This window comes from Podarcis filfolensis (genome assembly GCF_964270895.1).
Source record: "Podarcis filfolensis genome assembly, chromosome: 17".
Taxonomy (NCBI): Eukaryota; Metazoa; Chordata; class Lepidosauria; order Squamata; family Lacertidae; genus Podarcis; species Podarcis filfolensis.
The window spans coordinates 13,802,795-13,874,883 of NC_139621.1; the positions used below are offsets into that span (position 1 = coordinate 13,802,795).

General features: G+C 42.5%; 2 long non-coding RNA genes across 2 annotated transcripts; both read right to left on the minus strand.

The window, feature by feature from the left end:
- Positions 1–6,273: 6,273 nt before the first annotated feature.
- On the minus strand, positions 6,274–51,604 carry LOC310753071. The gene is made up of 2 exons (XR_014543149.1): positions 51,479–51,604; positions 6,274–6,551 (listed from the first exon to the last, which is right to left on the minus strand). It is a non-coding gene; the product is annotated as an uncharacterized lncRNA (long non-coding RNA).
- Positions 33,000–35,205, minus strand: LOC310753104. The gene is made up of 2 exons (XR_014543185.1): positions 34,381–35,205; positions 33,000–33,350 (listed from the first exon to the last, which is right to left on the minus strand). It is a non-coding gene; the product is annotated as an uncharacterized lncRNA (long non-coding RNA).
- Positions 51,605–72,089: the final 20,485 nt, after the last annotated feature.

A 72,089-nucleotide genomic window follows, 5' to 3' on the forward strand; every position in this document is an offset into this window, starting at 1 on the left:
ATGATCCTGTGCATATTGCTTTGAAGTAAGTTCCATTGTCTCCTTTTCAGGTAGGTTTGCCAGGTGCAACAGCTGGGGATTAAGATCCCTTGGACATGGCAGAACCTATGGTTGGAATCTGTACACACCACACTTAACCCAGAACTGCAATACCTCAAGGAGAGCCTCTTCCCATGTGAACCTACCCGGACCCAGAGATCTTCTGAGGCCCTCCTTCGTGTGCCTCCTCCTCGAGAGGTTCGGAAGGTCTGGCAACATGAGAACAGGGCCTTCTCTGTGGTGGCTCCCCGTTTGTGGGATGCTCTCCCCAGGAAAGTTTGCCTGGCACCTTCATTATACACCTTTAGGCACCAGGCAAAAACATTCCTTTTTAACCAGGCCTTTGGTTGATCTTATCGACATCCAACACCTTTTAAGAATGTGCTTCTTTTTTTGTTTGTTTTTAATTGGATTAATGTTTTTGGTTTGATTTTATATGTTGTGGTCTTGTTTGTGAACCGCCCTGAGACCTCCGGGTATAGGGCAGAATATAAATTGAATAAATACTACTAATACTACTATTAATAATTACTTTGAACAATTAAAGACAGGAGGACTGAGTAAACGCACATAGGTTTAAGCTAAGAGGAAACTCATCTCAGTAAAATCTAGGTGCTTTATTTATACCAGGGGAGAATGTGGCAAAAGAGAGATTCTATCTGAGCTAATACGGGAGAGGGCATATCTTAAACAGTGCCAATGTGACGTTGAGCTTAGAGTGGGCGCTTTGAATGTGGTTCTACAGGTATTTATCACCACTTTATTTTTATTGTACTTTTGTGATTTCAACTGTGTCCCCGTCCCGTCCCTCTCCCCCCCTCCCCGTTTTGTATTCTTGCTTCATTGATGATTGGCCATCCTCTGCTCCAGAATGGAGGATGGGAAGAATAGGATAATAATGAATTATGTACAGTGGTACCTTGGTTCTCAAACGCCTTGGTACTCAAACAACTTGGAATACAAACACTGCAAACCCGGAAGTAAGTGTTCTGGTTTGCAAACATTTTTCAGAAGCCGAACGTTCTCCATTTTGAATGCCATGCTTCTGTTTTGACTTACGCTGAGGTCTGCCTGCTTTTGCTATTTATTTTGCGTTTTTGTTTTTGCGGCTCTTTTTTGTTTTGTTTTTGTGATTGTGTGGAACCCAGTTCAGCTACTGACTGATTGATTGTGTGACTGCAGTACATTGCTTATTGATTTCATTTTATGGATCAATGGTCTCGTTAGAGAGTAAAGTTCATTTTAAATTGCTGTTTCAGGGGTGTTTTTAAAAATCAGGAACGGATTAATTCATTTTGCATTACTTTCTATGGGAAAGTGCGCCTTGGTTTTGGAATGCTTTGGTTTTGGAACAGACTTCCGGAACGGATTAAGTTTGAGAACTGTAAATAAATATGGACGGAATGGAAGAGGTGCACTAAGAGAACCACCAGGCAAGAAACTTAATCTATTTTTTGGGTGAATATTCAGAAATTATCTTAGGTAGATAATTGAGATTAACTAAGAATAACATAGGGACGTGGGTGGCACTGTGGCCTAAACCACAGAGCCTAGGGCTTGCCAACCAGAAGGTCGGTGGTTCGAATCCCCACGACGGGGTGAGCTCCCGTTGTTTGGTTCCAGCTCCTGCCCACCTAGCAGTTCGAAAGCACGTCAAAGTGCAAGTAGATAAATAGGTACAGCTCTGGCGGGAATGTAAACGGCGTTTCCGTGCGCTGCTCTGGTTCGCCAGAAGAGGTTTAGTCATGCTGGCCACATGACCCAGAAGCTGTACGCCGGCTCCCTCAGCCAATAAAGCGAGATGAGCGCCACAACCCCAGAGTCGGTCACGACTGGACCTAATGGTCAGGGGTCCCTTTACCTTTAAGAATAACATACATGTGATGTAAAAATCATGCTATGGGCATACTGGCATTCTGGTCATAATATAGATTAGTTCTTCAGCAAATGCCTATAAGGAACTTCAATCTCAGCTTTCAGAATTGTGGTTGCTCAATTTTCCCCCCCACAGTTGCATTTTATAGCTTTACTCAGCACTTTGTCACAACCTAGATTTCTCATGAGCTGCAAATTGGCAGTTAAAACTACTGAGGCAGCAGAATTTGCTCAGATGATGACTGTATAGTCTCAGATAGTTTGTTATGAGATTAACAGAGATAATCTTTTTCTTTAATTTTTTTTGGTAGATTTATAATATCACAAGCCCCGTAAAGAGAAGACATATGCTTTGTACTTGGAACCTGAGTGCAAAATCAGAATAATTAAAAAAACCACCACATGCTAAATGTTAGAATACATATATATTATAGAAAACGAGAGAGAAAACTACAAATTATTCCTAGATCTGGCAAACATTGTATAGCATTCCAGTTTTTGTAAATGATATCTGTGAAATCCATTCAGTGCCATGAACACATTTCCAACGTTAATTATTATTGTAGATTGTAATTTGTAAAGTCTGTTCTCTGGCGAATGTGCTGGGAAGTTAAAGGATCACATAAAGGATCTGTGAGGGGAGAGACTTCACCAGGCAAGGGGTGCCTTGCCCCACCCTCCAGTTTCTGCTTCTCAATTTGTATTATATTATTTTTATGCACTGTGGATTGCCGTTGTTTTATTGATTGTAGTTTAGAAATTATTTATTGTAATTGCTAAGAGTGGGTTTCTGTTTAATTTTTATATGCTGATATTATTACCATAGATTCTGGAGTATTAGGCGACTCGGCGTATTAGATGACCCCCCAAATTGGCACCTGCTGTCAATAAGCTGTCGTCTTATACACTTTGGTAGCTTCGCTGGGCAGCGGCAGTGGGTGGCGGGCTCTGTGCCGGAAGACGCCCAGCGAAACTGGCTTAGCATCACTGGGCAGCTTCGCCGGGCCCGCTTCCTTCTGGAGCGGAGCGGAGCCCGCCGCCCACTGCAGCCATACCCGGCGTATAAGACGACCCCCGACTTTTTAACCTCTTTTCCAGGGTTAAAAAGTCACCTTATACACCAGAATCTACGGTATTCTATACAGTGGTACCTCAGGTTACATACGCTTCAGGTTACATTCGCTTCAGGTTACAGACTCCGCTAACCCAGAAATAGTGCTTCAGGTTAAGAACTTTGCTTCAGGATGAGAACAGAAATCGTGCTCCGGCAGCGCAGCAGCAGCAGGAGGCCCCATTAGCTAAAGTGGTGCTTCAGGTTAAGAACAGTTTCAGGTTAAGTACGGACCTCCGGAATGAATTAAGTACTTAACCCGAGGTACCACTGTATACTATTCTAATGGTTGTCGAATGTTACCTTATTTGATGTAGGTTGCTTATTTTAAAGCTATGTTGTATTATCACGTTTTTGTATTGCATTAGATTGTTGCGAGGTGTACGTTCTTTGTTTCTTCAGCTTGTAAACCTCCTTGGGTATTGTAAGATAGAAAGATAGTATACAAATTAAAAGTGATGATGATGAAGAAGAAAATGTCTTATTGGATATTTGCCATTCAGGACATTAGGGGTGGTATTCAACTAGATATTTGTATGAATGCAAGAATTCGCACCAGCACAGCAAGACTTTCAGTCTCTCTCCTTCTTGCATGTATTCCAATCTGTCCCCAATTCTGCTCTGGAGGGTTTGGGGGAAACCCATAGAAAATATTTAGGGGGCATTCAGGGGGAGGAGGGAAAAACATTCTGTTCCAGAACGTTCTCCCCAATGCTTAGTTGAATACAACTAACACAGACCCTCCAAGTGTCCCTATCTTCCAGGGACAGTCCCAGATTTACAGAAGCCATCTTGGTTTCTGATTTGATCCCAGAATGCCCTGCTTTTCCTTAGCATGTCCCTATTTTCATCAGTCATGGAGTTATGCATTCCTTGAGCCAAGGAGATACAACCTTTAGAAGACATCTGAAGACAGCCCTGTACAGGGAAGTCTTTGAATGATGGAGTTGTTACACCCCCAAGTTAAGGAGATAAGTAACTATGCAACCTTTATAAGATATCTTAAAGGCAGCTCTGTACAGGGAGCTTAAAACAAAAAAAAAAGAGTTGAATGTTTTATTAAATTATTTATTAGTGTTTTATTCTACCAGATAGGCAGGGTATAAATAATAAGATTAGTATTATGGAATGGGATGTCCCTATTTCCATTGGAGAAATATTGGAGAGAATGCTCATAGAATTGTAACTGGATTTAAAGCGTCAGGTAGGTAGCCGTGTTGGTCTGACGCAGTCAAAATAAATAAATAAAAAATAAAGACTTGTCCAGTAGCACCTTAGAGACCAACCAAGTTTGTTCTGGGTATAAGCTTTCGTGTGCATAGTATCTGAAGAAGTGTGCATGCACACGAAAGCTTATACAGTGGTACCTTGGGTTACATACGCTTCAGGTTATAGACTCCGCTAACCCAGAAATAGTGCTTCAGGTTAAGAACTTTGCTTCAGGATGAGAACAGAAATTGTGCTCCGGCGGCGTGGCGGCAGCGGGAGGCCCCCATTAGCTAAAGTGGTGCTTCAGGTTAAGAACAGTTTCAGGTTAAGAACAAACCTCCGGAACGAATTAAGTACTTAACCTGAGGTACCACTGTACCTAGAACAAACTTAGTTGGTCTCTAAGGTGCTACTGGACAATTTAATTTATTTTGATTTAAAGCAGTAATTGGAAGCCTCTGTCCCTCCAGCTATTTGCTGGACTACAGCTTCCATCACCCCTGGAAATTGGCCATGCCAGCTTGGGCTGATGGGAGTTGGAGTCCGACAACATCTGCTTGCCTGCTCCTCATTCACAACTGTAGCCTGTTGCCCACAGGTGTAGTGGAGTTCATTGTCTTGTCATGTAAGAGACAGCAGCCAGTGGGGCTGGATACTATACGTGAAATCTAGAGGCGGGTAGCAGTCAGCAGCAAAATGCCTTGGACTGCTCCTGGTTCCTCTTGCTATTGAGGAGACGCATCCATCTCCTTCCCAGTCTCTGCACTAGGTTTGCACAACTTCTGCTCCACCAAGGCAAATGTGACCCATTCATGGCAACATGCAGTCACTGTCTTATTTTGGGGAGACTGCCAGAACTGAGTGGTTGTCAAGTCTCGCAGGCAAGACACAAAAGATGGCTGCTGAGCTGTGCTTGGCTTAGTAGATGTCAAGTGCTGGATGGTGGGGGTCACCCTTCCCTTCTCCTGAACCTTCCTGAGAACAGGAGGACAGTATAGATTTGGAACAGTGGTTTGCAGAAGGGCATAGTTCAGAGGCTGCAGAGGGGAGAAGCTGGGAAATATTGGAAAAGGAACAGCAGGTAGATGAAGCACCAGAGGAGGGACAGCTGAAAGACTCAGTGTCTTTGGAAAACATTCCTGACCCCCCCCTCTCCCAGGACCAGGCGAACATTGAGGGTAGTAAAACAGAAAGCTCAGAGGCAGAAAGCCCAGATTAGCCAACACAGGGGCGACGTAGAATAGGAGAGACATAGGGGGTGGGATTTTATTTGGAGCAACACCATTGTCTTTGGGACACCGCATTCCTTCCTCTCTCTTTCTGTGAACATTGAATAAGTCACTTGGTAAGAACTCTGCTTTTTCCCCTCTGCTTCTTGGTTGCCACCGTGGGAGGAATAGGATTCCCTTAAAGCCTTGACAATAGGTCACAACTTCTGTGATCTTGCATAGACCATGGAAGGCTTCCCAGAAGCAGATTCTAGTAGAGATTCTAAGGCAGCCTCCCCCAACCTGGTGCCCTCTGGATGTTGTTGCCTTGCTACTCCCATGATGCCTGATGCTGTCTGGAGCTGATGAAAGTTGGAGCCCAAAATGCTTGGAGGGCAGTAATCTGGAGTAAAGCGGCTCTAGAATACCCATGGCTATGAAACCAGGCTCTACCTTGGCCTCCAGAAAGTATCAGCACAAGAATACTGGCTGAAGAACATCTCCAAGAACTCCCAGAGGCCCTCATCCTCCAGCTGATGCTGATTCTTGTTGACGCGACGGCTGCAAGCAAATCCCTCCCGGTCCCGTCTCCCTCACTTTTCTCATCCATAAAGCAATGAGGATAATAACAGCGTGTTCCTAGATTTCAAAAGCATGTGGATTACCCAGTCAGATGTTCCTCAGACTCTTTGAAGATGAAAAGAGCCAGATATATTATTATTAATATTATTATTATTTATTGTCATAACCAAATCAAAAGATAGTGGGGAGATGTAATTGTACTGAGCATCACGGTGGAATGCTTGCATGAGGGTTAGTTCAAAGCAAGAATGAACACATTAAATTTTTTATTTTATGAGAGGTGAGGAGAGACAAACCAAAGCCACAATGACTTTAACATTTGTTCTTGCCGCTTCCAGCTTCACCGGCTCCCCTGCGTAGTGGCTATTGAAAAATTCTTTCTGCTCTCTACTTAAATTAATACAAGTATTTCTATAGCTCCAGTTCTTTGGTTGGTTGGCGCCTGTCCATCTTGGGAGAAAATGGAGGAGTGCGTCTTTGGGATTGAAGTCAACCTTCCGTTCATACAAAGTAACATGGCAGTATATCTGCAATAAAATATAATAATAATAAAAACAATTCAAAGGACTAGGGCAATCAAAAAAGGTAAAGAGTTGCAGAAGTCTGTGTACGTAGAAAGTACTTTACGAAGATGTCTGGAAGTCAAAAGAGAAGATGCATCCCAAATCTCTGCTGGAAGAGTTTGTTCGTTTACTTTATTGCATTTTTAAAACAATTACAAAAAAGAAACATCCAGATAACAAAATAAAGGTTTGCCCTTAACAAACCTCCTTGTATTCCCCCCCCCTTTCCTTAATAAAGAAACTAACTGCATGTTCGCCTTGCATCTCTCTCTGACCTGTGAATGGCCTGTTCGTCCTGACAGACCCTTGACACATGCCTAGAGACCACAGGCCCAAGTGGTTTTCCACTTGTCGCATGCCTTCTAGGCACAGGGCTGAGCAGTTTTGCCTTTGCCCGGCTACTTTCCTCGGGAAAACCAGCTCTTTAGTGTTAATCAGAACAAACGGCAATCCAAGGAAGACCTGGCTGCCATTTGTTTCGGTTCAGTTTTAAACCATGGGGCACTGGGGGAAAGAGATTGGGGGATCCGCAGATTGGGATTTGGATAAACCTATATGCCTGGAGGCTAGCTAAATCTCTATAAACACAGGGGATGTAGGAAGCTAACCGTTATATACACTGAAGACCAGGTCAAGCAGTTGGTCTTGGCTTGTTGAAGACAATCTATTGAAGATAATCTATTGAAAACAAGGCAGTTCAGGGAAGCTACTGGGTGAGATTAAAAGCATCATCCTATTAATTGCTTTGACTCCTTGTTTTCTTACATGATTTTTTATTAAATTTTCTGTTTTACAATTTAAAACACTCATTTAAACAACCTTAAAATATCAGTCACTTCCCTTCTTCTCTTTCCGTGGTTCATTTTACATAATAGAAATCCCTGCATATTTTATATAAACTAGACCATTCAGTATTCCATTATTACACCCACCAAAACTTATTTACACTGTTGAATTTATCTTAATGCTGCCAGCATCTTCAGCTGTACACAGTTATTTCACATATATTCAATAAATGTTTTCCAACCTTCTCTAAACGTATGTTCCTCATGTTCTTTTATTCTACATGTTAAGTCTGCAAGCTGCACATATTCTATCAACTTAAGTTGCCACTCTTCTTTGGTTGGGACCTCACTAGTTTTCCATTTTGGGGCTAACAAAACACGGGCCGCAGTAGTAACATACATAAATAATCTTTTTTGACACCTAGGAATTTCCATTTGAATTAATTCCCAACAGAAAGGGCTCTGGGTTGTGTTGTTGTTGTTCATGTGATGATTTTAGCTTTTGAATTTTATTGTTTAATGTCTTGATCTGTATATTGGGGTACTTTTATAGCTCTGTTTAGAGTACGTAATGTTTTGATAATAGAAATGTTTTAAATCTTTTGTATCAATCCAGTATATTTTCTTTTAATTGTTGAATGATTCTGTGTACATTGTGGCAGCCTTTGGCGATGTACAATAAAACTGACTGGACTGGTGTTGTTGTTGAAAAGTGCATTTAAACATTGCTTTGATTCCAACAGTGGTCCTAAATGCACATTCTAATAAATCAGCATAGGATCCATAACTATTTTGCTAGAAAAAGAGGTACTGGAATTCACCATGAACTTCTCCCTTGATCTCTTAGAATGGCAACGGCGCCCACTTGAGAGGAGCTGGAGAGGAGCTCTGGTGAGCTCTGGCTGGAAAAAAGCCCTGACAAGATCGTATAAGCAACAACCTTACAATAGTCCCCTGATTATTTTTAATCTTATTTCTACAAGCAAGGAACTGATGGATGTGTCTAATTCAACCAGCCATGATTGGAGCACAAAGATTCATAACACCATCAGTTCAACCAAAGTGCTTATCATACGAGACAAGGAAGAATAAATTGCTCAGGGTCTGGCAGCAGATCCATAGGTTTGCTGGCATTTGTTCCAGCAGATATTGGCTATGTTTATTTATTTTGTTTAGCAAAATCTATATATTGCTCAATAAAACTTCTCTCTCTCTCTTTAAGCGGTTTACATAAAATGGTGCAAAAATTCTACTTGAAGTTGCAATAAATAGACTTCAAGATGCATAGACATAATGAATTATCAAAATATAGATAAAATCAAGCATTTTTTTTAAAAAAAAATAACGTGCATAATAAAAATTTCACGTTTCGGCTTGCCTAAACCAAAAAGATTTCAGCAGGCATCAAAAGCAGTACAAAGAAGGCGCCTGTCTAATAGTAGCACGCAGGAAGTCGCAGAGAATAGATGCTGCCACACTAAAAGATCAGTTTCTCTCAAGTGCAGAGTGTATATTATTTGGCCCTTGTAATAGTGCCAGTCCTTAATGCCGCAAACATAAAAGTATTGTTTCTGAATCGTATGATCCTTTTTGTTCGTTGAATAGGCTAAAAGCCAGCCAGCAAGCCAAGCACCACCTTGAGCAAAGAACGAGGCGAAAAAGAGAAAAATCATTATCTCCTCCAGAGGAACCCTGCAAGGCAGTTTAATAAACCCAACGCCAACCGGCTGAGTCATGACTTTCTCCCTGGCTTTGAGGTTCATCGCGCTTACGTGCTGTCTCAGTCCTGCTGGCCAGAAGCAGGTAGGAGATTTGAAGCCAAGATCCCACGCTGCCATTGCCCCTGCCTGCCTGCCCTGCTCTGGCCAGGAAACAAATCCAGCCTCGTGTAGGGCTGGAAGGGAGAATCTAACTTTCCTATGCGAGGACCAAACTCAACTTGCGATCTTCCTTTGTGACTAGCGATGGATGAATGCGTCAATTTCTGCTTCTCTCAGTTTCTCGTTTTGCCAGGATTTACATATAAGCTAAACAAGCTCTAGCTTAGGGCCCCACTCTCTTGGAGGCCCCCCAAAAAATTAAAGGGGAAAAACCCTGGATGTACATTTCCAAAATATAAGATAAAAAACAAATAAAATAAAACCTACATACAGCAACAGTGTTTTGTGTTGTGTCGGCTCCTATGATGTAAGTCATGGGCCCTGACTGCTCGCCTGCTCCCTAAAATATCACTGGTTTGCCCCTTTCTATATATAGGGTGCCTACATTCTGCATGGACTGGTTGCAGGGCAACATGCGCAAATGGCTTGAGATACGTATGAGGTCCATAAATTACCATATAGCATATATTCAACACCAAAACAGCGACAATTTGTTGTTGACAAAGGACAGCTGAACATAGAAAGGGCCCCATTACCTTCAGTAGCTTAGGGCCTCATCAAACCTAAATCCGGCCCTTCTCTTCACGTTCGGTTTTCTACAGTAAAGGTGTGGAACCCATTCTTTGGGTGGAACGCTATCTTATTTCTACATGAGGTCCAGATCAGGGATTCTGCTGAACAACTATAGCATGAGATGCACTGGGACCTCAGCTGGAGTGACTGACCTCACAAGACAGCAATCATCCAATGTCCTCCAGCCCATGTTCTAGCCCCTAGCTGTGGCAGAGATCTGGACAAGACCGTGGCCCTGCCACCCCATAATGCCCCATCCATAGTGAAAGTGGATTTCATGCTCTTTATTAAGCTCATAGTGGTGAGGAGGAATGGAAGTTCCCCCAGAATGCCTGCTTTATACACATTATTTACACAATGGGCCCCACGTGATTAGCTAATTCTGGGATTTTCCTGTAGGCCAATCAGGTTGCGGATTCCCTTCCACCTGGACCTGGATTGGGTGACTCCTGTGGACCAATCAGACTGCTGCATTCTGGATCCTATTGTTCTAGGACCAATCAGACTGCTGCATTCTGAATCCTATTGTTTTAGGACCAATCAGACTGCTGCATTCTGAATCCTATTCAACTCAGTACATAACACATAGGTAGGTTTGGATGAGCTCCTAACCGTTGGGCTAACACTCCTCTATCTAGTTTATTCTACTTTTAGTATTCAGAGAAACATAGTATACATACATTTTTCAAAGCAAACACTAGGTTGTATACAGTGCTAGCCCTTACTCAGAGTAGACCCATTGAAATTAATGGACATCCACCTGTATTCCCTTTGCAATGCATTTCTGTGCCGTATGGTTTGCAACACATTCTCAGAGAAAGCACACCTCTTTGCAAGCCTGTAACAGGCTGCAAGTAGGAAGCAGCAGCCGAAAATACAGAGAGGAACTAAAAAAAGAAACATTTATTTTTTGCCAGAGACAATGCAAAGACCTTGTGAGCATAAAGAGAGGTTGCTCTCTGTCCTCTTTATTCAAACCATCCTTAATCTCCCCTCCTGCAGTGGGCTTTTCTCACAGGCTAGCTTTCTGCAGGTATTTAGGTCAGCCACTGAGTACAGAAATTGACCAAAAAAGCCCATTGACTCATCGGGATTGTTAAAAAAAGTACCTGAAATGAAGAAGAAGTTTTGGTAGGGATACAAAACAGTCATGACTGAACTGAGCTGTTGGGCAGCCATAAACAGGTCAGAGGAAGATCATGTCCCAATTTTCAGCTGTAACTCCAAGTTGTTACCCTTTACTTTTTGGAAAGAGTTTTCAAACTAATACTTCTTTCCCTTTCCAAACTAATATTCTTTCCTTTTCCTTTCCCCCAGTCTTCGGTTGTGGGCCAGCAGCTGCAGCTTGTTCTGTATACACTAAACAAATAAATTACTGTGAAAATCCCTGAAACGAGAAGTAATCGACCAGAAATATTATCTTGTGGAAATAAATTAAATAATAAGAAAAAGCTTAAGGAAAAAAATAGGAAAACCTAAAATTGAACAAAGCCTTCCCGTTAATTTCTTTTCTAATTTTTTCCTTAAGCTTTTTGATTTTTCTTATTATTTAGTTTATTTCCACAAGATAATATTTCTAGTCGATTACTTCTCGTTTCAGGGATTTTCACTGTATTTCATTTGTTTTGTGCAATTTCTCAGTTCCGTGACTGTCTTTTTTCTATGGTTCTGTGTACATTAGCAGCTGATGGTAATGTTTGTGTCCATGTAGAGGCGCCAGGTTGCTCCCGATATATATTTTTTGGGTGGGGAGGGGGGCAATGAACGTTGGTGCACACATGTCTCTCGTCATGCCAGGCCCCTCAACAGCCTGCTTTCCTAAATGTTGCTATTCCTGACATAATATGCAGAATAAAACTCTGATTTGCATTTTGTCCTTGGGTGTCCCAGTTCTAAAGTTTGTACACAGCATTAACAACAACAACGAACAACAACAGCGCAATCCTATATATGTTGATTCAGAAGCAAGCCCCGCTGCCTTTGGTGGGACTTTATACTAGCTATGTGTGTACAGGATCACAGCCTGAATTCTTTCAACCTCTGCTGATTTGGCCCAGTTTGTCTTTTTTAAAATTAATTCTTTTTAGTTTTTTAACGTATCATTTTCAACAATAATTAAACATACTTTTACATCTTATACGATTTTTTTGACTTCCATCAATCACGTCTGAAAATTTTCCAATCTAATCACTTAATTCTTACTTTCACTATTACATTTAAATCTCATAACTAATATCTCTAATCTTTCTCTGTTTTGCAATGTTTCATATATTTTTCCTTACAAAACGTCTTGTAGTCCTGCTAGCGTAATTTGTTGATTACAGTTGCTCTTTGAATAATTCATATATTTCTTCCAATCTTCTGTGAATCTCTGGTCCCGCAGGTTTAGAATCCTTCTTGTCATTTTATCTAATTCTGTGTAGTCCATTAATTTTGTCTGCCATTCTTCTTTTGTTGGAATTTCTTCTTGCTTCCATTTCTGGGCTAACAATACGATTTGGCCCAGTTTCTCAAATCGAGCCATGCAGGATGAAGAAGATTCAGGGACAACCAAGAAGTTGCCAAGCCTGGCTTCTGTTTAAAACATTTTATTCTTTATCTCAATATTATATCAGGGAGCTCAAAGTGACCTATATGGTTCTCCCTGACCCCCTTTCACAACAGGGTAGGTGAGGCTGAGAAACTGGTTCCAGGTCACCCAGTGAACTCCACTGCTGACTGGGGATTTCAACTCTGATCTCCCAGGTCTTAGTCCGACACTCTAACTACAACAGCATCCAGCACACAAATGAAAATTGGCGGCACAAGCACCAGTTCAATGGTGCAAAGTCAGCATTTAAAGGAGGAAAAGTTTCCACCAATAAAGGAATATGGGCAGTGCAAAACTTCAGTCACGAGAAAGGTCCAAGCTTTTGCACAACTGAGCAGTGACTTAATATGGTTTGAAATACTGTGCAATCCTCTCCTTGTATGCTCAGCAATAAAATCATGCTGTGTTTAATGGGACGTACTTCTTTGGAAAACGCCTTCGGTATTGCAGCCTAAATATTCATGGCAGATGACGTGCAATACTAGATACCTTGATCTGCATTTCCTGTCTTTTGTTACTATTGTATCGTCGGCTTCACGTTATGTAATCCAATCTTTGCTTTGGCAAATTGTTTGCCTTTGTAAAAAAAACTGGGCAGATTGGTGCACTGAGACGTTCAGGTGTACCTGAAGAATTCTTCCCTCTGGCAGCTCTTTCAACAAATCGGTTTACCTAATCTGGCCTGATCCATACCTTTTGTTACACATGCAAGAGAGCTACTTTCTGTCTCTCTGGGCTTTAGATGTGGAATTGATACCTTGTTTAGAAATGGGGGTCTGTAGCTAAGTGGAAGCAACAATAGATCAAAGCAAATGGAATGTGTTGCAGTAGCAAATTTAGGTAAAATGTGTGACTCTGTGTGTGTGTGTGTGTGTGTGTGTGTGTGTAGAAATAACCATAAGAAAAAGATCTGCACCGGTTTGCGAACTGCGGGGTGGGGGAACTTGGGGCAGTGGTAATGGTGAAAACTTGCATCACCTGCTAGAGCTTTTTATTTTGTATAGCAGTGTGATAAAAGTGTCTCTAACTGGGATACAATTTAGAAAGCATTTATTTATTTCATTTGTGGCACTTTTATGCACACAGGGCACCAAGGAGCTCAGGGTGGCATATATCACAAAAGAGAGCCGAGTGTGGTACAGTGAGACCTGAACTAAGAAACCTGGGTTCAAATGCCGACTCAGCCTATTTATAGAAAGAATCTTAGAGGGTTGTTAGTGACCTAAGCTTTGGAACACAGCTCAGAAGCTTTGTCTGCAGCTTAAAGCTACCTCTTCAGCTTCTACATGCTGCCAAGTTATTGTTACGAAACACAAAAAATGTTTCGGTGTTAAATTCTTTTTAAAGGTGAACGTTTCAATGCTTAGAGGCGATCCATTGAAATTAGTGAGATTTCAGCCCATGATTAACTTGAGTTCTATTGATTTCAGTGAGTCTACTCCAGTGCTATTTTTATAGAAAAAGAGGTCTGGTTGTTATTCTGACTGGCATGTAATTGGAATTTGTAAGTTATTAGAATGCAGAGTTAATTATCAAATCATCAATTTTAGCATTCCGGGGGCCATCAAAATTATATAATTTGGCATCTGAACAATTGACATTATTAATTGTACTATAATTTGGTATGATAATTTGGTATCGACAATGAGGCTTTTATTGGGTTATTGTAACTGAAAAGTAATAAAAAATATTACACAAAAAAGAAAAATAGGTGGTGGAACTCACCACAAATGCATCCTTTGTTCTCTTATACTGGCAATGGCACCCACCTGAGTGAACTCTGGTGAGTTCTGGCTGAAAAAACGCCCTGGTCTACTCTAAGCAGGAAACAGACATGAATACCCAACCTGATATTTTTGCATGTTTCATACAGGCTTTGCCTGCCATGATGACTTTTTGGTGCTTTTTTCTTGCAGATTTTTGAACATGGTCTTGTTAAGAAACATGCCTTATAAAATGAACTTCAAGCAATTCAGTGAACTGACAGAGTTTGTACTGACCGAGGTTAGCTTTTTAGACTGAAAGATTGTATCGTGCTAATGCCACCTTCCCCAAACTGGTGCTGTCCTAGAAGATTTGGACTCCACCTCCCATCTTCCACAGAGAGTAGGTCTAATGATCAGGTATGTTGGGAGATGTAGTTCAAAAACATCTGGAAGGTACCAGGTTGGGAGGGCTGAACTAGTAAAGACAAGCTGAGTATTCTGGTCACCAGCAAACGCTTCCAGCCAGCTACAATAATGAAAATCTGAATTCAGACTGAAAATCTGCATGCAAACTTGCACACACTTGCAAAACATACAAAGGCACAGGGGAAGGCAGTGGAGTTAGTCAGGACAGGCTCCGTGAGCACCTGTAAGCTTTTATAAGTGGAAGAAGAAGAAGAAGAAGAAGAAGAAGAAGAAGAAGAAGAAGAAGAAGAAGAAGGGTAGTAGTAGTAGTAGTTTGGATTTGATATCCCGCTTTATCACTACCCTAAGGAGTCTCAAAGGGGCTAACATTTTCCTTTCCCTTCCTCCCCCACAACAAACACTCTGTGAGGTGAGTGGGGCTGAGAGACTTCAGAGAAGTGTGACTAGCCCAAGGTCACCCAGCAGCTGCATGTGGAGGAGCGGGGAAGCGAACCCGGTTCACCAGATTACAAGTCTACAGCTCTCAACCACTTCACCAAACTGGCAATCTTGAGTCATGTGCCTACAAAGGTTCGTCTCTTTGGGGGCTAAACACTGGGATGCTCATGCACCCCTGGTTCTTAGAACTTCTATGGAAAACAACTTCACTTGTTCAGATGCCTGGGACTATCTATACTGTTGGGAAAACCAACATGGTACCCTCTATCATCTCTGACCATTGGCCTCACTACTTGGGCCAATAATATCTGAAAAATCACAAGTTCCCCAGTCATGCCTTTTTGCCCTCCAGATGTTTTGGGGCTACAACTCCCATCATCCCTAGCTAACAGGACCAGTGGTCAGGGATGATGGGAGTTGTAGTCCCAAAACATCTGGAGGACCAAGTTTGGCTATGCCTACCTTAGACGCACAACGAAGCCCTCTAAAGATTTATGCTGAATAGTCCCTTTTTAAAGAAAAGTGCAGGATGGGTGCATCTCCAGGAGAAAACAAGGAAACAGCAACAGGGAGACAGGAGAGCTTGGGAGACAAGGGAAAAAAATCTGATGCTGCTGTCTCCACCTGTCCCTCGGGGAAACTGAAAATTAAAATTTCAGCACCTGGAGTGACGTATTTCCTAAAATAGATAGACAATTTTCAGATGCAATTTGGCTTCTCCAAAATGGCCTCAGGTGACCCAAAGAAGAATATGCAAAACCATGCGCTTCAGAAGCAGTTTAGGAAGGAAAACAGACAGCAAAGCCTTTCCAGAAAGGATTACAAAACGAAAAGACAACACACCTCCACAAATGCCATTCGTTACAGTGGGGCTTGCAGGACAGCCTGCCAAAATCAGTGACTATCTGACAAAGGCCTGGTACCAGTTCCTATCCTTATCCGCCCCTGCGCAAAGTATGAAACAGTTTCATTAATGGGAACCTTCATGCTTTTGCACTCCATAGCATCCATCTCCAAGACCAAGCAATGGTCCCCTTCAACCTGCAAGTATCCTTTCCAATCAAAACCATTAAATGACCCCCGGACGGTTAAGTCCAGTCAAAGGCCACTATGGGGTGTGGCGCTCATCTAGCTTTCAGGCCGAGGGAGCAGGCGTTTGTCGACATAGTTAGAAGCTAGAAGCAAGAATGTAGACTGGGCAGTTGGGAGACAAAGCCACAACTGATTTCCGCTCAAATCCAAGACTGTAGCTATGGGAGAAGCAGGACTCTCTTGGGGTGTTAATGCTGTGAACCCCTCCATCATAGGCTCAGGTTGCATATATGTGTAAATCATATATCATCAAGATACCAATGCCTCTGCTGTACCTCATTCAAAAGGAAGCATGAACTCTGGGTTCTGGAATCATGCATGGCTTGGAGATTAGGGTGTCTTTATGACATATGGCTCACCAATAAATGCACCTATTTGCCCCCTATATGCACCCATTTGCCCTCTGGCACCAAGCCATTTCCTTTATTACCTAAATAGCCCATTACCTTATCAGGAAGCTATTACCGGAATTGAATCCACTTTGGATGCAGGAATTAGAAGGGGGCTCAAGAGCCAGCAGTCATGAAATTAAGATACCTGCTTCTTGGGAGAAAAGCAATGGCAAACCTAGACAGCATCTTAAAAAGCAGAGACATCACCTTGCCAACAAAGGTCCGTATAGTGAAAGTTATGGTTTTCCCAGCAGTGATGTATGGTAGTGAGAGCTGGACCATAAAGAAGGCTGATCACCGAAGAATGGATGCTTTTGAATTATGGTGCTGGAGGAGACTCTTGAGAGCCCCATGGACTGCAAGAAGAACAAAGCTATCCATTCTGAAGGAAATCAGCCCTGAGTGCTCACTGGAAGGACAGATCTGAACCTGAAGCTCCAAGACTTTGGCCACCTCATGAGAAGAGAAGACTCCCTGGAAAAGACCCTGATGTTGGGATGAGATGGTTGGACAGTGTTCTTGAAGCTACCAGCATGAGTTTGACCAAGCTGCTGGAGGCAGTGGAAGACAGGAGTGCCTGGCGTGCTCTGGCCCATGGGGTCATGAAGAGTCGGACACAACTAAACGACTAAACAACAACAACAAGAGCTAGCCTACCTCCCCCAGACTCGTAACACTCCACCCCCTCCCACAGAAGAAGACATCTGTCCCCAGGTGTACAAACAAACAGCAGAACACAGCTTCTCTGCAGAAAAATAACAAACACGATAGCAAAGGCTTCAAAAAAAGACAATAAAACACAATTACACTTTTAAGCCAACAGCAACAGCTTATTCCTTTCAGGCAAGCTTCCAGTCCATTTTTAGGAACACTTTTGCCTCACACATGCACATTATTTGGTTTTTGGTTTTTGTTTGGTGTGCATTATTTGGTTCCAGAACTGCATTACAAAATTCAGAGAAGTGGGACTATTGAAAGAGTGTTGTGCTTTGGTTACTAATAATAATAAGAAATTTTTATTTATACCCCACCCTTCCTGGTTCAAAAACCGGGCTCAGGGTGGCTAACAACAAATTTAAAACACTTAATTATAAAAGCAGCATAAAATACAGTATAAAAACATGAATAACAGTAAAATTCAAAAATCTATTTAGTGGAAATAAGCATTAAATAATCTCCAGGGCTAGCTGGCTGAATTGGTCCTACTTGGGCCAGTGAGGAGGCCTGGGGGGAATTAGCTGTGGGGTCTCAGAGCGGCTGATCTTCATAAAAGGGGAGGGGGAGGGAAGGGAAGAGAAGGGAAGGGAATAAAAGATCAGGCTGAATTCAAATTAAAGGCCAGGCGGAATAGCTCTGTCTTACAGACCCGACAGAAAGCGGTTAAATCCTGAAGGGCCCTAGTCTCATGGGACAGAGCATTCCTCCATGTCAGAGCCACCACTGAAAAGGCCCTGGCCCTGGTGGAGGATAATCTGACTTCCTTAGGGCCTGGGACCTCTAAACTATGGTTGTTCATGGACCTTAAGGTCCTCTGTGGGGCATATCAGTAGAGGCGGTCCCATAGATACGAGGGCCCTAAGCCACATGTATTGTTTCAGAAAGCATGAATCAGGTAGATCCATGTGAAAAGTCAGACCAAACAGAATTTCTCCCTAGTGTGGGCTCATTGAGATTGGGTTAGGGCCAGGTGTGTATGATCTCCCAGCCCATCAATGTGCCCTGTATGTTGGGGGTAGCTTCTGAATAGGGCTATTGGCTTCATAGAAAAGGAGAATTCTGCATTTAGGAAAACGACTTTCCCCAACATACTGTCTCCTGTGATCATACATTCCAGTCCATCTCTGTAGCATGGAAAGCCATCGTGAAAATCCTTGTGTGTGGTGATGATGATAAAGCTATTCAGGAATCTACTAGAACCCAGTCAGCATAAACCAAACAATTGTAGCTGCAGCATTTTGTGCCGGGAGAGATTTGTTATTTTATATTACATGTTTTGATTTATAGGTGGTGTTCAGCTTTACCTAAATATCTAGTTATTCAGCAGCTGGTATGAGTCAGCCGGATAGGGGATTAGTGTTGAGGGTTTTTTTAAAAAAATATGTGGTAAAATATGCTTTAATCATGAGCTACAATAGGAGAACAAGTTTGGTCACATCAAGTAATTTTGGTTCTCTGAATACTGCTTAGAAGTGCATCATCGCTCCTAGATTCCCAAAGTGCAATGGTCTGACACAATTCAGCATAGAAACACTGATTGCAGAAGGCTGAAATGGGCCTTGACAGATGAGACATAGAATCATTAGTGGTTTGAAAATGCATGTTCCATCATTCATCTTCATTTGCTTTGGATGCCTATCTTGAGCCACCGGCCTCCCTCCTTTTCTTGACTGGCAGGCTAACATCATTTTCTCTTTAACTGCTAGGTCAGTGGCTCACACATTTCTTAATCTCTTGGGAATGTTCTCCATATTGCAACCTTCAACAACCTGGTGCCCTCCAGATGTTTCAGGACCAGGGCCGGATTTAGGTTTGATGAGGCCCTCAGCTCCTGAAGGTAATGGGGCCCTTTCTATGTCCAGCTGTCCTTTGCCAACAACAAATTGTCACTGTTTTTTGTGTTGAATATATGCTATATGGTAATTTATGGACCTCATAGGTATCTCAAGCCATTTGCCCATGTTGCTGTGCAACCAGTCTATGCAGAATGTAGGCACCCCATATAAAGAAAGGAGCAAACCAGTGATATTTGAGGGAGCAGGCTAGCAGGCGGGGCCCATGACTTACATCAGAGGAGCCTACACAACACAAAACACTGCTGCTGTATGTAGGTTTTGTTTTATTTCTATGGGAAAGCGCACCTTGGTTTTGGAATGCTTTGGTTTTGGGACAGGCTTCCAGAATGGATTAAGTTTGAGAACCAACGTACCACTGTATATAGAAATGAGCAAACCAGTGATATTTTAGGGAGCAAGCTAGCAGGCGGGTCCCATTACTTACATCAGGCATAGGCAAACTCAGCCCTCCAGATGTTTTGGGACTACAACTCCCATCATCCCTCTCCACTGGTCCTGTTAGCTAGGGATGATGGGAGTTGTAGTCCCAAAACACCTGGAGGGCTGAGTCTGCCTATGCCTGCCTTACATCATAGGAGCCTACACAACACAAAACACTGTTCCTGGATGTAGGTTTTCTTTTATCTGTTTTTTATCTTATATTTTGGAAATGTACATCCAGGTATTTTCCTTTAACATTTTTGGGGCCCCCAAGAGAGTGGGGCCCTAAGCTAGAGCTTGTTTAGCTTATACGTAAATCCGGCACTGTTCAGGACTACAACTCCTGGCCAGGAATCCTGCACATCTGTTGTGTAATCCTTTAGAAGACACCATGCTTCATTGTTCAGCACCCCTCAGTTGCCTGGGCTTCTGACCTTGCCTTTAAAGCCTCATCATCATTATTTTTTAAACTGAGAGGGTGTTCATTACAGACTTTCCAAGAGTCCCTGTTTTCCAGGGACAGTCCTGGATTTACAGAAGCCATCCCGGTTTCTGATTTGATCCCAGAATGTCCCACTTTTCCTTAGGACGTCCCTATTTTCATCAGATAAATGTTTCATCAGATAAATGTATGCAGTTATGCCACCCCCAAGTTAAGGAGATAAGTAACTATACAACCTGTAGAAGACATCTGAAGGCAGCCCTGTACAGAGAACTTTTTTTTTTTTTAAAAAAGGAAGTTTAATGTTTTATCATGCCTTTATATATGCTTCCCAGAGTGGCTGGGGCAACCCAATCAGATGGGCAGGGAATGATGATGATGATGATGATAATAATGGAATAGAACACCCCAATTTTCATCAGAGAAATGTTGGAGGGTGTGTCATTTGGGTTATAACTTTTGACTTTTTTTAAAAAAAAATTCTTGTATCATAAAGGGATGAACTTTTACTTAGAAACACTGAAAAAGGGACCAATTCTTCTCAATTGTGAAAGAAGTTTACCCTCAAAGGAAAAGTTGGAATCACCGTATACGTAACGTTACTACTCATAAGTCTTAGCACTTTTTAAAACTTTATGGAACTGTTCAGAAGTTTTACAGCTGTCTGGAACTTCCTTAAACTGCTTAGAATGTTTTTAGAAGAATCCAAATATTGGTATATAGAAAGAACATGCAATCAAAGTGATGTGGGAACTTAATGGTGTTTGCAGCAGAAACAAAGGCAAACCGCAAACTCAATTTATTCTAAGCAATAAGAAGTGATGTACAGTGTACAAAACATTGTACAAGTATTATAAAATATACAAGCTTACTTTTTCCTGTATTTTAATACATGCTGTGCATATTACATCATACATTATCCAGTTGCATATACAGAAATTGATTTATTGATTTCGGGGTGACTTTTCCCCCAAAAGATTTTGAAATGGCCATTCATTCCTTTGTTTGGAGGGAAATGTTCATCTAATTAAACTACAGGAACATAAGGTTGTAAAAAATAGTTATAACCCTAATGTTCATCTTTGAGGTGCCATATGATTTATTTATTTTTAGTTCTAAAATTGTTTTCTTGGTCACCCCTGAAAACTGTTATTTTTGTTACAAATCTAAATAATTCAGGAAATTTAATTAGAAATAATTCCTAAATGAAATAGTAATGGTTTTAAAAATTACAAACAGATTGATATAAAACAAACAAATGTTCCAAAGATTATGATGAGAAAAGAAAAGAAAAAGACCTAAGTGAACAGTGTGTCCTTATTAGACATTTTGGAAAGAAAAGATATTTAAATGTCAAACAGATTGGATTGATTACAGCAGCAGACCTGGAAAGTTAACAACGATCTTCTTTAAACCTTGAAGACAGTCAGTGATATGAAATAAAGAAAATCCAGAGCTAAAGTTTATAATAGCATGCCTCTGTCTCAATCTCTCTAGCTTCTTTTGGTGAGAATTTAATGAAAGAGATTAAAGGATCCCAGTTATCAAAAAATTAAATGATGATTTTTAATACAGTGCACCATCACAGCATATATGAATTCTACCACACTGAGAAATAAACGTGTCTCAGTCTGTTGGAAAGTTACAATCAGAGAAATCAGACCAGAGAAAAGAAATGAGGAAAAAGTAGTAACTGGGATACAAAGCGAATGGAAAATTTTAAAAAATATTTTTTTTACTCATACAGTTTGGGATTAATCTTGAAAACATCACATTATGGAATCTTTTTTTAAAAAATAAAACAAAAAACAAAAAACGAGAGAGTTCACAAATCCTTGTTCAGCCTTTTTTTTTAAAAAAAGTCAACTGTTGTGAATCAGTTCGACTAGTATTATATTTATATTATAATATTATTATTTTTGCAGTTAGGCTGCTGTACAATCCAGTTCTAAGCATGTTTGCTCAAAGGTCCATGGACAGGTGAACCTCTAAGGAAGTAAAGTGCTTCAAATTGCTGCCTTAGGATATTATCTTATGTCCCATTCACTTCAATGGGACTTTACAGTAGGGATGTATAGGATCGCACTCTCAGTTCCATTGACTTGATTGGGACTTTAGCATCCCAGCTGTATACAGCTTAGCAGTCTATCTATGCTATTGGTCTTTAACTCACCGGTCTATAAAATAAAAGAGATTGTTCTGACTCCCCTTACCTGGAGTAAGCCCCATTGCATTCAACAAGACTTCCTTCTGAGTAGACATGGTTAGGATTGTGCAGCGAATATATCAAAGCAGGAAGTATTTAAAAAGTTTGCACATCTCCCATAGATTCTAAACACAAATGTGAAAATAGGTTCCAGTAATATCAGAGACTTGCATGCATCTGTTACATCGAGACTGACTTCAGTCCTACGTTCGCCTAGCTGGTAATAAGTCCTACTGTACTTCTTTCTTTCTTTTGAATGCTTTATTGGTTTTAAAACTGCAATAGAAATAGTCAATAGATGTCAAAGACAAAATAAAAATAAACAATCATCCATTCCTTAATTGATACTTGTTTTGTACATAATTTTGTAATTAAATTTAACCTGACCTCTGATCTTCCCACTATGTTCCTGAATTAGATTCCTTGAATACACACTTAACTTTATTTTCTCCACGTTGTTTAACTTACCGTATTTTTTGCTCTGTAAGACGCACTTTTTCCCTCCTAAAAAGTAAGGGGAAATGTGTGTGTGTCTTATGGAGCGAATGCAGGCTGTGCAGCTATCCCAGAAGCCAGAACAGCAAGAGGGATCGCTGCTTTCACTGCGCAGCGATCCCTCTTGCTGTTCTGACCTCTGGGATTCAATTTTTTTTTGTTTTTCTCCTCCAAAAACTAGGTGCGTCTTATGGTCTGGTGCGTCTTATAGAGCGAAAAATACGGCACTTTAAATTTTATAAAGTTATCCTATTTACACACAGAAACTCAATCAAAACCTGCCAACAGACTGATATTTTGACAGTGTTCTTTTTCATAGACTCTGTATATGTCCTCTCTAGCAAATTTTTCATCTGTAACATCTCCTAACCTTGCTGATATTCTAGCTAGTTCAACATACTCTGTTAATTTGTTTTGCCAGTCTTATTTGGATGGGATAGCCTCTCCCTTACAACCTTTTGCGATTAAAATTCTGGCAGCAACATACATAAAGACTATCCTGAACTTTTTTGGAATTTCATTTCCCATAATTCCTAGCAGGAAGGCAATCAGGCTTTTTAGGGAAAGAGCATTTAAACATTTTCTTAAGTTTGTTGTAAACCATTTCCCAAAACTGTCTGATCTTTTTACAGTTCCACCACATGTGAATCCACTGGACTTCATTTCATAGGACTTGTTTCTGAGTGGATGTCACAGAATTGAATAGTTAGCCCCCCCCCTCCAAACAAATTAATGCGGCTCAACAGCATCTCAGTATCAGATGGCTTAAACAAAGAACATATATTTTTCCAGCTTTCTTCAATAATGATAGAGTCACTTCTGATTAAGATGTTGGAGGCTAGCTGAAATGAAAAAAAAATGTTTAAGATAACATTTGTTAAAAAAAACCAGAAGCTTTTTTGCTAGGTATTATAGGTCAAGACTTGCCAAAAGAGCGGAAGCAGCTATTTATGTATGTTACAACAGCGATTAGGATATTACTAGTCCCAAAATGGAAAGATGACAAGACACCGATGAAAGGAGAATGGCAAGTGAAATTGTTGGAATACGCTGAAAGGGCGAAGTTAACAGGAAAAATTGGAGACAAGGGCAATAGAGACTTTTAAAAAGATTGGGAACCGTATATGATGTACTTACAGAAATATTGTCAAGAAGTGGACTCACTAGGAGGGTTTGAGTAAACACTTGCAGTTAAGAAAACAAGTGTAAAAGTTAAGATGTAACAATTGGGAAAACAATAAAATGTAAGCTTTGATTTGGGAAATACGGTACAAAAATAATAAGAATGCAATAATATTTAGTGAAAAGGTTACAAATTTCAGATAGAATAAGATAAGCAGGAGAAGCAAATATTTAAAGAACCAGAAGATAAGGTTGAGGGTGGGTGGAGATTGGGATCTACATATTTTTCTTTGTGATAAAGATGACTGTGTTGAATATAAAATTGTAAAACTTAATAAAAAATATTAATTTTTTTTAAAAAACACAAGATGTTGGAGACTAGCCTACCTGCTTTGCTGACTACAGAAGTGACTTACACATGTGGGGAACAGGATGAAGACATGATGGTGATGATAGTTGCAAGCAGCAATGCAGCTTTCATATAAAGAGATGATTGAGAAGCCATAAAGGTAAAGGGACCCCTGACCATTAGCTTCAGTCGTGGCCGATAGGGATTGTGGAGCTCATCTCGCTTTACTGGCCGAGGGAGCCAGCATACAGCTTCTGGGTCATGTGACCAGCATGACTAAGCCGCTTCTGGCGAACCAGAGCAGCGCACGGAAACACCGTTTACCTTCCGGCCGGAGCGGTACCTATTTATCTACTTGCACTTTGACATGCTTTCGAACTGCTAGGTTGGCAGGAGCAGGGACCGAGCAATGGGAGCTCACCCCGTCGCGGGGATTCAAACCGCCGACCTTCTGATCGGCAAGTCCTAGGCTCTGTGGTTTAACCCACAGCGCCACCCGCATCCATAGTTTGCACTAAAACCTAGTGGTGGTTTTAAAGTGGAATAGGAAAGCATAGATATACCTTTACGAATCTCCACTCTGCTCCCCGAATTTTGGAGCAGAGTGAACTGGATCAGTAAAATGAAAAGTCATAGAGCCATAGAACTGAAGAGCTGGAAGGCACCTGAAAGACTGGAAGGGCGTGGCACCCGGTGCGGTGGGGTGTGTGTGCGTGTCCGGGGGGCGGTCGCGATGATACCCCCCCTGATGGTGCCAGGGGCAGTACGCTCCCCCAACCCCCGTTCCTCCACCAGTGCTCACCACCTTCCATAGTGTAATTAACTGACAGCTAACACAAGATATTAATTGAAGCAATGTGTCAGGGAATCAGGAGCAGGAGCACTAGGGAGAGAGGATTGGGAGAGCGAAGGGGAAGAATCCGAGGGCAGCGTAGGGGAGTATGACAGTGGCCCGAGAGATTCCATAAGCTTCTCCAGCGAATCAGAAGATTCCCAGAAGGGGGCGCCGATGGTCAGGGCAAGGGGGGTCCCAGGGGGGACGCACCAGAAACAAGGAGCCAGAGGGGAACCCCAAAGCAGCAGTGGAGGATCGGGACCAGTTTCCCCACCAGAGCGTAGTGGGGGGGAGGAGTCACATGTGTCAGGGGCAGTGTCTCCTCCAGAGAGGGAGTCAGGGCTGACCATGCCTCCAACGGAGGGGAGGTCAGTTGCAGCTAGCCCCCCCGAAGGGGGAAGCAGTGACAGCAGCAGTGGAACGGTCAGGAGGAAAGCTGCTGGCTGGGCGCGCGCGCCAAGTTCAAATGTGCAGGCGCGCGGAACAGCAGGAGACCCGGATGGGGAACCAGCTCCTAAAGCCCGCCGGAGGGAGGGAGAAGGCTCAGGGGAATCAGCGGGAGAAGAGGCTAGAAAGGGCGGAACCCCGGCGGGCAGGCGGACCCAGAGGAGGAAAGAGCAGCGGAAAAGGTGGAGCAAGGCTAGAATCTTAAATTGGTGTCAAGGGGGAGGAGACTCAGACGGAGCATCAGTGGTCTGACACTTTAGACGTGGGGCTGCGCGCTGCGGCTCTGGAAGTGAAACTGAACTTCAATAAAGACTTTTATACTTAACAACAAAGCAGCGTTGGTCCTTTGTGAGCTGGGACCTAGGGTAGCTCTGACACAATGAGTTTCTAAAATTGTACTAAACTAAAATTGGTATCTGATTTTCACCGTAACACACATTTTAATTTTCTTCAATTAAATTAGGACATCTCTGACTCTCACAAATTGGGGGAAATGGATTTATCAAAGCTGATCATCTATATTGGTGACATATTATCATTTCTATTGGTTAACCTCACTTCTAACTTCATCTCCCCCCCCATATAATTTCTCGACTTTCTTTCTCTCCCTCCCCAGCCTTTTATCTACACATCTCAAAATGTCCTGGCTCTTGATCTGAAATCAACAACTCCAAGCTCGGAGCAAATTAGTTTCCTCCGCACCCTTATAATAAGTGATCGTGCAAGGAAGCTCTGGTTCTCTAAACAGGCCTCACATTCCAGCGTGAAACCCTAAACAGAGGGGCGGAGGAGAAAGGCAAGAGTCACGAAGCAGCAACAACAGATCAAAAAGCGAAGGCAGGAGAACCAAAATTCACTTTCTGCCAGGAGGGCATTCCACAGCTGTGGCCCTGCAACCCAAGAAATCCCATCTTGCATGCAAAGCTGAGAGCTGGTGGCTGTTCCCAGGAAGGAAGCCAGCAAGAGCAATGGTCAGTCAAGTGAAAATGTGTTTAAAATGTGAAACTGCACATGCTCAGAGTATTTTTATTTTGGTTTGTCAAGGGTGGCAATGGGTTGTTGTTTTTGTTTGACTTTTGCTGTGAGTTGTGAAACTCTGTGATGGCCTGAGACTCGGGCTCAGACTCGGAACCAGAGGAGTCTCAGTCTGCACCAGATCCGTTGCCTCCGGCATCATCTGAACCAAGTCTGGGGCCTGATCCTGAAGAGTCCCAGTCTGCACAGGTTCCCCTGCAACAAGCACCAGCTGGGCCAAGTAAGGGGCCTGAGCCTGCCCTGGCTCCAGATGCGGGGATGACCTCGTTGCCTTTAGCTGGGCCATCACCTACAGCTGCTCCACTACCGGTTTGGTCAGGGTAGGCTGAGGCAGCCCCTGGGTCTAGTAACCCACCGATGTCTCCCTAGCTACAGAGACTGAGGTCTGAGAGAAGGAGAGACCTGAGTATTCGCAGGAGCAGTGCTCGCCTTCGGGTGAAACAGGGAGGTGAGTCGCTGGGGGATCAGGACTGGCCGCTACTCTGACAAAGATAAAAGGCTGTCGGACCCCGCCCCAGGTTGCGGGAGCAACATTGCTGTATGCCAGACCCTGCCTGAGATCCTGTACCTTTCCTTGCCTGGTGTCCTGCCTTGACCCTGTCAGACTGACTCCCAGCTGAACCTTCGGATTCTGGACTGGACCTGGACCGCATTTCATGAGTTACCCCCGGGCCCAGCACAAACTCTACAGAGCATGTCTGTGTAGCCCACGAAAGCTGAGCCATGATATATTTGTTTCTGCAGTGTGTTTCCATTTCCCCACAACTATGCTCACATTGTGCCCTAAGCCTGAAAGGTGTCTTGGGTAACGAAAGCTCTTGAGCCAGTCCCAATAACACGTAGGCAATAGCTTGTTAATAACAAACGTGGCAGATACAGTGAAAATGAATGACGTGTGTGTATGCATTTCGGGATTCCCTCATTAGGGGAAGGGCCACTGTTCGGTGGTGCAGCATCTCCCTCGCATGGAGAAAGGTCCCCTGTTCAGTTTTCAGCACCTCTAGGTAGGGCTGGGTATGTTTTCCATCTGAAATGCAGCTGCCAGTCAGCATAAAAGAACTGAGCTAAATGCACCAACGATCTGACTTGGTGTAAGGCAACTTCCAAAACGCTGAGACATAGGTTAAGGGAAGGAAGGTATGGGAAGAAAGCGTAGCAAAGAAGCATAGAAGATAACTCATGCCAGTGTCCTGGAAGAAGCAAAGATCACCAGTGTTGAAGCAATGATTCTTCAACATCACCTTCATTGGACTGGTCATATTGTATGGATGTCTGATGATCGTCTTCCAAAGCAACTGCAGTGGTACCTCAGGTTAAGTACTTAATTTGTTCCGGAGGTCCGTACTTAACCTGAAACTGTTCTTAACCTGAAGACCACTTTAGCTAATCGGGCCTCCCACTGCCGCCGTGCAGCCGGAGCATGCTTTCTGTTCTCATCCTGAAGCAAAGTTCTTAATCTGAAGCACTATTTCTGGGTTAGTGGAGTCTGTAACCTGAAGCGTATGTAACCCGAGGTACCACTGTACTCTATTCCGAGCTTAAAAATGGAAAGCGTAATGCTGGTGGTCAACAAAAGAGGTTTAAAGACTGTCTCAAGGCAAATCTTTAAAAAATGTAGTATAAACGCCAACAATTGGGAAACACTTGCCTGAGAGCACTCCTGTTGGAGAACAGCCTTTACCAAAGGTGCCAAGGGCTTTGAAGACACTCAAACTCAGGATGAAAGGGAGAAACATGCTAAGAGGAATGCACGCTTGGCATATCCACACCATGATCAACTCCCGCCCGGAAACCTATGTCCCCACTGTGGAAGGATGTGTGGATCCAGAACTGGCCTCCACGGTCACTTACAGCCTCATTGTTAAAACCGTGTTTATGGAAGACAATCTTGCTCGGTTACGAGGAATCGCCAAAGAAGAAGTTATTTTTAGGTTGGTGAAGGCAACAGATGTGGGAATGAGATGAAAATGGGCTTGCCCCAGTGGCAGCGGGAAGGTGAACATGCAAGGCTATTCACCCCCCCTTTCTCTCCTGCATCCCTGCATCCCTTCTGGAACTTCTGAGCCCATCCCGAATTTTCCTTTGAAGTGTGACAGGTGGCGAGTGGAGCTGGCTTGGGCCACAGGGCAAATGAAACTGAGTGGTGGCGCACATGTGACCTGTGGGCCAGGTGTTTCCCTCCCTAACGCAAACAGTGCTGAGCTAGGTGGACCCATGGCCCTATGAGCACACCTAGATGGTGGGCACATGTGCCACTGCAACATCACTCCCACTCTGTGCATTCACAGTGAACACCTGAAAGGGGCTGATGGGATATTGACTTTGTCAGATGGTTACATGAAGCAGGGATGCTGAAACACCCAATTCCTACCACATTGGTCATTGGTCATCTTATTCTCAGAATAAACCACATGCTGATGGTTCATTGGAAAAGGTGTTTTCTCTTCTTTAATTATAGAATCATAGAATTGTAGGGTTGGAACTCATGCAGTGCAGGAATCTTTTGCCCAATGTGGGCTCGAACCCAAGATTAAGAGTCTCATGCTCTCCTTGACTGATTGCAGCTCAACATTTGTTGTGGCTGTAAAGGTTTAATAGGGCATTAGTCATTTAACCCAAGGTGAAATCTTTCATAAGGAGCTACTAATGAGACGGTGCGTGTCTGTGTTTATTTTGCAACTGCTCCTTTCCTTGGGCCTATGAAATTTATGCAAGCCCTGCAAAAATGCAACAGCTGTGCATCGGTAAGGATGCTGAAAGTGGCTACAGGACACCACTGGGTGAAGTGTCAAAATATTTATTACATTAAAACATTCTTTCTGTCTCTCTCTCTCTCCCCCCCCCCTTCAACATCACTGATTGCAAGATACTTTGGAAGAAAAACCCTGCCAAATTAACTTCATGTCGGAGAAGGAAGGCGTACAGACTTGCCTCAGCTCTCTCTGGGTCTCTTGCACGTTACTCATCTGAATACAATACCAAGAGGTCTCTACACAATAATCATTCATTTTTCCACCTCGTTAGCATGGGGTGGAGCTGGGGGAATATGCAAACTTTGAAGCAGCGGAGTGGGGGTGGGGGGAGAACTCTATGACTCAGGCTTTTGGCAACAGAGTAAAGAACCAGAGAGTTTGGCAAGTTAGGAAGCGAATGAATGATCAGGGAGTCTGAATTAACTGGCACCTGAGTATTCCTACTGACGTTGAACTCCTGAAGATGGAAGGAAAAAGTCGTTTGCCCGTAGACTAGGTGTGAATCAAATCTCCAGGCTACAGTTGATGGTTGAACGATTTTAGAAAGGGAAGCAATGAATTGATAGGCGGGGGGGGGGGGCGCGTTTCAGAGCAAGGTCTGAAAGTCTGCTCTTGAATTTATTCAAGATTAAGGGCTGAATTAGGGACGTGGGTGGCGCTGTGGGTTAAACCACAGAGCCTAGGACTTGCCGATCAGAAGGTCGGTGGTTCGAATCCCCATGACGGGGTGAGCTCCCGTTGCTCGGTCCCTGCTCCTGCCAACCTAGCAGTTCGAAAGCACATCAAAGTGCAAGTAGATAAATAGGTACCGCTCCAGCGGAAAGGTAAACAGCGTTTCCGTGCGCTGCTCTGGTTCACCAGAAGCGGCTTAGCCATGCTGGCCACATGACCCGGAAGCTGTACGCCAGCTCCCTCGGCCTATAGAGCGAGATGAGCACTGCAACCCCAGAGTCGGCCACGACTGGACCTAATGGTCAGGGGTCCCTTTACCCTTTATCTTTAAGGGCCAAATTAGGAGACTCACGTGATACCAGGGAACAGATCTCCTGTGTGATTATTTTTTTTTAAAAAAAAAAGTTAAAAGAAACCAGCAGTCATTTCAAGGAGGAGCCTTAAACTGTGTGTCATGTTCCCTATGTGAAACTGCCTCCTGATGCTGCTACCCGTATTTTCGCAATGGGAAAAGATGTAGGAGCGCCTGTGTGCTACCATTCTTATCCCATAGGTCTTATGGCGAAATAATACCAGCTGGTGAGGAGAGAGTGAAATCCTGCCAACTGCAGGGTCTGCTTCACCAGTAATGTCTAGGCAACATGATGACCATGTACATACGCAATAGACAATCTTTATAGAATCCCTTCAAACCATAACAAGTACAAAACCTTTATGGTTTGAAGGTATTCTATAAAGATTGTCTATTGCATATGTACATGGTCATTGTGTTGTCTAGACATTACTGATGTTCTCTTTGCAACACAGGGGTCTGCTTCACCAGCATGTTCCCAGCAGAGAATGCACTGGGGTTTCACATCCCAGCAGGGTTGAAAAAGGGTTGGAAAAGGGGCAGCCTAAGGTGGAAAGACAAGGCCTAACCCTGGGACCGGGGTGGGAGAAGAAGAGGCCAGAAGAAGCAGCCTCCACTCCAGTATCCCCAGCCAGGGATCAGATGGTCTCTTACTGTGATGGTGATTCATGATGGGGGCGGGGAAGAGATTCAGCTTCTTCTTTTGCCATCCGTCCCAACCGTAGAAGGTTTTGGAAGCCCTGGTTAAACATGAGCCCCACCCACAAATCGATTTGGGTCTAGGTACTACTTGGGTGTAACCCAAATCTTTTTTTCTTTTTTTGGGAAAAGTTTTTATTATTAAAATAATTCAGCATTAATACACACATATTGCGAATAAATAAGCATACAAACATACATTTCATACAATCCTTAAAAATGTTCAAACATACCTACACTCAATCCCACAGATAATTCCTTTCCCCATCACCATCCACCACCCTACCTTTGTGTTAGACTTCCAATCTACTCAATCGCAAATTCTTTCCACATACCTTTAACCTAATTTCATGCTTCTTTTTCGGTTACACATTGTTATCCATCTTATTTAGTATTTCAGTATTTAAAACGAAACTTGTTTACTCTAATAGGAGTTCTGATTTTTCAATATGGTTTTGCAAGTATCCTTTAAACACCTTCCAGTCCCTGTCTATCTTCTCTTTTGAGATCCTTCCCAAATCAGAGGGAGGCAAGCTGTTGGCTTCCGTCTGTTTTGAAAGACAATGGAGTCCGCCTCCGGGGGTGAAGTCAAACCACTGGAGTATCACAGCACAAAGGCCAGTAATTTAGAACTGCTGCACCTCACATTGGTTTCCCCTCCTGTTTTAGCAGCACCAAAGCGACATCCCCAGGGTACAAGCCTGTGAAGTGTGTATGGAGATCCTGACCTGCCCAGATGTTAAGACCCTCTCTTGGCCTCACTGATGTGGCCCCAAGGAAAGCAGAGCAGTACATTTGGCAACACCTTGCCTGCAGGAGTTGCCAGAAGGAGGGAGGCATGGAGAGTGCTTGAAACGAACACATTGCATTGTAAATTTGCAAATCTCAGGATTTTGCCAGGCACTTTCTCTCGGTCTCCTATATATTTGGGAAAGTCGTTTGCTATATATTTGGTTAAGAAAGCAGAATCCAGTTTTGCATGACGGTTCCTGAAACCTACCGGTACTTGGATGCAATTGGATGCCATTTTGAATCAACACGGCAGACTGAACCTTTCAAAACTATGCTGTACTGATTTGAACCACAAATTCTTTGGGTTTCTTAGATTTCCCAAGCAGTGCTGGACATGAAGCTGCAAGTTGTTTATGGTGAGAACTTCTTAGTGTGTGGAAGTGCAGGGTAAGCCACAGAGGTAGATGTTCCTGGTTTTAAAAAATCACACAAATGGGAAGAAGTCTGCCTCTGATCTCTCCAAATCACTGCCCCTGTGGTTTGTATGCCATGTATAAGTCTGAGGCTGACATATTGAAGATATTTTGCATTTTTTCTTTGAGGGAAACTAAAGGCTGTTGGAATTCATTCAGAAGGGAACCCTCAGAGAAGAAGGGGAGAGATTATCTTCTGGGTGAATTTGAAATAACTTGGTATGAATCATTAGCAGGGCTCAAGTTGCCTTGTGAGCATAGTGGATGAAATTGTAATCCTGGGGAAGGGAAGAGCTGCTATATGAACCCATTAAACTGCCCTTTACTGAGTCAGATCATGTATTTATATAGTTCAGATCCACTGGAAGTGGATTTCCAAGGATTCAGGGAGGGAGTCCTTCCCAGTCCTTCCTGATGATGTAAAGGATCAAACCTGAGACCTGCATGTAAGGTAGAAGAAGAAGAAGAGTTTGGATTTGATATCCCGCTTTATCACTACCCAAAGGAGTCTCAAAGCGGCTAACATTCTCCTTTCCCTTCCTCCCCCACAACAAACACTCTGTGAGTGGGGCTGAGAGGCTTCACAGAAGTGTGACTAGCCCAAGGTCACGCAGCAGCTGCATGTGGAGGAGCGGGGAAGCGAACCCAGTTCACCAGATTACGAGTCTACCGCTCTTAACCACTACACCACACTGGCTCTGGTAGAAGTTCTGCTACTGAGTTATAGCCCTTCTGTGTTATGAGTCAATTGAGTTGAGGCACCCCTGAATGGGGCCAACACAATTGCAGCTATTCCCCCAGTCATGTTAGTCACATTCAGAGGCCCAATTGTAATTCTTTTGAAGATGCAATCCGTTGAGATTATCTAGCATGGATAAACATAAATATCCATAGCAATACAAAAAAAGTACACATTAAAAAGGAATAGTTAGAAAATAGTTTCATTTATCTTCAGTACAGTGTTATATTTGGTAGAATTAAAAGATGACTCAAGCAACAGTTACTGATCAACTGCCATGCTGGGATAATGCAAACAGGATTTTGCATTAACAGACCATCGTAAAAATCACAACTGCGCAAGGACGGGTGTTCATTTTCATTTTTATCTCCTTGTTCCGTGGTTTGTTGGAGTAATCTGGGTTTCCTAGTAAGAAAACATTCCCACACAATCACTGCTGGCGATCTGTTTTGCAACGATAATCAACTCACGGAGATTTCCCGCAAAAACAGACATTGTCATGTAGGATTGCTTGGTTCAGAAATTGCTTTACCAACACTAGTGAAGATAGAGGAGATAACTGGGTAATTACACAAGTAATTGGAATGTCACTTGACTCTAGAGTAATTTCCTTTGGGTCCAATCCACCCTCTGAAATGTGTACTGCTTTGCCTTTGTGCAACTCCCATTCTTTCCAGTGGGCTCGTGCCTGGAATGAACACAATCCACCCCACTCTCTGGAATCAGAGAAAACCGCTCTGAGAGCTACGGATGAAGGGCAGTATATTAATTAATTAATTCATTCATTAATGGATCCCAAGAGGCTCTGCTGCCTAGAAGGGAGAGGCTGAAGGGTAACGCCAGGGGTAACCGGGGTCCCAGGCAAGAAATGCCATCAAGATAATTCTAGCATGATAGGGAAAACAACTTATTTCTGTTTCCGATGCCAGATTTGAATGCAAGAATGTTTTCAAAGCCCCTTTGAGAGCCTTTTGGCTGTCAATCTGCTCCCATCTGCTCCCACTTCGCTTTGGTCACTGCTTTTTCTGTGTACGTTTACATATTGCCATATTTATTCTTTTTGTTCAGGTGGTATCTTCAAAGAATAAGTACACACGGGCTTCCTGTATTAGAGAAAGGACAAGGGAGTTTCTTTTAATTTTTGGACGGCTTATATACTCTGTGTATTTCAGGGGGAAATCTCTAAGCAGTTTGCAATTTAACTAAAAAAAAAATCATAAATGAAAACAACACACAAAAACACTAGGGAAATTCCACATTCTTAAACCCTACAATAATGAACAACCAAACAGACAATTTTTAAACACTGAAATCAGACATTTCCCCCATGAATGTTTGTTTGCAGGTTACTTTGTTATTTTATATGTGTGACTTTCCAAAGAACATAAAAAATATTTGAATTCACATTGACTTTTTTTATTATTTCCAGGATCTCTCAAGAGAATCTCCCACCTTGACCCACTTGCGAGTTCAAGACCATAAGTCACCAAAACGGATACTGAATTTTCATTGTGGAAATGAATGATCCTATGGGCTGGACGTGTTGGCTCCTTGGTGGATTACTCACCGTTCCCATTTGCTAGTCATTAGCCTTGGTCCCCTTGCCAAAAGGGGATGATGAGGCTGCCTTGCAGGCCAGCAAGCTCTGCCAACATATATAAAGGCTGGGCTGGGGAGCAGGCTCAAACCTGAAGGTGTCCACCAATTCACATGGCCTCTGCCACAAAGAGACTGACTCATAATAAAACGGGAGGTTCTAGAACACGTGTCGGAACCTTGACTCCTCAGTGGACGAGAAAAAACAGGTGTACATTAATAGCATCCTCTTCCAGACGATTGAACAAAATGTTGGGCGTCGGGATTGGAAATCGAGGTTTCTAAAGGAAGGGACATTTTATCATATGTGGTGGGATTGTAATGTAATAAAAAAAGGTTGGGAAATGCTATACAATGAATTGAAGAAAATGTTCCATTTAACATTTGTTAAAAAACCCGAGGCATTTTTGTTGGGGATTGTAGGGAAAGACCTGCCAAAAAAGCTGAAAAACATCTTCATGTATGCAACAACAGCCGCGAGAGTTCTGGTAGCACAAGGATGGCAGACTGAAGAAACCCCAACTAAAGAATCATGGCAAGAAAAATTGACAGACTATGCAGAACTGGCAAAATTGACATATAAGCTATGGGACAAAGGATAACTGTGACTTTAAGGATGAATGGGAACCCTTTACAAAGTATCTGAAGACGCAACAAAGTGAACTGGACTCCTTGGCAGGTTTTGAATAAACATTCACATACTTTTTATTGGTAATAATCAGCTAAATATTTTGAGGATCTATACAACTTGGTAACATGCAGAAAACAGCAGTCTCAGAGAAACCAAAGACTGGAACTGAGGGAAGTCAGGGGTGGGGGCAGGTGGGTTTTGTGGGGGGGGGAAGGAAAAATGGGGGGGACAAGGATATTTTTTTTGGATAATATGTCTTGTTTTAATTTTGAATAAAAAAAAATTTTTTAAGGGGGAAAAAAGAAAATTGAGGTTTCTAAGTACTGCGGACAAAGGGACAAATGTGATATTTGCTTTGGCTTTACCATGGAACCAGTGCCGGATTTTTGTTAATGTTGGAAAATTAATAAAATGTTATGGGAAAGTCCTATCGACTCAATGAGCCTTATGAAATAAGTAGAATCATAGCATCATACAGTTGGAAGGGACCACAGGGATCTTTTTGGCCCAGTGTGGGGCTTGAACACAAGCAGTGCCAGATTTAGCTATGCTTATTTAGCTATGATGTAAGGAAGGGGCCCCGCCTGCTCGCCTGCTCCCTCAAATATCACTGGTTTGCTCCTTTCTATATACAGTGGTACCTTGGTTCTCAAACTTACCACTAATCCGTTCCAGAAGTCTGTTCTAAAACCAAAGCGTTCCAAAACCAAGCTTAACAATTATTTCACTATTATACTTCTATACTTCTTAACTGTATTTCACTATTAATATACTTCTTAATTGTATTTCAGTTCAACAATTACTTTGTTAAAATACATATTTTGTTATGTGCAAATGGCTTGAGATACCTATGAGGTCCATAAATTACCATGTAGCATATATTCAACACAAAAAAGCCAGCAACAGTTTGTTGTTGACAAAGGACAGCTGGACATAGAAAGGGCCCCATTACCTTCACATAGCTGTCAACGTTCCCCCTTTTTTAAGGGAAATTCCCTTATTCCGAATAGGATTCCTCGCAAGAAAAGGGAAAAGTTGACAGCTATGCTTCAGTAACTGAGGGGCGCATCCAACCTAAATCCGGCCCTGAACCCACAACCCTGAAATGGAGAGTCTCATGCTCTACCAACTGAGCTATAGTGAAAGTAGACATGCCTTGAGTGACATTGTTACTCCTAGGTAAGTGGGGGAAACTGCAGCCTTAATCACATACTGTACTCCTGCTTTAAATACATAATTGAGGCCGTCCCATTTAAAGCCATCAGTCGCCTGCCATCACATGCAATTTGGCCCAGGAGAAATAGTAACAAACTCTCAAGAATGCAAACTTGCGCACAGACAAGTTAAAACACCCACTGGAAGGATCTGCCGAAGTAAATGGAGCTCAGATGCATGGTTTTAAATTTATCTTCCTCTCACATCAAATAAAAGAAGAATATTTCACATTATTATTATTTTACTTGGTTTTGTGGACATTCGTCACGATCTCTATACAAATCAGATTTTCCGATTTCTCAAAGTGTTGTCAGTAATATTTCCTTTTTAAGCAGAAGCGACTAGTTGCTGCGTCCTGCACGGCAGCATGATAATAATAAACAAGAGCAGCCGCCGCAAAAACATCAGTGAGTCTTTGTGAAACTTTGAATACCTTAAAGCAGGGGTCAGCAAACTTTTTTTCAGCAGGGGGCCGGTCCACTGTTCCTCAGACCTTGTGGGGGGCCGTACTATATTTTGGGAGTGTATGAACGAATTTCTATGCCCCACAAATAACCCAGAGATGCATTTTAAATAAAAGGACACATTTTACTCATGTAAAAACACGCTGATTCCCAGACAGTCCGTGGGCCGGATTTAGAAGGCGATTGGGCTGGATCCGGCCCCCTGGCCTTAGTTTGCCTACCCATGCCTTAAAACCTGTAGCAAATTAACTAAGGAATAAACGTCAATGGACTAGAATCCACTTCATCAGATGAACGAAGTGTTATCCTAAGTTGGGGAGCGAATGTGAGAAGCAAACAAAATGCAATAAAATAAAATACAGACTGTGAAAATTGTATCAACCCTTTGCAAAGCAGTCTTGATTACACAAAACACCCTGTTATTCCTATATAGGCCACCAGTGATAGAATAGAACCTCTTTGACAAGTTTCAGTATAGCAATTTCACACCATTTGTTCACGAATGGCCCTTTAAATCAGTAACAGAGTTGCTAAAATATTTCCCTTCCAGTTTCTGAATGCTGTACTGGGTCTCCCCCCATTTTTATTGCAGTTTCCTCTAACATATTGTTGTTTGGAATGCAATTTTTGATTGGAGAACTGCACCACCAAATTCGGGGGGGGGGGAGAGGGATCACATTTTGAAGGAATACTGTGCTTCACTTGACATACTGGTTCAGCAAGTGTGAATTAGGCAGATGTGCAATAAAATGTCAGCCAAGTGAATCTGTCCCCCATCACAGCATAAGGCAGCTTCATATGGTATAAGTCACTTTAGTAAAACACCTGAAATGTAACAATAGCTTTTGTAATGTTGGAACAGTGTTCATACGGCGGTGGCAGTGGGGCGGGGGATATTGGAGAAATGAAGCTATAATTAGAAATTATTCATTAACATGATCAAGCGTTGCTTCAATTTGAAGTTACGGGTTCTATCGATTTGGTATGAAGCCATAGAAAAAGTCATGGTTGCCATTTTTTTTAAAAAAGCAATATAATGCTCATGTATGATTCATAAATTTGTATTTATTAATGCCTCTTATTTAACAGTGCCATTTTAGCTACTGATGACTAAGGAGAGCTGAATTAAGAAATGAAAAGGAATATTTCCTTATGGAAAGTAAAATCAGAATGTGATCAAAGCCGATTGTGAGGAAAATAAAACAAGTAAACTGACAGTGTGGCGTTTTCTCCTCAGCAGGGACCGAGCCCTTGTTTCGAAGAATGTATGAAATTAGAACAAAGGTCTTGAGACCTTTCTGGGCGTATGTCAGAACTGTTTGTGGTTTCCATAATTCAGTGCAAACAACCTTTTATCACAGAAACAGCACAAGAGTCATAAAAATCTGTCTTGAGATTTCTTTGATTCTTATGTATCTTTCTTCTTAATATTTCACCAATGTTTAAGAAGCCAATATAGTTTGGAAGTCACAGGTACGTACAACTGCAGCAAACCACTTTAGGTGGTGGAATACATTTTGCTTTTCTGTAGCAACTTCCTTCCCCATTGCTTTTGCACGTACAGATTTCCAGCCATGGTCAAATCACATGAAAATGCATCTCGCAGTCCTCCAGGGACTGAACAATTTCAGGAGGCAGGCCGGGAATGTTGGTGCAATATATGCAGAATTTCTCCGGATGCCAAGATCCGGGTTTGGGGAAAGAACTCTTTGGAGATTCCAAAAGATCCCGCCTGAGAAACGTCTGCCCTGTGGAGATGATAGCATTGAAACGTCCTCCTGTCTTGCACTCTCTACAAAGCCCTGAGCATAGCTGTCAACTTACAGATTTGAAAATAAGGGACCAGCAGCCTCGAAAATAAGGGATCAGCAGCCAAAATAAGGGATCAACAATTACTTTGATAATTACTTTTGATATCACTGGTTCTATATATAGGGTGCCTACATTCTGCATGGACTTTTTAACAATTATTTTGATAAAATATATATTTTGTTATGTGCAAACGGCTTTAGATACCTATTAGGTCCATAAATTATATGGGGTGCCTACATTCTGCATAGACTGGTTGCACAGCAACATGGGCAAATTGTTTGAGATACCTATGAGGTCCATAAATTACCATATAGCATATATTCAACACAAAAAAACAGCAACAATTTGTTGTTGACAAAGCACAGCTGGACATAGAAAGGGCCCCATTACCTTCAGTAGCTTATTTAAGGGACATCATCAATAAGGGACAGCAGTGGGACATGGCCCTGGGATAAGGGACTGTCCCGCCAAATAAGGGACGCTTGACAACTATGGACCTGAGGAATGAGATTATCACCCCACTCGTACTGACCATCCCAGGGCGCTCTACCACTGCCACAATGTCCTTTCTTCTATCAGATCAAAATGAGCAGATAACAGCAAAGGTTGCTAGGTTCATAGCAGGGGCAATCAGAATAAGGGCTACTAACTGACTGCTGATTCGGGACTTTAAATTGTGCTCTTATATCAAATTTCCCTTTCTGCATATACTGTAATGTTTTATTGTTGCTATGGCCATTGGCTAATGCAAATAAAGTTTTTTATCTATCTACTCTTTGGAGAGAGAACCCCAGCAGAGATTTAAACTCACAAAAAAATGCAGCAAAGAAAAGTGTGATCAAAGCTGGTCGGGAGGAAAATATAACAATAAACTGACAGTCTGTAAGAAGGAGGGCCAGGGGCCTTGAGTTCTTCTGCTTCCTAAGGTGCCCAGGGAGTTTAATATTAGGAGCAGTGCCGGATTTAAGTATAAGCTCAACAAGCTATAGATTAGGGCCCCACTCTCTTGGGGGGCCCCCAAAAAAATTAAAGAAAAAAACCTGGATGTACATTTCCAAAATAGAAGATTAAAAACAAATATAATAAAACCTACATACAGCAACAGTGTTTTGGGCTGTGTCAGCTCCTGTGATGTAAGTCATGGGCCCCGCCTGCTCACCTGCTCCCTAAAATATCCCTGGTTTGCTCCTTTCTATATATAGGGTGCCTACATTCTGCATGGACTGGTTGCATGGCAACATGTGCAAATGGCTTTAGATACCCATGAGGTCCATAAATTACCATATAGCATATATTCAACACAAAAAACAGTGACAATTGGTTGTTGACAAAGGACTGCTGGGCATATGAAGGGCCCCATTACCCACAGTAGCTGAGGGCCTCATCAAACCTAAATCCGGCCCTGATTAGGAGAGAGAGAAAGACTGCTTTTGTAATCAAATGGTAACAAGGAAGTAGTGGTAGTTTTCTAAACTCAGCAATTTCTTTCTTTCATTTTCATGGGAGCAGAGCTTTGCAGTCTGCAGAGAGGAGAGCAACAGAGTTGGCAGTTAATGTGTAGAAAAGAAAAAGAGACAGAACTGAGGTTGAGAGGGAAGAGGCTCAGCTACAAACAGTGACTCTCCCATTCTGCAGTATTCATGAACTTTGACTTTCCGGTCCTGCCAGGATCCCTTTTGAATCTGATTTAATATTGGACTGCCTCAAATTCCACCCCTAAACACTTTCAGTATCTTTACTGTATTTTTCCATGTATAAGACGCCCCATGTATAAGACGACCCCTATTAAGAATTAAGAAAGAAATTTATTTATATATTTCATTGCAACATTCCATGTATAAGATGACCCCCAATTCTAAACTTTAAAAAATTGGGGGGGAAATATAGTCTTATACACGGGGGAAATACAGTACTTGATAATTATGCTATCTTTGTCATATTTGCTTGATCCACAAATATGGAAGCAGGGAATGCTGGAAGCAAATGGGTCAGGATGGGAAACCTTTTCTAGCCCACAGGAAAAAGCCATCCCAGTCCAGATGTTTCAGCATCGGGTTATTTGTAGCGATCTCTGCCCAAACTGAAACGTAAAAGTAATCGTTTTTCTGCTTCTCCTTTAGGTGCTGATGGGTACTGCATCCCAAAAGCTAGAGATAAAGCTGTCGGGAATAATACACAATTAACTCACATCGAGCTAATCATCTTGAACTAGCCTAACAAAGGATGATCAGCCAGCATATTCAACAATATTCTCTATTTTGTTTGTTACACATTTGTAAAGTGGGCTCTGTGGCATTGCTGTGAGTGCTCCAACCAACCAACCAACCAACCAACCAACCAACCAACCAATCATATCATTGCCACAAATAAAATCATGGCTGTATAATAACCACTACAAGTCTTTTCTGGCTTGTATGGCATTTTCTTGCTTTTGCACGTTGATGTTGTATTAAAACATGCACTTTGACCCTTAAGGTCAATTATTAATTGAGACTGAATTTACAAATCATGTAAGACGCCATGGCTGAATGCGAACTGCTGCAATCCTATGCACACAAACTCAGTTTAACCCAGGCTTCCTCAAACTCGGCTCTCCAGATGTTTTGAGACTACAGTTCCCATCATCCCTGGCCACTGGTCCTGCTAGCTAGGGATCACGGAAGTTGTAGGCCAAAAACATCTGGAGGACCGTGGTTGAGGAAGCCTGGTTTAACCTTATTTGTAAGCTCATTAACACCATTAGTGTGCAAGCATAATTGAGAAACAAGATAAATAAGGCAGATCTCTGCTTTGAGGAGCTTATAGTTCAGCTATATTACATTGGAGCTCCAGGTTTGGAACTTCCAAAGTAATCTTATTTTTGAAAAAGCAGCACAACCCCATTTTGGATTAGAGTCATGGCAATGGGAGCGAGGCAGGACTATTTCATAGGAGAACCTATTTTTTCACCCCAGGTGATGGGCCTGATAGTACAGTGGTACCTCGGGTTAAGAACTTAATTCATTCTGGAGGTCCGTTCTTAACCTGAAACTGTTCTTAACCTTAGGTACCACTTTACCTAATTGGGCCTCCCACTGCCGCCGCGCGATTTCTGTTCTCATCCTGAAGCAAAGTTCTTAACCCGAGGTACTATTTCTGGGTTAGCGGAGTCTGTAACCTGAAGCGGATGTAACCTGAGGTACCACTGTACTCCTAAACTGTTGCTAGCTATCTAGGGAGAGGGACGCGGGTGGCGCTGTGGGTTAAACCACAGAGCCTAGGACTTGCCGATCGAATCCCCACAACGGGGTGAGCTCCCGTTGCTCGGTCCCAGCTCCTGCCAACCTAGCAGTTCGAAAGCACATCAAAGTGCAAGTAGATAAATAGGTACCACTCCAGCGGAAGGTAAACGGCGTTTCTGTGTGCTGCTCTGGTTCACCAGAAGCGGCTTAGTCATGCTGGCCACATGACCCGGAAGCTGTACGCCAGCTCCCTCAACCAATAAAGCGAGATGAGCGCCGCAACCCCAGAGTCGGCCACGACTGGACCTAATGGTCAGGGGTCCCTTTACTTTTTATCTATGGAGAAACTTGGGAGCTTGCACTTATAAGATTGCAAGTTTCCCCTTCTGTGGTTCATAGCAGCTCTGGAGAGATAATCCATGGGTTGGCTTTGTGGGAGGAGAAAAGGTGTCGGATCCTACTTTCCCCTCCATGCACATGGCAGCCTCAACCCAAGTGGGGGTTCCCTGTGGCTTCCCTTATGAAAGACTAGCTTCCACCTGAAGGAAGCTTGAAGAGGTTGACAGGACACAGGGTGAGGTGGGCTGAACATTCCTATGTTCTCAGTCACAATCTGACTACAGGCGCAAAGTATTCCGAGTGACTCACACACTGAATATGCCCAGACAGGAAACTGGCACGGATCCCTTGTCTAATATCATATGCGCTGTGTGGTTATCATTCTTGAAGAACTTTGCCCTCGCTTCCTGCATGCATGTTCCTGGAGAACGCAGACTGTAGACCTATTCATAAGGATTCAACACAACACAAACATTCTATGGAAACCCATTGAAATCTACTTAATTAACTCCCCGGTCCTTACCTGGGAGTCAGTCCCACTGAACCCAATGGGACTTACCTTTGAGGAGATATGCATCAGATTGTGCTGCAAAGAAGGCTGTCCCAGAATGCAAGTTAAAATGAGAAATGGGATACTCATCCATATCACCACATTGTTTGAAAGGATTTCCACTGCAGATGTTTCTGCTACCTGGACTTCTACACTGGACCAGATTAGAGATGGAAAGGCCTGGAAAACCCCCGGAAAGATTGGAAGAAAACCAGGGGTCCCCCCATTTTTCCCCAAGGCCATTTTTTCCTGGAAATTTTGAAAACAAAAACAACCAGTTTGAAATAGTTTGAATATTGCACACACTCCCCCCCCCATTTTCCTGGGGAAAAATGGCTTTGGGGAAAAACGGGAAAAAAACCTCGTTCCCCCTCCCCATTTTTCTGCCCCCCCCCAGGCTTCCCATCTCTAGACCAGATAAAACATCTCTAGATGAACTGCTGCAAAGGTAGACATTAAAATCACCTTTTTACAGTGGTGAATTCTCTTTCTACGACACAATTCTGTGTCTGCTTAGTCATATTGCATTCAACAGGGATCCCTCCCAGGTAACTGGGGTTAGGATTGCAGCCTTTGATGGGAACTCAAATTCAGGAAGAGGAAGAAAGCCCGTGACAGGAAGCCCTCCTGAGTCATGTGACCACGAGAGGTGGGACATTTATCTGACCATCCAACCATCTGTGGAAAGATCCACACTGGAACTGGTTGGATTATAGTGCCCTAGAATTTGTCCCCCAGTTTAAGTGAATGCTATGGCATTTGTTGTTGATCTTTTCCTGCCTTTGAAGAAAGTTGGGAACTTGAATGATGGGACCAGAGATTAAGGGATTTTTCAACTCCCTCTGATTTCCATGGGAGAAATGTTAGCATGAGCTCTGCTCCCCCAGTGGGGTCAACGGGACTTAAAACTATTAAACTTGGGACCAGCTCATGCCCTATAATGCTTTTCTCTGAACCTCCTGGTCCAAGAAAGAACCCTGCAAGATCCCAAAGGCTCCCAAATCCTTAAATACAAGCTTGGCCAATAAAAAGAGATCGCTTCACCTACTTTGCGTTTCTCAAACAAGTTCAGGCAGCAGTATGCTAGAGGAGGCATGAAAAGGAAAGAAAAAACAGCCAGAGATGTAATATAATTACAGGGTAATAAGACTATAAACACTGTTAATACAATAATTTTATATTTGGCTTTCCCCATATTTGGCACAGCTGTCCAGAAATTTAAGTATTGTCGCTATTGATTTTTTTTAAAAAAAATAAAAATAATAAATTGACTGATACTCTTCCACACGATGGTACATGTCTGGATTTTAGACTGGCACCATCCTCTGTGACAGTCATTTGTGGTAGCTTTGTTTAAATGGATGGGACTTCAACTGCTGCAGTTTCCATTCGTAGCAATGGGGGCTTCATCTGCAAGAGATTATCCCAGGAGATGGTGGCCTCTGGGCAAGATTAGCTGACAGAGAAACTGATTTGTAAGAAGAATACCGTGAGCAGAAGCTTAGCAGAAGCTTTGCAGACAGAACATCCATCATAATGCACAGCGTTCATTACCCGAGGGTTGAGAAGAAAGACTTTTGCTTGATTCAAAGCAAGATATTGTCAATCTGGGGCCGTGATTACATTTTTAAAGAACTCTTTAACTTGCTGATCTTCAAAAATTCCCAAAAACTATTATATTTAGAGTAACGAATAATGTCATTGCCATTACAAAGTGATCGTTTTCATACAGTGTTGTCTTTTGGTAATTTCAGACTCCTGTGTTATATCAGGCCTGCACAACTTTTGACCAACCGAGTGTCAGTCGGACTTATAATGTGGCTCACAATGGTTGTTTTCAAAAATGGATGGACTGTAAAGAATCTAGCAAGGGGTGGGTTACGGTTGGTACAGGGCTGTAGAAGGCACTGGTGATAAACTGTGTGCTTGCTTCAACAGATTGCCGGATTTACGTATAAGCTGAACAAGCTACAGCTTAGGACCCCGCTCTCTTGGGGGGCCCAAAAAAATTTAATGGAAAAAAAAACCTGGATGTACATTTCCAAAATATAAGATAAAAAGCAAATAAAATATAACCTACCTACAGCAACAGTGTTTTGTGTTGTGTAGGCTCCTATGATGTAAGTCATGGGCCCCGCCTGCTCGCCTGCTCCCTAAAATATCACTGGTTTGCTCCTTTCTATATATAGGGTGCCTACATTGTGCGTGGACTTTTTAACAATTATTTTGATAAACTACATATTTTGTTATGTGCAAATGGCTTAAGATACGTATGAGGTCCGTAGATTACCATATAGCATATATTCAACGCAAAAAACAGGGACAATTTGTTGTTGACAAAGGACAGCTGGACACATAAAGGGCCCCATTACCTTCAGGAGCTGAGGGCCTCATCAAACCTAAATCTGGCCCTGTTGATATATGAGAGGAAGAAAAACCCATGCATGTCTGGTACACAGTCTGAATCCCGTTCAGGTCAATGGCAAATGATATATTCATTTGAATGGAGCTGAAATGCATAGTTGCTAATATTTGACATAGATGCCAACTAATATACTTGTTGCGTGACCGGGGGGCATGTGGTAAACAAGGCAAACTGTATTTTATTTTTATTTATTGAATTTATACACTGCCCTATACCCCCAGGTCTCAGGGTGGTTCACAGAATAAAATCAGAATATAAAACCAAAAAATACATAATCAAAATAAAAACAACAGCAACTCAATAACACCCCCCCCCATTTCTATGATATCAGGAATTATACCTTACCAAAGATGTTTGGAAATACTGACTTCAGAATAAATATTTCTTTACAGCTTAGAGAATGCTTTATTATTATTATTATTATTATTATTATTATTATTATTATTATTATTAGTTTAAGAAACTTACATGCTGCCCTTAGTCAAAGACCACAGGGCTGTTTAGTGACATAATAAACAACAACGTACACAAGTCACATAATAGCCATAAAATAACAAAAAATAAATAAAATAAAACAAGTATATAAATAATAGTCATAATAACCAATTCATAATAAGAACCAGTAGCAAATTATTCGCAAAGTCTCAGTCTCAGTCAGTTTTATTGCAGATAGCCAAAGGCTGCTGCAATGTACACAGAATTATTTGACAATTGAAAGAAAATATACTGAATTGGTAAAAAAAGACTTAATAAATTATTATCTGCTTACCTCAGGTGCAGCTAGACTACATAATGCATATTTAACAATAGCAGCTATATATATAAAAAGATTCAATATCCGCAGCAGCATACCTAATGCGCAGAAGCCGTATATAGCGTAAAACATACAAAGTGCGCATAGTTGTATTTGTATAGCCAGAGCATAGACTTCACTTCCAGTATATTAAGAATCTCTAAATTTAGCACACGCTAGGAAAGGAAGTGAGAGCTGGAAGTGAGAGCTGGACCATAAAGAAGGCTGATCGCCGAAGAATTGATGCTTTTGAATTATGGTGCTGGAGGAGACTCTTGAGAGTCCCATGGACTGCAAGAAGATCAAACCTCTCCATTCTGGAGGAAATCAGCCCTGAGTGCTCACTGGAAGGACAGATCCTGAAGCTGAGGCTCCAGTACTTTGGCCACCTCATGAGAAGAGAAGACTCCCTGGAAAAGACCCTGATGTTGGGAAAGATGGAGGGCACAAGGAGAAGGGGACGGCAGAGGACGAGATGGTTGGACAGTGTTCTCGAAGGTACCAGCATGAGTTTGACTAAACTGCGGGAGGCAGTGGAAGACAGGAGTGCCTGGCGTGCTCTGGTCCATGGGGTCACGAAGAGTCGGACACGACTAAACGACTAAACAACAACAGGAAAGACATCAGGTCCATTTCCAATATTAAGGAAATGTATCAAGGACACAATAAAGTTCAGCTGAAAACTGATCAAAGTGATAAGGGGAAACGTCAGCAGCCTCTCTAGGTATTAAGAAAATAGATATTGCACGACTGGAAAAGTTGCAAAAAAGTGCTGTGGGTAGGAAAAGAACAATGCTTATGGTCGTAATGGGATAAGCTCTTAGAAGTCATGGTGCTGGATTTGGACCTGAGAGAGCTCAGCCATGTCTTGAATTATCCTAAGATAGCAAATGTAGCAGATCACATATGTGAAGACGTCAGAAAACTGGATGCAAATAAATGTATTTTTTTAAAAAAACTTGAGAAGCATGAAATGTCTTGGGAAAAGCTCAGAGGCTCTGCAGGATCCGTGTCTCATATTTGTTATCTGACTCTTCCAGCATATACCAGTAATTGCTGTTTATATAACACATTTTAAACACTTCATGTACATTACCTTAGGAATCTGAACAACACTCTTGCAAGGGAGGCCAGTGTTATTATTCCCCAATAACGGATGAGTTGCTAAGGCTTGTCTAAGGCTAATCCAATGAGTCTGGGGGGGAAATGGGATCTGAACAAAGGATTCAAAATCTTGGCCATTGCCAAACGCTTACTCTCAACTTTGGGGCTTTAGTTAACATCCTCAGGTATTCTCTGGCCACTTCCCTCTCCAGTTCTCAAAGCAGAAAAATGTTACAAATTTATAAATCCATCTGTTTTAGAGATGGGAATGCAATTTGGTTCCGTCGGTATTTTAATGCAAACCTACCTAATTCGCATGTCTCAAATCTATCCTGCAACCGAAACATGGCTATCCTTTGCAATGTGTGCTTCTCTGAATTTTGTAATGTGGTTCTCTGACCAAAATATGTGCTTTCATTAGTGTCTCCAAATGCAAAAATGACAGGGCTCCTTTTTTTTTTTTTTGGTGTTAGTAGTTCTGTAGAAAAGAGGATTTCAGTAGGTACAGCAGTGCAGGAAACCTTTTCAACTTTGCAACCGGACACCCTAGCAATAATCACATGGCAAACAAGAACAAGCAAATTCCTCTTCTTCTTTTTTCAGTGTTATGGCAAACACCATGCTACCTGTGCAGTGCCAGATTTCTGTATAAGATAAACAAGCTATAGTTTAGGGCCCCACTCTCCTGCCCCCCCAAAAAAAATTAAAGGAAAAAAACCTGGATGCACAATTCCAAAATATAAGATAAAAAACAAATAAAACAAAACCTACATACAACAAAAGTGTTTTGTGTTGTGTCAGCTCCTACGATGTAAGTCATGGGCCCTGCCTGCTAGCCTGCTCCCTAAAATATCACTGGTTTGCTCCTTTCTATATATAGGGTGCCTACATTCCGCATGCGCGAATGGCTTGAGATACCTCTGAGGTCCATAAATTACCATATAGCATATATTCAACACAAAAACCAGTGACAAATTGTTGTTGACAAAGGACAGCTGGACATATCAAGGGCCCCATTACTGCCTTCAGTAGCTTAGGGCATCATCAAACCTAAATCTGGCCCTGTACCCATGTCTGTGCCAATGTGGAACACTGGTTAGTGTGTTGAACTAATTCCTGGGAGGCCAGGGTTCAAATCTCCACTAGGTCTTGAAGCTCACTGAGTGACCCTGGGCCAGATCCTGGGCCTGGTCTCTGCCTAATCTACCTCACAGGGCTGTTGTGGGGAATAAAGGAGGAGGACGACCATGTCCTCCTTGGGGGAAAAGTTGGGATGGAAACACAAACAAAAAATAAATAAAACTGTGCTAGCTGTAATATAATGGGTTGCATCCAACTAAATGATACTTGGAGTAGACCCATTGAAATGAATGAACCTAAGTTATAATGCGATCCTAACCATGTCTGTACAGAAGTAAATGCAACTGGGGCTTACTCCCAGGTAACAAGGAGCTTAAGGCTGCAGCCATAGTCCTGCCCATTCTACTCTAAGTATGACTAACATTATACAACCCAATTATTCCCAGAATATAAATATATATATATTTAAGTTGCCCAAATAAGAACAATGATAAAAATCGTACCACCTACAAAGAGCTGTTTCTCCCAAGGAGGTTAGAATATCAACTGATCAGCATGAGCGAAAGCCTGCAATTAACTCATCGCTAAATTAAATGTTGGACGTGGAAAATGTGTTTCGAGTTGAAAGGGAGAAAAGGCAAACATTCCCATGCCACGCTCAAGTTTCATTTTAATCCATCCTGGATTAAAAAAGAGAAAAAGACAGAAAAGTAATTATACAAAATAAAATGTTGCAACGAGGTGCATTTCTTTCTCTTTAATAAGATCCCAATGCAAAGTCTTCCAATCGCTAGTCTAGAAAAGAATGGCAAGTCTAAGCAACTCAAACCCAATGGCATTTTTCAAAGGCCACCCCCCGAAAGGCAAATTTATGGAAGAAGAAGAAGAAAGAAGAAAGAAGAAAGAAGAAGAAGAAGAAGAAGAAGAAGAAGAAGAAGAAGAAAAAGAAGAAGAAGAAGAAGAAGAAGAAGGGAACAAAACACACAGAGAAAAAGGTTAATTGGGATTGTACATTTATGTGCATCCTTACACCCTCCCAAACAAAATTAAATTTATGAACAACCAGGGGAGATTCTGTATTGCGTGTATTTGCTTATTCACTAATAAATAATTTAATTATCACTCCCCATATCTTTCCAAGAGGCAAAACAGGAGTAGGGATGAGAGCAAACAAGCAGGAGTCATGTCAGAAGACAAGGACCAGCTTCTGTTGCTACCATACGGAGAAGATGCCTTCAGTTCTAGGGGTGGTTTCCCGCCCCCCCTTCCCCAATTTAAGGGTCAAAATCAGACATGGGAGAGCTAAGGTAGATAGGCAAATCTATCAATCTCAGTTTCTCATTTTTGCAGCCTTCAGTTCAGCTCTGTACATTTCTGCTTCAGTTTGCAGTTGTTGGTTTTTTTGAAGTCCTCACGAAAATGCACGTTTTAATGCGAATTTCTCCTAATAGGCACCTTTTCCTATGGAAATTTGCCTGATTCATGCCAATGTTATTTTCACTTACATAGGCACAATTCCCTCTTGCTATATGCATTTAGTTGGGGTGCTCCACCATAGGTTTCAGAGAAATGCAGATTTTGAAAGATAGCTCTGTGCCAGTTCACACATCATTTGGGAAAGCCTGAATTGGATAGGTTCACATTAGAATTAGAATTTGAAGTGAACCAAATTTTTCTCCCAGCCCTAGTGGCAGCAACTACAGCTCTATAACCATGTATATTTGTGAGATTGTGGGATAGTCTAAAACACACACAATATTAATCACTCCGGTGCTTTTCTTCCAATCAGCTGATTTCAACGTTTGGATCCAGACTGGCCAGGGCAGGGGGAATTCAAATGATCTTGAAGCTTTCAAGGAAGTAAGACAGGAGAGGGAGAATTGCACTTTCTTCCTCCACATGCTCCTCTTAATGTTCAGATCATGAAACAAATGGTTAACGATTGAACAAGTTTTCCCAGGGCAAAATCAGCTATTCAGATTAAACTTCTCGGTACCCTCTCACCAGTTCTTCAGCTCTGATCTGGCTGTGGCAAGTAGTGACTAAGACTGCAACCTTGTTGTATAAAGTGAGTAATAAATGTTGGAAATGTAAAGAAGGAGAAGGAACATTTTACCATATGTGGTGGGAATGTAAAAAAGTGAAAAACTTCTGGGATATAATATATAATGACATGAAGAAAATGTTGAAATATACATTTATTAAGAAACCAGAAGCATTTTTACTTGGCTTTGTGGGAGATGATAGAAAAAGAAAGGATTGTAAATTATTTCTATATGCAGTGACGGCAGCAAGAATATTACTGGCACAAAATTGGAAACAAGAAGAATTACCGACAAAAGAAGAATGGAGGATGAAACTGATGGACTATGCAGAACTAGATAAATTAACAGGAAGAATTCAAAAACTGCGGGACCAGAGATTCACAGAAGACTGGCAGAAATTTAAAGATTATTTGGAGTGTAATTGTGAGGATCATATTACGCTTGTAGGATTTGTGAGAAGTTTCGTAAGGTGAACTATTTGAAACATTGCAAAAAAAAAAAAGGTAACGAGGGGGACTGTTAGTTAAGATAATTAAAGGCAATAGGGATTTAAGAAATGCAGAATAAGTGATAAGAACGGAAGACCATCAGAGGGGCTGATGGAAGTCCAAAAAGATTGTATAAGATGTGAAGTTCTGTTGTATGAATGATAACTAATATGTAAAAATCAATAAAAATTATATTAAAAAAAAGAAGACTGCAACCTTGTGCACACTCAACCTGAGAGTAAGACACAGGAAACACTGTCAGATGTCAATCCAAGCAAACAGGCATGGGATTGGGCTGTCCCATTGAATGCAATGGGGGTTAGACAGGTTATGACGAACATCCTATTGCTTTCAATGGAGCATCATCTCAGCTAATCTTTATCTCGATTGAGGCCATTATGTCTTGCAAATATTCCTTAGGGAACAGCAGCTTGCGAAACGTCTAAACGGCACACATGCACCTTGCCTATGCTTCATCAAGGCAGGATAGCATCTTTTTAATCTTTTTCTGAGATTCAAAAGTTAGTATACCTATTTCATTAAGCAATAGGTCTTTAAGTACATGTTATATTATACAATCCCTTCCAGACTAAATATTGCACACACAAAACAACGCAGGGAGAATGCGAGTGCACCTGATGTTATTACCTTGTTCTAAATGAGTCAGCTTATTTATCCTTCAGGGGACAATTCCCAACACACAGGCTATTGGACAAAGTGGAGCTACCTTCCAAGCGAATATATATAAGGCAAATTGCACTGTAAAAGTCTAATGAAAACCCTAAGCGTCTCTGTGCCAGCCACAGCAACACCCACTGGCTTTTCAACTCCAAGAGCAAAAGAGAAGGACTCTACCAATAATATTCTAAGAGATTAGTAACACAAAGGCAATTGAGACCTACCTTCAGCGAAAAATCCCGGAGCCATGTGAAGAGGAGATAAATTGTGGGAACCGAAAGGAAATCATCCACTCATCTTGAGAATTCGGCTCATAAGAAAATGTTGTAAGAGCCCAGAAGCTAGTTCATGCTCCAGGAGGGGGGGGGGGGGAACAAAACCTACCAGAGTAAGGAAGTCTGAGCTGATCTATGATTCAGCCTAACATCTGATTTGCAAAGATAATTGGGAGCCTGGCATTAAATGCATCGAGATTTCCCCACCATGTGCATACATATGCGTATTTATATACAAATTGTGCAAGCAATGCTTTTTAGTTACACACACACACACACACACACTGAATTGTATTTTATTTCAGCAACGCTTTATTATGCCTATCTGTTTATAGATAGAGATGAACTAATATATCTTCATTCTCAGGATCAGAGATGGGTGGGGAACTGGTGAACCCTGAAACAAGCATTGTGTGAAAGTGCTCATTGTGGGTTTGTATATTTTGGGGAGAAAGGGACAGATATTTTGCCAGAAGGTGCATAAATTGCAGAGTTGCACTCGTGATGATAATGAGCACTACAAAGTCGTTTACAAGGCTGATTGCTCTAATTTTAAACCTGTTTTCAGCCTTTCCCAGTGATTAGCATTGTATGGAAGTAAAAAACGAAATAATACCACACAAACCAAGCCCCAGGGGAAATACAGTTTATCAACAGAAAGCAGATTGCAGTGCGATCCTATACATGTCTGTTGGGGTAGAAATTCCATTGAGTTCAATGGGGCTTACTCTGAGTTATTTTGGCATAAGATTTCAGTTTTAGCAGTATATTGAGGCAGCAATCCTGTACTCATGTACCTGGGAATAAGTCCCACTGGACCTAATAGGAATTACTTCTGAGTAGACAGGTTAGCTCAGTTGGTTAGAGTGTGGTGTTGATAATGCCGAGGTCAGATGATCCACCACAATCAATCTCTGCATAGGATTGCACTCTTGGAGAATGTAAAGTTAGGAAAATGGAAGATTTTCTGCTTTTATTTTAAGGAATTTGCAGCACCAAGTTCCCAGCTAATGCTTCTGGGTGATTAACAACTTTGAGACCCTTTCATGAGGCTGAAATGTCATTGCAATGTGCCATATGGAGGGCAAATGCATTTTCACATATCCCTCTCATTCAAAAACCTACCTCTGTTTTATAATCATCCACTTACATTTAACTTTCGTTCTCTCTGACTCATCCTTTTTAATTTAGTTGCTGGGATTTCCCCTCTTCAGCCCCTGTTTCAATAGTTTACCCGGGGTTCAGGCAGCTACAATTTTTAGGGTTTTCAAGGAAGCTGTGCTGTGCCAGCTGTCTGAAGCAAAAAATAAAAAAATATAAAAACCAGATGAATACTTTTAGGAGCTGTTGGGCATGTAGGAAATTTCTTTGTGAATTATTTTTTAAGGACGTGCCAAGGCATTGCTTTAACTCTACTGCCATTCCTTGCAGGAAGAGGATGAAAAGAGCAGAAAACCTGAATCCATCAAAGGTAATGACCTAGTTCCACTGATGTAAAGGGGGCAGAGGCTCAAGCATCACGGCATATGGGGCCCTGCCTCACCAACCCCAGCTGGCCATCAGCCAGCCCCCACCTATTTGCCTTTTCCCTACCAGCTCTCTCCTCCAGTGTGGTGTAGGGGTTAAAAGCGGTAGATTCGTAATCTGGTGAACCGGGTTCGCTTCCCCGCTCCTCCACATGCAGCTGCTGGGTGACCTTGGGCTAGTCACACTTCTCTGAAGTCTCTCAGCCTCACTTACCTCACAGAGTGTTTGTTGTGGGGAAGGAAGGGAAAGGAGAATGTTAGCCGCTTTGAGACTCTTTTGGGTAGTGATAAAGCGGGATATCAAATCCAAACTCTTCTTCTTCTTCTTCTCCTTAGTCTCTGTGCTGCCTTTGGAGAGCTCATCAGGGGAGCGGATAGGGCCAAAACTGGAACCAGCTGGCTCAGCCTGATATAGGCTGACGGCTTCACCTATTGTTGCCCTCTCTGCCTTCTGACCAACAGTCCCAATGACCTTCAGCCAACACTGGGCAGGGACGTAGGAAGGAGGGGCGGTGGGAGTGGTTTGCCATGGGTATCATCCCAGAGGGGGGTGACAAAATCCCCCCTGGGCGGATCGCTGCTGCACCGATTGGCCCCCAGGTGGATTGCCACCGCACCAATCACCCCTCGAGCAGATCGCCGCCACACCGATCGCCCCCCTGGGTGGATCGCCGCCATGCCAAATGCCCCCTGGGTGGATCACCACTGTGCTGATCGCCCCCTGGGCAGTGTTAGTTTCTGTTTCTCACTGTGCAGCTGCTGGGAGTCACAGGACTCTGTTTACATTCCAGAGACAGTCCAGACTCTTGGAAGTCTCACGGGAAGGGAGACGGGATGTGACGTTAGTGGTTTCCTGTTTCCTTTGTTCCTTTGTTTCAGTTGCTCTCTGCTTTCATAGAGAGAGGGTGTCTTTTCTGTTCTGCGTAGTTTAGAAATAAAACTCTTTACAATGTAGCCAAACCTCTCGTCTCTTCCCTGTGCTGGGAACTCTGCTGGATAGAATGTGCTTGAGGCCTTATCAAAGGCTCAGGTCATTAAACACGTCGGAGGCGATTTCAAAGGCTCGGCTTGGAGGAAGATGAGGCCTTATCGGCTTGGCCGAGTGGAGTTCCGACAGGCAGATCACTACCGCAGTGACTGTCCCCCTGGACACCCCCGGGTGCATGGCATTTACGCCACTCTGGGTGCCCGAGCGGCTAGCTCCACCACTGACACTGTGCAAGGGGAATTAAGACAGAGCCAGAAGCAGATTGTCAGGTGGTATGGAGCCACAACGCTACCTTCCCAGCAAGTGGGTCATTGTGGCTTACCTGAAGGGTCAAGGGGGACGGGCAAGGCAGCAGGGTAGTCAGCCTGGTGCAAACACAGTAGCGGAGCCAGTTTGGTGCTCCCGCACTGCGTCATCCTCCCTAGATCCTCTCCCCGTCGAATTTCAAGTCTGGGTTAAAGGATGATGTGAAAGGAGAGCAGGAGGGCTGTTGTAGCTGCCCCTTAGTCGCTAGCACTTGAATCACCCACTCACAGCCTTCCTTACTGTATATAGTGAGATGTGTTGAATTCATATTAGAGCAAAGTCATTTCTAAATTGGCACCTATACCTATAAGGAGCATACATGAATTGTATGCAGATCTGCATCCCTTTTCTTAGGATGATACATTTTCTGATTCTTGGCAATGCGTAAATGGCCACCCTGGCCCAACCCAACAAGGCTCCGTTCACCGAATCGGCAGTTGTGCGAAAGGCGATTGAAAAGTAAGGAGCAAGTGCCTTGGATCCGGATCAGGACCACAGTGGAGGGCAAAGGAGTACACGGTCACCTTAACAGGGTCTCAGTCTGGATCAGGGCATTTATGTGTGAATGGTGTCTTGCAGAGTTTGGCCAATACCTCATTGCAGCTTTCTGGCTGTGGGACAGGGTTGGAGGAATAAAATCATTGACCATGTCTGTAGCATCTTTCTTTCCCCTTTTCTACTTCCTATGTAGCTCTCAATTAGTTAATATATTGAGACACAACAAACAGAAAATACTCCGCTTTTGACACCCAGCTACTTTTTAAGCATAGTATTAGCGTGTTCATTTCCCTGATTGTTATCCTGTGAAAGATACCATCTTTAACATTTAGGCAGAAATCATGAAACCACTTACCTGTGTATAATAATATTTAATACTTAAGCAACATGTTTAAATGTGCAGAGCACTTCACATTTATTACCTTCATAATCCAAACCACAAAAAGCTAAACACTGTCTAAGATGGCATGATGGTAGATTTGATTAAAAACCAAAAAATTAACAGGACGTAATGTATTTCAAGAGAGAGAGAGAGAGAGAGAGAGAAGGAGAGGAGAGGTTCCAACACTGAAGTTTACTCAGCTACTTTTGATTTATCACAAAAGCTCACCTTGCATTTTCTATTATCACTCTAACAACCTGTGCCTTAAGCTGCAAAGATCCTGCTTGTAGTGCCATCAACAGCTTTAGGGTTCCTCCAGATGCACTTGCAGGATGACATGTGTTCCTAAAGCTATTGGGGTGTCACATGCGCTCCCTCGTTCAAGGTTATTTGTGTTAGCAGACCTTGCAGCGTGGGCGAATTAGATTGGAACAATCACTTAAAGTTTCTAGAGTTAAAAGGCTTTATTCATGCAGGAACTATTTATAGGATCAGTAGACATAAAAAGAGAAATAGTAGATATATTGTCTGGAGAGAACAAACAATTTAAAATACAGGTTAAAATGCAATTTAAAATGCAGCTTCATTTTAAAAATAGCCCATAGATCAAAACCATAAGGGGAGGGAAACATAAGGGTCAGACTGAGTCCAAACCAACGGCTAGGCGGAACAGCTCTGTCTTGCAGTTCCTGCGGAAAGATATCAAGACCTGCAGGGCCCTAGTCTAGTTGTGACAGAGCGTTCCACCAAGTTGGGGCCACTACTGAAAAGGCCCTAGTTGAGACCACCTTGCGACTTGGGACCTCCAAAATGTTGTCATTTGTAGAGCTTAAGGTCCTCTGCGGGGCATACCAGGAGAGGCGGTCCCATGGGTACGTGGGTCCTTGGCCACATTTATGAAGTTAGCAGCTCTGAGCCCGGACTTGGCCAGGGAGGGCGGGATACAAATAAAAAATGATTATGGCAGGCTTCTCCAAAGCTCTACTCCCCTTCACACATGCATGCAAATAATGCTGAGCCCTAGCAGCTGTCTGGTCCTTAGGTCATTCCTGTATACTCCCTTCTTGGGTTGTTGCTACCTCGTTTGGGGGTAGTATTCCCCGCCTGCTACGGATACTACCAGGATGCTAAGAGTAATTGTTAAGTTGTGGGTGAACATATCAGACGACACAGCGATTCTTCAAACAGCTCTTGTTTATTCACAGACCAGAACAGAACTGAACTGAACTGAAGGGTTCAGTCAGCCTGCTTATACAGAGCTCCAGTACAACGTAACTGTAACAATTTTATGAAACTATCCAATCACTGAACGTCACTTTCGATCCCTTATTTGCATAACTATCTACAGTATCCCCCTGCTGGCCCAGGGTGAGAACTTCAGTACATAACAGTAATGAAATACATTTTTCTTTCCACCCAGCCACAACCAAATTTCCTCTCCCCTCCCCCCAATAATTTTATTAATCTAGATTTCCAAGATGGCCTGCAAAAGAAAACCATAAAACGAATATAAAACAGATCGAAAACATCAGAGACAAAACTAAACAAAACAATTCCTTTTCATTTTTAGAAAGAAGCTGCTGTTCTCTTTTTTTGGAAGCCTACTCACACTGTGGGGGCTGTTTCCTTATCTCTTTGTTTTTTCACCTCCCTGTAGCCAAGCGCCAGCACTTAAGAAATGAGAAAGTGGGTCAAAGAGTAGTTAATTGCTCAATGTAAATCTATTCCCCCCCCAAAAAATGACTCAACCCCTCTTGATGAAGTCTCCCTCTTCAGCCGTCATGCCAACAGTAAAACAGCACACTCATTACCTTTCAGACAATTAATACAAACTCTTAAGGCTCACAGTGTTCAGAATAAAATTACAACACCCATCAAATGGGAAGACTTGAAAAGCATTTCAGGTGATGAGAGATTTATATGATGGTGTATCTCCTGTACTTGGTGTAGGGAGAGAGGAAGAAGGAGAGGGTTTGTGCCGTTCAATTTGTTAGTCAAATCTACTCACACACTAATTAGGGAAGGGAAGACTTCCCAGGAGTGTACCATTTCAGAGCGTTGGTGCGGTGGGCACAACACATTTGAATCCTTCTCTTGCTCTTTAAAAGACAAAACAAAAAAACACCTCTTGGCATGTAGGGAAATATCATTATGGGTTCCCCAATATCCCAAGCAGATTTAGGTCTGGTCTATACATACAGAAGGGACGCGGGTGGCGCTGTGGGTTAAACCACAGAGCGTAGGAGTTGCCGATCAGAAGGTTGGCGGTTCGAATCCCCGCGACGGGGCGAGCTCCCGTTGCTCGGTCCCTGCTCCTGCCAACCTAGCAGTTCAAAAGCATGTCAAAGTACAAGTAGATAAATAGGTACCGCTCCAGCGGGAAGGTAAACGGTGTTTCCGTGCGCTGCTCTGGTTCACCAGAAGCGGCTTAGTCATGCTGGCCACATGACCCAGAAACTGTACGCCGGCTCCCTCGGCCAGTAAAGTGAGATGAGCGCCACATCCCCAGAGTCAGCCACAACTGGACCTAACAGTCAGGGGTCCCTTTACCTTTACCTTTACACATACAGAAGAATGAGGTGGTATAGTTGCAAAGTGGAATGTTTCACTCAGTTGGGGCAGAACTGTATTGCTGTTTTCAAAAGGGCATAATGAATATTAGGGAATAATAGGATGTAGGTAAAGGACTCCTGGACAGTTATGTCCAGTCGAATTCAACTCTGGGGTTGTGGCGCTCATCTTGCTTTCAGGCTGAGGGAGCCAACGTTTGTCCACAGAAAGCTTTCTGAGTCATGTGGCCAGCATGACTAAACCGCTTCTGGCACAATGGAACATCGTGACGGAAACCAGGGTGCACAGAAACGCCGTTTATCTTCACGCCACAGCGATACCTATTTATTTACTTGCCCTGGCATGCTTTTGAACTGCTAGGCTGGCAGGAGCAGGAGCAGGGACAGAGCAACGGGAACTCACCCCGTCGCGGGGATTCAAACTACCGACCCTCTGATCGGCAAGCCCAAGAGGCTCAGTGGTTTAGACCACAGCGCGACCTGCATCCCTAATAGGATGTAATGGGGACAGGGGGATCATGGTTAGTATGGTGATAACACTTTTCTATTCCTAGGCCAGACACGATGGTGCTATGTAGTTACAACTATCTGAAAAGGTAAAGTTAAGGGACCCCTGACCATTAGGGCCAGTCGTGACCGACTCTGGGGTTGCGGCGCTCATCTCGCTTTATTGGCCGAGGGAGCTGGAGTACAGCTTCCAGGTCATGTGGCCAGCATGACTAAGCCGCTTCTGGCGAACTAGAACAGTGCACAGAAACGCCGTTTACTTTCCCACCGGAGCGGTACCTATTTATCTACTTGCACTTTGATGTGCTTTCGAACTGCTAGGTTGGCAGGAGCAGGGACCGAGCAACGGGAGCTCAACCCGTCGCGGGGATTCGAACCGCCGACCTTCCGATCGGCAAGTCCTAGAATAGTCTCTCTGTGTGTGTAAGGCCAGAGACCCCAGGCAGCACATTTGGGTTGCCAGGAAACATAGAAAACTGCCTTATTCTGAGTTTGACCGTTGATTCTTCTGGCTCAGTACTGTAGACCCTGGCTGGCAGCAGCAAATGCTCCAGCATTGAACCACAGCTGCTTACTGTGTTTTTACTTGATGTATATTTTACTGCTTGTGGGATTTTCTACTCCAAGTGCCCCCAAAACCTGGCTGGCTTTGCTACTCTGCCTCAGGCTACAAAATGCCTTGAGCTGCTTCTCTGTAGGAGAAAAAACATTCACACCTCACCTTTCCATTAAATGTCCAATATGCCATAAATACTTATTTGTGTGCTGTTTTACCTGCACAAGCCACAACTACATCTTTAGGAGGGAAAGCCCTTTCTAAATAGGACCTGAGAAAACTCATGAACATCACTCACTTTTCCTGTTTATTTATGTAACGTGAGGCCATCCCCACACTGTGTGACTTACCATAGTATTAAATCCCACAGCCCTTGAGTTGTGTTATTATAAGACAGTGAGTATAACGTATCAGAATTGCCATCCTGAAACTGCTTTCTGACCAAGGAAGGGGAAAAAGAGAATAATTACTATCTAAGATCTCATATTTATGCAATTTTCTTCAGCCACAGATCATTTTGGAAGTCTAGACAGTAGACTGAGGCTTAAACCTTCTTGTTAGAGGTTCGGTATGAATTAAGGTCTCAAAATAACAGCATATAAATAGCTATCAATTGTCTATAAAAGCCGGGCTCCCCAAATTAGGAAGATAGTCGTTATCAGAAACTGTTGCCCAGTTTTTTCCCCATTTGGGAGACAGATTTCAAACTAAGAGCGGTTACTTCTCTTTCATTCAGGTTGATCCACAACTCAGCCAGCAAGACCAATGGTCAGGGATGACGGGGGTCATCGTTCAGAAAAAACCTGGATGGACCAAGGTGTCCCATGACTGCCTATTTATTTATTTATTTATTTATTTGTGCATGCATACCCCGCCCATCCAGCTGGGTTTCCCCAACCACTCTGCGCGACTCCCAAAAGAATATTAAAACATGATAAATACATCAAACATTAAAAACTTCCCTAAACAGGGCTACCTTCAGATGTTTTCTAAAAGTCAGATAGTTCTTTATTTCCTTGACATCTGATGGGAGGGCATTCCACAGGCAGGTGCCACCACCGAGAAGGCCCTCTACCTGGTTCCCTGTAACCTCACTTCTCTCAGGAAGGGAACTGCCAGAAGTTCCTCGGAGCTGGACCTCAATGTCCGGGCTGAACAATGGGGGTGGAGACGCTCCTTCAGGTATACCGGGCTGAGGTCGTTTAGGGCTTTAAGGATCAGCACAAACACTTTGATTTGTGCTCGGAAACGTCCTGGGAGCCAATGTAGGTCTTTTAGGACCAGTGTTATAATAAATCATAATAAATTTGTATTTATACCCCGCCCTTCCCGGTTCAGAAAACTGGGCTCAGGGCGGCTAACAACAATTTTAAAACACTTATTTGATGCAATAAAAAACAGTATAAAATGTGAATAACAATAAACTCAGAATTCAAAAATCAGTTTAGGGGGGAAATCCATCCAATAAACCTTAGATGATCACCAGGACTAGCTGCTAAATTAGTCCTATTTGGGCCAGCGAGGAGACCAGGGGAGAATTAGCTGTGGGTTCCCAGAGCGGGTAATCTTAATAAAAAGGGGAGGGGGAGGGAAGAAAGGGGAATAAAAGATCAGGCTGAGTTCAAGTTGAAAGCCAGGCAGAATAGCTCTGTCTTACAGGCCCTGCAGAAGGAAGTGAAATCCTGCAGGGCCCTGGTCTCATGGGACAGAGCATTCCACCAGGTCGGAGCCATCACTGAAAAGGCGCTGGCCCTGGTGGAGGATAATCTGACTCCCTTAGGGCCCGGGACCTCTAAACTATGATTATTCAAGGACCTTAAGGTCCTCTGCGGGGCAGAGCAGGAGAGGCGGTCCCATAAATACGAGGGCCTCAGTTATGTTTGGTGTGAAACCTGAATGCTAAATCCTGCACACAATGTTCATGAGCTCAGTAGAACCACCCCCATGGTATGTGAGCAAATCCTTGTAATAATATCTAGGATCTGTCTTTTCCTTTTTTAAAAAAAGAACCTCAAAGGAAGACTGTGGAGGAACTACTTTAAACTGGAAAGGAAAATGGACCTGGTGAAACCTGACACACCAAATCCCTCTACCTCTCTTAGAACACTTGGCCTATTTACACAGAACACCCCAATTTCTTCTCAAGTGTAAAGTGCCCGGAACCTGTCACAGAATTTGATATTATTAACGTGACTGTGGGTGTAAAGCGAGGTGTGCCCCGCCAACCCAGGATATGAGTCACTTCAGGTGGTATTTTGCATTGTGCTCTACCTACGTAGATATTTCTATGGACGGAAAGTTGGGTGAGGGGAGAGAAATGGGGGAAGAAAGAGGGAAGGAAAGTAATGCCCGTAGGGTTGGGTTTTCCCCTCATCCATTTCTATACCTTGCCCCAATTAGCTTAGAATAACTACAAAATAGGGTTAGTAAGAAAGAGAACACAAATTTGACTGCCAATGGGGGTGTGGTGACAATGGCTTGGATTGAGTAAAGATTGCGTGTCCTGCAGGGGGGGGAAACCCCATAACTTTTCTCCCTGGGAGATCCTGTTCCTTGACATTTAAAATTTACTCAACTCACCTGAACTAGGCTTCTTAAAACACTTTGATAGCTAGGAAGCAGGGGAGAGGGAAGAAAGAAAGGGCAGTGTACATGCAGGTGTGTTGATAAGGCTCACTTGAAGTTTGAGGCACAATAAGGACAGCACAAAGGTAAGGGCAGAGTCTGCTATGCATCTTTCCTCTCATGTTCTTTTGTGTGTCCCGGATCTTATGACGCCAAGTTGGTATATTCTTCTGTTCTGCTCATGGAGGGGTGAAAGTGGCATTCAGGATGCCCAATCGGGGATAAAAATGGATATTAAAGGTAAAGGGACCCCTGACCGTTAGGTCCAGCCGCGGACGACTCTGGGGTTGCGGCACTCATCTCGCTTTACAGGCCAAGGGAGCCGGCATACAGCTTCTGGGTCATGTGGCCAGCATGACTAAGCCGCTTCTGGCGAACCAGAGCAGCGCACGGAAACGCCGTTTACCTTCCCGCTGGAGCGGTACCTATTTATCTACTTGCACTTTGACATGCTTTCGAACTGCTAGGTTGGCAGGAGCAGGGACCGAGCAACGGGAGCTCACCCCGTTGCGGGGATTCGAACTGCCGACCTTCTGATTGGCAAGTCCTAGGCTCTGTGGTTTAACCCACAGAGCCACCACTAATGGATATTAGTGGTGCACATTTTACTGGTGCACAATTAAACTGTTCTTTCTCTGTCGAGGTAGGAGTCTGTCATCGAGAGATAGAAGTGAGGTCTCCTGGTGCTTTTCCTGACTTGTATGGCTGTTCCTTGCACCTCAGTTTCCATGCCAAGGAGAAATGGCTATGCTCCATTTAGCTCCACGTAATTTCCCTTCAGGCAAGAGGATGAGGGTCAAACTATACAGGCTTACTTTGATCACCTGGTTTATCCTTGAGTGTCAGAATTTTCTTCCACAAATAGGCAATGCAAAGGATCTGATCTAGATTGGGACCTTGGGATGCGGAGTAGGGGGTTTCCACCCTCTGCCCGCCCTGCCCATATTGTGGGCATGAAAAATTGACTTTAGGACATGGGTCAGCAAACTTTTTCAGCAGGGGGCCAGTCCACTGTCCCTCAGACTTTGTGGGGGGCCGGACTATATTTTGAAGAAAAAAATGGACAAATTCCTATGCTCCACAAATAACCCAGAGATGCATTTTAAATAAAAGGACACATTCTACTCATATAAAAACACACTGATTCCCGGACTGTCTGTGGGCCGGATTTAGAAGGCGATTGGGCCGGATCCAGCCCCTGGGCCTTAGTTTGCCTACTCATGGACTAAAGAAGCATATGTGTCTATTTGGCAGGCTTGGGGCTCCTGTCCCTGCCTTTGCTTTGGGGGAAAGATCTTTGGGAAGGCCCCTTAAAATGTTGCTAGCACCTCCCACTCCCTGAGCCTCCCTAGATGTGAAATTTTTGAAAGGAAGCAGATGTATCTTGAGCTGAGTGCTCGTGCATGTAAATGCATGCACTTGAACACCGCAAGGCACCTCCGGTGTAAAGTTGCAAGTGCCTTTGCTCTTAATGTACACGTGAGAAAAAAATCAAACAGCAGCCGTTGGAGGGGCAACTGATAATTATACGTGCAGTTGTGGGTCTGAACCGCACATAGATAAATACATGTGGCTATTGTCCTGTTGGAACCTTTCTATTCTGCGCAGGTGACAGTTGCTTAATTTGCTTTTCCAGAGCCTGAAAGTTGAACATAGTGCCTGCATTTTCTTGACTGTAAAGTCCCTTGAAACTGTAACTATTCAAGTTTCTGTCCTCTATCATTATCAGCATGTGCAAATGGTGCTAGAGCAGCTGGACTATGTTATTTTTAAATGTCATGTGTGAGAGCGTCACAAAGGGATAACTGCAGACTTGCTTGCATTGTAATCAGCAACCACCCCTGCATGAAACTAATTCGTCCCAGAGGAAGTGGTACAAAACTGAAGATGCAATGAGCTCCTGATAGTCAGGGTTTCTGAATACACACACACACAGAGAGAGAGAGAGAGAGAGAAAGAGAAGTATCTATATATCTATATCCCTATATCCAATATCTATATTTATAGCTTACTTTACTGTCGCAAAAGCGACAGGAAGAGTAAGAGGCCAACCAAAAGAAAAGGTCTATAAGGATTGGAAAATCTTTAAAGAATATTTAGAAAACTATGGAATAAAAGGAAACATCTTGGCAGAATTAGACTGATCCTTGTATTGTATAAATATAAGTTTGTAGGGAGGTAAAAAGAAATTATATAAGAAATATGTAACTGTGCAGTATAAAGTAATGGATAGACAAAGTACAGTGAGATTAATTGGAAGTCAGTTTTAAATTTCTTTTCTATAAATTTTATAATTGTGGAGTATATCTGATGATAATTATATTACTCTTCTTATATCTTTAATATTTTGTTGGAAGCCGTCCAGAGTGGCTGGGGATACCCAACCAGATGGGCGGTGTATAAATAACATATTATTATTATTATTATTATTATTATTATTATTATTATTATTATTATTAAATTGTTGTTGTTATTTCACAAAATTCATATACTGCTTGGTTGGGTTTATCAGGTTTTACAGGGTAAAGCTTATAGTTTGCATCTGCAGTGACGGCTGAAGGACACTAGTTGGAAACTGGTTTTGATGCCATAGAGGAGAAGGCAGACAATACTTACCGTCCCTGAGAACGGAATGCAGTTTAATAGAGTCGCCGTTGTGGGGTCCACACATACTGATTTCTTTTGTCCTTCTCTGCTGCTATAATCTCTGGTTAGATAGGTTTCAAGGAGCGCAACAACCTGTGACATTTCTTTGATCAAAGATGGCAGCTGAGTGGGGAAAAGGCATGTGTATTGCAGACACCGGTGATGATTCTTTTGCGCCACTATCAATCCTCTGGAAATCTCTCTCCCCCACCCCCACCCCCTTTCTTGTCTGCTTCCAGCAAGTTCCTCTTCTTAAACCACTGCAAAACTAGATCAAATCGGTAGTGCAGGTAGACGTGACCTAAATTACAATCTTGCCGATCGGCCACTGTTTAGGGTACCAGAAATATCTCCAAAACTATCATGCAGGAGATTGGGTTGCTGAAAGGCCAGCTTTCCTCTTGAGCTGAGAGACTCATTTAATTATGGTGCCAAGCGACAGTGGCTCTGTAGTTTTGCTTTGAATTTCAAGGCACTATCCTGTTTCACCCAAAGACCTCACCTTGTACAATTGCTCACACAGAGTTTGCACAAAAGACATTGCTACATAAAGCAAGCCTGTCTGTCCTCCCCCCCCCCCCAACTTTTTTGTTATGTGGCCATAAAAGAAAGAAACCTGATCTTTTCCCTTCAGAATTTAATGTGGACGTAATGGCTCAACACTGGCAACTCTTTTCCCCCCTCTCTTTTTAAAAATTGAGCTAATGAGAGGGACCGTATTGATCTGTTCCTTCCCGAACGAAACAGCCAGAATGTATGGTTTGTTCTCTAAAGCCTTAAATAACACCAATTAAAACGATGTGCAAATTCAGATCCTGATTTGGATAAAGTGTTAGGATGCTCAAGGATGGCTGCACGCATACACACCACTGTTCAACGTACCCCAAGTAAAATAAACCTGCAATATCAAAACAAAGGCTGCAATCTTAGAAACATTCTTTGAAATGGACTGTGTGAACTCTGACTCAGCTGATTGAAATGAGACTTCCAGGGAATTGACTCAATGACTGAAGTACAATCCTCATGTAAGTCATAATAATATACCGTAATTTTTGCTCTATAAGACTCACTTTTTCCCTCCTAAAAAGTAAGGGGAAATGTGTGTGCGTCTTATGGAGTGAATGCAGGCTGCGCAGCTATCACAGAAGCCAGAACAGCAAGAGGTATTGCTGCTTTCGCTGCGCAGCGATCCCTCTTGCTGTTCTGGCTTCTGAGATTCAGAATATTTTTTTTCTTGTTTTCCTCCTCCAAAAACTAGGTGCGTCTTGTGGTCTGGTGCGTCTTATAGAGCAAAAAATACGGTAGTAAAGATACAAACCCTAACAAAGATACAAAATTAATATCAATAACAACAAAATTAACAGCCCCAACCAGAACTCCAAAACAATAGCCCACTGCAAGATGTCTGTAGGCATCCTGAGAAGCAGGTCTTGAAGCGATGAGGATGAAGAAGATGATGATCATTTACTCACCCATCATCCTAAGGTCCCGGGGTGATGCTCTAAGGTGGCTACTTTTGCTTTATCTCGCTACAAAACCCAGTTGGTCCCAAGTTTGGATCAATTTCAATTATAAGCATTATTAGATGAGATCCTGGAGAACACAGCTTCTCCATTTCACCCAAAGCTCCGCAAAACAGGCAAGGGATGTTTGCTGAAATTACTATCAGCCAAAAATAACCCTTTCAACACTTTATTTTTTATTATTATTTATGATTTTAAATTTTATACATTTCAGTAATTTTACAATCACCTTAACATTTTAAAACTCGACTTCCTTCTCCCTCTTTCTGTGGTTCCTTAAATTTATTTTGAGTATTTTCTGTATATTCCAAATTAACTTAATTTACTCATTTATAATAATAATAATAATTTATTATTTATACCCCGCCCATCTGGCTGGGCCTCCCCAGCCACTCTGGGCGGCTTCCATAAAAACCAAAAATACAGTAAAATATCACACGTTAAAAACTTCCCTGAACAGGGCTGCCTTAAGATGTCTTCTGAATGTCAGGTAGTTGTTTATGGATCTGTTTTAAATATATACTCTTATAAAACTGCAGGTTATTACAATAATCCTGCCAATGTTCTTATCTGTTTACAGTTTACTTGTAAATATTCCATAAACCATTTCCATTCTTTTATAAAAAGTTTATTATCTTTATTTCTTATTTTTCCGGTAAGTTTTGCTATTTCTGCATATTCCATAAGTTTTTGTATCCATTCTTCTTTTGCTGAGACTTCTTCTTCTTTCCATTTTTGGGCAAGTAACATTCTTGCCACTGTAGTCACATACATGAATAAATTTCCATATAGTTTGGGTAGTTTTGTCCCTATAATTCCCAAAAGCAAAGCTTCTGGGTTGTTTTTTTTAACAAACACTATTTTAAACATCTTTTTCAATTCATTCTATACCATTTCCCAGTAAGCTTTAACCTTGCTACAAGATCACCACATATGATAAAAAGAACCCTTTCAATGCTTTATTTTGAAAGAAACAGAAATCTGGGGCCAGTATTCAAAGAGAAGAGCTGAAGAGATTCTAGATAGCAGATTTCATTAGCATGTGTTTTTTTAAAAATAATTTTTATTAATTTTTCTTTAATAGCGTTCCAATTAATAACATATCAAATCTTGCCACATCATATCCAAATTTTACAAAAGCCAATTATACATTCTGAATTAATTAATTTAATGGAGCTTCTCATGTTCTGGTTGGTCTGGAGAATATCTTTTATTTTTGTTCCTGCATTAGCATGTTTTTGTACCAAAGCCTGATAGGTCTGAAAGATTAAAAGTGGGCTTTTATAAATGAAATTCTCCCGTCTTCAGAGATATTAAGGCTGATCTGAGAGCCTAGTTAGCTTTAAGCACATTCACTAGAAATAGGGGTAGGATAGGGTACACACAGACAGCATTTTCTTTCTATTTTAAAGTTAATATAAACTTTTCATATTGCAAAAAGTCCAGGTTTGCGTGGCGCGGAGTGAGTCTGTTGCATGAGAGTGCCGGATCTGCTGAACTCCCAATGGAGTTTATGTGTAATTTGTTGGTTCCTGAGGCCTGCACCACCATTCCTAGATACTTGTAGTTTGTGACTTGTTCTAATTTATGGCCTTGGAGTTCCCAGCTTCTAAGCTTTGGTTTTCCCCCAAAAGCTAGTATCTTGGTCTTTTGATAGTTGATTTTGAGACGTTCAGATTCGCAGTATGCTGCGAGCTTTCTTAGTGCTCTTTTGAGTCCAATGGGGGTTCTAGATAGAATTACCGCATCATCGGCGTATAGCAGGATCGAAATATGCCGATTTGCAAGCTTCGGCGGGTGGAGTTCTGAGTCATTGAGTGCAGATACTAAGTTATTTATATAGAAATTAAATAGTAGAGTTGTTATAGTTGTTTTATCTTACAGTTGTTTTATCTGCGAGTCTTTTAGTTCTTATGCTCTTACAGCTGTTTTAACTGCGTGTCTTTGTTGGTTGTTAGCTCTTATCTGCTTTAATTATTAGTTTTTTATCTATCCATTATCTGTGTTTAATCTTGTATTTTATTCGGATGTTTTATGCCTGTTTCCTTGTCCTCATTTGCCCTAACAATTATCGGTCAAAAATCCCAACTGCTATTTTATCTATATCCTTTTCTTAATCCTGGTCTGTGACCGTAATAAAGTTCATTCATTCAGAGTGCCGGATCCACTTCAGCTGGATCTGAACCTGAATTCATAAAATTATAGAATTGGAAGGGACACTGAGGATCATCTAGTCCAACCCTATACAATGCAGGAATCTCAACTAAAGCATTCACAGATTTGGCAACATATTATTGAATCCCACCCGCAAGACAGCTACAATCTGGAAGTGCCCAAGTTGTAAGAATAAGCTTTTATCATGGATGAGCTGTGAATACAGTCAACCGTTTAAAGGGAGAATTGAATCTGAGCACCTTTTGCATTTACCTGTGATTAAAGTTGGCATTCGTATCAAAACATTTGCCTGGGCACACAAAGAAACCATATCACCTGAATCCCCAGTAACACTGCGTAGAAATTAAAACAAGCCCAGGCATCTCGACTTCAATTAAATTACAGTCCCTTTCTAACTGCATTAAATCCAAAGATCCATTTACTAAGCAACAGGTTACCGAAAATATTTGGGAAGAGATTTCTGTGATTCCTATGTGCAAGTTAAGAGTAGCTCTCCATAAAGGCTTTCCGTTACGGAAACTTGTATAAAAACAAAGGAACTAGAAAGGTAACCAAACAAAAAATGGAATTCCTTGAGAGACTAGCTGTGAACAGCCACTTTTGTGGCTAGTTGTTGTGCACACAACTAAATGGGTAACACAGCATCAATTGTGCCACAACCTTTAAATCTGAGAGATTATGCACAGTCTCAATTTTCACCCAGGGCACTTCCATATTGTCGCTGTTTTTAGGTGGGATTTAATCACACACGGCAAATACATGTTGGGCAATTATAGTTGATCAGCAGGTCTTACACAACAAACCCATTCTCCCCAAATATTGGACTTTTGGGGAGAAGGAAAGGGACAGGGGAAAAGGACCGGGAAGTGTGGGGTAACACCTGCTTTGAGGCAACATCAGTTCAATTTCCTGCTAAAAAACCAGAATGAATTATCATGGACCTCCCAAAGTCTACTTTCCCCCTCGACATCTCCTCCTTCTCCTCCCCTCTCCCACATTCAGATGAGGTATCGTATTGTGGTAATATACAAAGCTCTGAACAACTTGAGTCTGGGATATCTTAACAATTGAGCCGTTAAACCCCAGCTGGATCAATAAAACAACCCAGAGGAGCAGTTAGTTGTTTCCTATTTTACAGAGGCCGGACTGGCTTCAACTGTAAGCTAAGCACTTAGCATCATTGTGGAACACTCTTCCAGGAGAAATTTGGCAGGCAACCTCACTATTGACTGCAGGTATCCCTTGAAGACTATTTTATGCCAACAAGCCTAGGCAGCTGTCTAAATTTTCTACACAAGCTAGCCATTTGAACGATTATTTTCTATTGTTTTTGTGGGGTTTAATGTTTTATTGTCCGTACTGTTGTACACCACCTTGAGATTTTTCATGAGTTGGCAGTATGTAAGTATTTTTAATATATATAAATAGATCATTAAATATCGGGTGCGTGGATCGTTTTGCTGAACTGTTACTCAGGAGTCCAGTTCTGTTGGGAGATTGTCACAAAAAGAAAATCTGACATCAAGGGTGTGGGTGTGTGTTTATGCACTTTATAGATTTAAACTATCTTCTTAGTTTTTGCATCTCTATAGAATTCTGGGATATGTAGTTTTAGGGGTACAACAGCCTCAGAACCGCCATCAGATAAGACTGTCCAGGATTCTTTGTGAGAAATGGTAGCAATAAAACTGGAATAAAACAGATACAAGTTAATAATGTAAATATGTCCTAAGCCAAAGATAACCAACACATTGCCCTCCAGATGTATTAGTTGTTTGCTTATTTAAGACTTTTACATGCTGCTTCATTGCTGACGTCTCTAAGGGGTGCACATGAGAGCCAGTGTGGTGTAGTGGTTAAGAGCGGTGGACTCGTAATCTGGTGAACCGGGTTCGCTTCCCCGCTCCTCCACATGCAGCTGCTGGGTGACCTTGGGCTAGTCACACTTCTCTGAAGTCTCTCAGCCTCACTCACCTCACAAAGTGTTTGTTGTGGGGGAGGAAGGGAAAGGAGAATGTTAGCCGCTTTGAGACTCCTTTGGGTAGTGATAAAGCAGGATATCAAATCCAAATCCAAACATGTTGTTGGGTTATCACACTCAGCAGTCCCAGCAGCATGGCTAGCAGAAAGAGATTATGGCCATTGGCTTCTTCTTCTTTGGTGATCCTTCGTAACCGAGTAAGATTGTCTTCCATGAATATGGTCTTAGCAATTTGTCCATAAATGACTGTGGAGGCCAATTCTGGATCCACACGTAGGTTTCCGAGTGGGAGTTGATCACGGTGTGGATTTGCCAAGTGTGCCTTCCTCTTAGCGTCTTTCTCCCTTTCGTCCTGAGTTTGAGTGTCTTCAAAACCCACGACACCTTTGGTAAAGGCTATTCTCCAATTGGAGCACTCGCAAGCCAGTGTTTCCCAGTTGTTGGTGTTTATACTACATTTCTAAAGATTTGCCTTAAACCTCTTTTGTTGTCCACCGGTATATTATGCTTTCCATTCTTAAGTTGGGAATAGAGCAGTTGCTTTGGAAGACAATAATCAGGCAAGCGAACAGAAAGCTGCACTCGCAGAGCTCAGGTGATACTGGATTTCGGCTTAAATGTTGGCCCTTGTGGAAAGATAACAGCCTAGGTAGGAAAAATGATTGACATTTTCCAACGTTACACCATTAAGTTGGATTTGTGGCGCTGTGGAGGGGTTGTTTTGTGCTTGTTGTTGCAGCACATGGGTAGGCAAACTAAGGCCCGGGGGCCGGATCCAGCCCAATCGCCTTCTAAATCCGGCCTACAGATAGTCCGGGAATCAGCGTGTTTTTACATGAGTAGAATGTGTCCTTTTATTTAAAATGCATCTCTGCGTTATTTGCGGGGCATAGGAATTTGTTCATTCCCCCCCCCAAAAAAATATAGCCCGGCCCCCCACAAGGTCTGAGGGACAGGGGACCAGCCCCCTGCTGAAAGAGTTTGCTGACCCCTGGTGCAGCACTTTGTTTTTTTGGATGTTGAGCAATAGGCCAAGCTTTCTGTAAGCTTCTGTGAAGATATTTAAGGTGGTTTGGAGGTCATCCTCTGAGTGTGCACACACTACGTTGTCACCACTTTGTCTACCAATGCCCTAAGCAAATGTGTCCGTCCCTTCAAAACATAGCTGGGAATGTGTGATTTTTCTGTGTACAATGTCATTTATGGAGCAACAAATTCTAAAGGTTTTGCCTGAGAGCATAGCAGCAAATCACCCTGAAACATTTTTGTACTTATTTTTATATCGTCTTTGATTTGCCATTTTACTCTTGGATCTCATTCTAGGGGTCTGTTTTATACTTTTGCTTGAAGGGAAACAATTTCTGCATTGTAACAGGATGTGACAAAGTTTAAGGCTGAATTCTTAACCATTTTTACCAGGGAGTAAACCTAACTGGAAACCTAACTTTTGACTCAACCTGCTTAGGCTTGTGCAGACTATTTCTTTCAAGAATATCGGCAGGGCTTGAAAGGCTTACGTTTCTGACATTTGGTGGCTAAGCCGAGGGCTGGTAGAAGATTAAAATATAATTGGATCTGTTTATATTGGGTTAATTCCCACCACCACCAACAAAATGTGGTGGAAATTATATTCAAGTAACAAAAATTTGAAAGCTGCATAATCCATAGGTGAATGAAAACCTTGCATTCAGATGACTCACACTCTCTCACTTTTTTGTAATTTATGAAACAGCCCTTAGAAATTATGAAATACAAGAACATTGGTTTGCAGAGAGGCACTGCGTAGCTGTTAAGGATCTTTTCCTACCATATGCTGCTCATGCAACAAGGAAAAAACACACCACCTCAAGCAGCCTGATGCGATGCACATTTTCTACGAAGAAAGTTCAACTGAGGAAGAGCTGTAGGCCCGTGGCAAAGTATCTGCATTGAATGCAGAAGTTCCCAGGTCCATCCCCAGTATCTCCAGCTAAAGCACTGTTCTGAAGTAGCTCACCTGGTGGAAGGGAGACACTGCGCTAGCTTCACAGCAGGTGAGTCACTGTCGTTGACCAGGAAAGGTGGAGGGGCAAGGCAGCAGAGAATTGGCACAGTGTAGTGCACTGGCAGAGCCAAACTGGAGACCCTTCTGTTGCGCTGGCATCACACCTACCTCCCCATCGCATCACTACTCCTGGTAAACAAGAGTGAGCCACCGGTTGGGAAGCTAGCATAGTGGATTCCCCTGCACGCAATGAACCACTTCTGCCCCTGTGTGAAGCCCCAGGCAGTGTACTG